The sequence below is a fragment of the Triticum urartu genome, chromosome 1A (assembly GCF_056163025.1).
Source record: "Triticum urartu cultivar PI428250 chromosome 1A, HENAU_Tu73, whole genome shotgun sequence".
Taxonomy (NCBI): Eukaryota; Viridiplantae; Streptophyta; class Magnoliopsida; order Poales; family Poaceae; genus Triticum; species Triticum urartu.
The window spans coordinates 77,812,797-77,884,885 of record NC_141873.1 but is presented as its reverse complement, the minus strand read 5'-3'; the positions used below and the strand labels follow the sequence as shown (position 1 = coordinate 77,884,885).

Genomic DNA, 72,089 nt, shown 5'->3' with positions numbered 1-72,089 from the left:
GCCTGTAAGCATGCTGCCTAAGCAACGGCGATGCATAGTGGTATAGTAGGGAGATCAGTAGCATCGACACACTTGGCCCTACTTGGATCACGCGCCCCAGAGATAATTCCACCAAATTGGTCAGGTTCGAGCAGAGCACGAAACTGGATCCCGCCCGCCTACCCACGCACGCAGAAGTTACCAGATGCGTCTAGTTTGAACCACGGGGGAGAGGGCACTGACCGTCGATCTTGATGCGGCTGGCGATGGTGTATCCCTCGACGGATCTGCACCCACAAGGCGAGGCGAGAGAGTGGGTCAGATACAGCCTCCCGATCAATCGGATCGGGGAGGGAAAACGAGCGGGGACGAGGGGCACCTACCCGGGCTGGTCCGCCGCCGCGGGGCCGAGGCACGCCGCGAGGACGGCGGCGAGGACGAGGAGGGCGCGAAGGGGGCTCATCGTCGCCGCGGCGGAGGTCGTCATCGTCGTCGTCGCGCGAGCACAAGAGCTTTCTCTTCTCTCCTCTCCTCCGGCTGCTCTCGGCCGTGGGCTTCGAGGAAGGAGAGGCCGCGACTGAAGGAGCCTCCCTCTTCGCTTTGCCTTTGCATTGGATCTGGTGTGAGGGAGGGGGAGGAAGAGGCGGGTGGCCGGGAACGTGACTAGAGGGGAATGGAGTGATAGCAATGGCGCATTGGTAGGGGTGCGCCATATGTATAGATAGCAATGGCGCATCTCTTACTGTGCGCCATTACTAGTTAAAACTAGTAATGACGCACTATCCCCTGATGCGCCATTAGTATTTTTGAAAAAAAAAATAAAAATAAATTTTTTTACTAATGGCGCACCGTGGATATGGTGTGCCATTAGTATTTGGACACTAATGGCGCGCCAACACATGGTGCGCCATTAGTATATAGTAGTGGCGCACCAACACATGGTGCGCCATTAGTATATAGTAGTGGCGCACCACATGTGTGGTGCGCCATTAGTGTTCATATTATCTATAGCCCTTTTCCTAGTAGTGAATTCCTTGGTGCTGTGCCGCACATCGATGCTATGAAGAGGTCGGCGTGCATAGAGGGTGCGCAGATGGCACTTGCCCGTGTCAAGACATACCGGGCAGAGATGGAGGCCACCACTATTGCAACACAGGGTTCGGCCATGGGCCGAGTAGCTGCCGAGCACTACTTTGAAGAAGTCCTTGAAGGCGCTCGTTCGATAAAGGCTCAGTGCTCGAAGAATATTATGTTCTAGTGACATGTATTCCCATTGTAAAAACAATGTTTTGTTGAATTATAAAGGCTGTGTTTATACTTTTGCCTGAAAGTATTATGATGCCTCCTATGCGGCCGTTTATGTATATATGTATATAACCTGAAAGTTTGCAGTCGTCGGCTTCAGCCCCCACACATATAATGCGGGGGTGTTCGCAAAAAACGTGTATTCACACTTGATCCAACGTCTTGGTCCATGAAGGAGGTGGTAGCGCAGCGAACGAGGCAATCGGACTATATTGCTTTAACACTTTCACTTAGCCATAGGATTTTGACAGTGGGACTACTATATAGCCCCTGGTACTTTCGCGCTCGTCCGAATGCGGGGCGCGTACATACATGATCGGGAAACGGCCCTTCATTAATGCGGAGGAATCCAGAAGATTCCGCTAAGTCATCGAGTGGTTGACCAGTCTCACGCTTTATCATGACAGTCAGTTTTCGGCTTTCTCTACTGAGGTGCTCATCCGGATGAACCAGGGCACAATCTCAGTAGTTCTCCCGGTGCTGCCTTAGCCGATAGAGCGGAACGTAAGGTAGCAAAACACAGGAGCCAGGCAAACCCAACATTTGACCAAAGACATGATTCAGAGCTGATGCATATAATGCCAAACTTGCGACGCCGAACACTCCCTAAGGTATTCGGTCTTTATAACATATGCCGGGCTAAACAATGCCCTTAATAATAAACCCCGGGTGTCCAGGTACGTGCAATATCCTGACGTGGCCACATGCCAATAACGTCAGCATCCTTCTCGGTTGTATTGAGTATCCTGAGGATGTGAACAACAAGAGGCAGTAAAAAAGGTTTAGGCAGGGTCTTAATCTGAAAAGAAACCTTTGAGCGGGTCCCTGCTGCACGCCTGCGCCTGTGTCTCCGTTGTGCCGTGTCCTGGACGGGTGTAGCACGATTGCCATCTGTAAAAGAGAAGAACTTAGGTGAAATTTGCCGTGCCAGAAAATTGGTTATTATCAATAAGCCATTAAAATTCAAGGTAAGTCAAGTTGAGCCAAACTAGCCCTGATTACACGCGTGAAGCCCCTGGTACCGTCTATGAGGGTTTAACCATCAAACCAATCTCATGTATATGTAGTGATGCGCCGGACTCGTCTAACCGTGTCCGTGGTCTTGACGACCTGTTGTTTATTCTGGTTGGTGAGGCCGTCTAGTGCTCGGCTGTTAAAGCCGCTGCACGTTCTTCTGCGCATAGAGAACGCTCAATATTTCCACTAACTGTGATGGTGCCACGTGGACTGGGCATCTTAAGCTTGAGAGAAGCGTAATGCGGTACTGCATTAAAACGAGTGAAAGCCGCTCTTCCGAGTAGTGCTTGATAGCCACTTCGGAATGGAGCGATGTAGAAAGTTAACTTTTCACTTCGGAAGTTGTCGGAAGAACCGAATACAACCTCTAGTAATAGAGAGCCCGTGCAGCGGGCCTCTGGGCCTGGTATTACTCCCTTGAAGGTAGTATTACTGCGGCTAATTTTTGTCGGGTCTATCCCCATTTTGCGGATTGTGTCCTGATATATCAGATTTAGACCACTGCCGCCGTCCATAAGGACTCGTGTGAGATGGTATCCGTTTATTATTGGGTCTAACACCAAGGCAGCCAATCCTTCATGTCGGATGCTTGTCGGGTGATCCCTGCGATCGAAAGTGATCGGGCAGGCCAACCAGGGGTGAACTTGGGTGTGACGGGCTCTACGACGCGTATGTCTCAGAGTGCATGTTTGCTTCTCCTCTTCGTCACATGGATCATGTTTACTGTTTTAACCTCTGGTGGGAATTTTTTCTGTCCTCCAGTGCTTTGCTGGCGAGGTTTGTCCTTGTCTTCGCTTGGTGTCCCCCCCCTTGTTTTTGGCGTTTAGCTTACCGGCCTACTTGAAGACCCAGCATTCTCTGTGGGTGTGATTTGCAGGTTTATCTTGGGTGCCATGAATCTGACATAGTTTGTCTAGAATCTTGTTTAGGCTAGACGGTCCATCTCTGCTGCCTTTAGAAGGCTTTTTCCGCTGACCTGGTCGAGAGCCTCTGAATCCGGCGTTTACCGCCGTATTATTTGGGCTGTCTTCTTTATTTCGACGCTTGCTTTTACTGCATCGTAGTTTTCCATTGCCATCCCTGACTTCGGATGTGTTTGGGTAGCTGGTGCTACTGCGGGCTAACTAGCTATCTTCGCCCGCGCAAAAGCGGGTCATGAGGCTTGTCAGGGCTGCCATTGTTCTCGGTTTTTCTTGGCCGAGGTGTCTGGCGAGCCATTCGTCTCGGACGCTGTGCTTGAAAGCTGCTAAGGCTTCAGCGTCCGGACAGTCGACGATTTGGTTCTTCTTAGTGAGAAACCTGTTCCAAAGCTTTCGGGCTGACTCTCCGGGCTGTTGAATTATATGACTTAAATCGTCTACATCCGGAGGTCGGACATAGGTCCCTTGAAAATTAGCCCGAAAAGCATCCTCAAGCTCCTCCCAACTTCCAATTGAGTTTTCGGGGAGGCTTTTCAGCCAGTGCCGAGCTGGTCCTTTAAGCTTGAGGGGCAAGTACTTGATGGTGTGGAGATCCTCTCCGCGAGCCATATGGATATGGAGGATAAAGTCCTCAATCCAGACCGCAGGGTCTGTGGTCCCGTCGTACGCCTCTATGTTCACTGGTTCGAATCCTTCTGGAAATTCGTGATCCAGCACCTCATCGGTGAAACATAGGGGGTGTGCGGAACCCCTGTATTTGGATGCGTCATGGCGTTCAGATGGTTGTATCATTCGGTTTCGATTTTGTGCCGGAGCGTGCTTCCTAGATCGATAGATGGATCTGGTCATACTAGATTTTTGGCACAAGTCCTCACGTAGATCGTGTGTTGGCTTATGTGCGGCCTTGTTAGCCGCTCTATCGCGGTCACAAGGTGGTTGATCCGGCCGGTTGGCCGTTTTATTTTTCGGCTGTGTGGGCTCTAAGGCCTCATCGTCGAATTCAGGTAATAGCTTGCGCTTTGGATAGCTCTTTGCGTGGTAACTTCCACCATACTTTTCTTTGTTGTCGAGAACTTTGTTCCATCTGCTGTTGAGCGTATTTTGTGCGGCCTTAAGCCTTTGCTTCTGCTTCTTCAGACTCCTCGCTGTGGCAATAAGCCTTCTACGGAGGTTCTCTTGCTCCAAGTGTGTTTCCGGGATGATGTGTGCATCTTTGTTCGGACTATTTTCCTCCCCAGAGGGGGTTTGATGAGGTTTATCCTCGGTGTCGCCGTGTTCGTACATCGGATCCGTACTATGTTTGCCGTTTGCAGTTTCATCATGCTCTACCGCTGGGTTGATGTGGTCATTGTTTCCTCTGGAGTCGACTGGAGTGTTATTTTCTCTTGCGCTGTTATCACTATTTTTGCCGAGGCGGGATTTTGAGTGGCGCCTACGCCAACGCTTTGATTGCTTCTCGAGGGAGCTATTCTTCACTGCATCCTGCCGTTCTTCGTCATTGTTTTCTTTGGGTGTATCCACCATGTATATGTGTAACATCCCAAAATTTCAATTTGGAATGTTATACATAGATCATCATGCATATCATATTTTCTTGCATTTTGGTTGATCCTAGAAATTTCATGCAACTCAAGGACCCTCGGAGAGAGTTGGAGATTTTGTTATTTTCATATTTGAGTTCTCTCAAATGTTGGAAAAGAGGATCATTTGATTTATTTATTTCATCTTCAATTATTTTCCTATATCAAAAAATGAGAGAGGGAATAATATGACTTTCCCAAAATTTAGGAAAATGAAGATCTAATGGATAAATCAAATTTTGTTTTCCGGTGTTTATTTTGCATTTTATTTGGATAGGGAAAAATGTGTGTTTTAAAAATTGCATTTTAGGTCCGTAGAAAAGTTCATTTTGTTCGGCTCATTTTTAGGAGTCGGGGAAAATTTACTTTAGAAATTTTGGAGCCCGTTTAGATTTTCTTTTCTGTGTTTTTCTGCGCGCGAAACCGTTTAAAAAAAATCCAGCAGGCCAGCCGGGCCAAGGCCCAGGCCAGCCACCGCCTCCCGCGCAGGCAGCCGGCCGCGCCAGGCCATCGCGCGCGCCAGGCGCCAGAGGCAGGAGCCGTCGCCGCCTCTTTTTGATTCCTAGTAGGACTTTAGTCCTACTCCGTTTCCTCTTTTTCTTTCCTATTCCTACTCTATTTCTTGTCCCCTACCCCAAGTTTTCTCCTCCCCTCCCCAATATAAATACCCCAACACCCCCCCTCTAAACCCATCAAATCAAACCCCAAGCCCTCCACCGCACCCCACCCCGCGCCCTACACCGCCGCCGCGCCACCCCACACCCGCGCCGCCGCCGCACCTTGCCCACGCCGCCGGAGCCCCTCGCCGGAGACCTCGCCGGAGGTTGCCCCGCGTCTCTTTTCCTCGGATCGTTTTCTTCTAATCGTTCCGATTCTTTTCTTCTCTTCTGATTCGTTTTCTAGATCGGTTTTCCGTTTCTTTTTCGGTTTCTTTTCCGAAAACCCTAGATCGGTTTTCGTTCTTCTTTCGGACCGTTCGTCTCAACGAACGTGATCACCGATTCTTTCCCGGTTAATGACGCCCGTTCGTTTAACCGTTCTTCTTTTTCTTCTCGTCGAATTTATTCCGCGATCGCGATCTCAGATCCGATCTTCGTTCTAGTTTATCTTCTCACTCGTTTATCGGAATCAGGTGATTCAAACGCCTGGAGTTTCGTTTCGAAACCGCCGTTCCGTCTAATCAACTTAAACAAGTTTTTGCCCCGGTAAAATTTGACCTAGTTTCAACTTGCTAGAACCGATTTGTTTTCTTCCGCCGTTTGTTTTCCGTTTCTTTGTTCGGTTCGTTCTTTCTTTGCAACCGGAGTTCTTAAGTTGAACTTTCTAGTTCGTTCTCTTGTTCGAGTTTTACCTGTGCATTAGATGAGTACTTATTGTGTGCTTGTTGTTTGTCTGCGATAGATTTCCTGGATTGCGCCGCCTGTTACTTCGAATCCCTAGGACTCGCGAATCATCAGCAAGGCAAGTAACACTTTGATCATACCTTTTCTACAACCCATGTTTTATTGCATTAGATCAATTCTCTCACATTGCATGATTAGGATCTAATTAAACTGTGGGATGGGAAGTAGATGAGGTAGTACCTATTACCTGTTTATTATGAAACCTAAGGGAGTTACTTCTACGTTTGCTTATTATGCCATGCTATGCTAGTAGACGTGGATTGGGTGAGTGATATCCATGACAGATGTGAGTTGATAATTTTAATGGTTTATCTAAGGTGGCAACTTAAACACACATCTGGGTGGATTGAGGCACCTGATGTCTATCAGGACTTGCCTGTTTTTTTTTCGGACCGCCACCCAGGCTCAAAGGGATCATAAGATCTTTCATGCTAGAAACTTCCGTGTGCAGCCACAAGCCATTATGGGCTCTGGCATAGTTGACTAAGTTGTGCGAACTCTTACGGGGTGGACTAGCAGATGTAGGGGTTGTAGGTGGTACGGTCTACCCCACATGTAAGGTGCTAGTGCTTCTGAAAGACTGTGTCTCGGTCATCCGTCTTCTCAAACACCATGTAGTGCGAGAAACTAAACGGAGGTGATCGAGTCTTGTGGGGAAAAGTGCGCAAACCTCTGCAGAGTGTACAAAACTAATCATGATTAGCCGTGTCCCTGGTTATGGACAACTTGAGTATCTAGTACTTGAATATCATGTGAATATCATCATGTTACTTCTAATTAATATTGTTGGGTTTAATTGTTCACTTAATTGGGATCGGAATGCTGTCAACCATTCTCGATGTTCAACAACTACCATGATAGTTAAATAAATTTATTCCTTTGCGGTAGGGAAAAACTGGCTTTATGCAAAACTGTAACCATAGAGCTTTCCACCAGCCATATATGCATGTAGTATAGCTGTTTCATTCCATTACTCTCTATGTGTTACATTGCCAGCATATTCCATGTGCTGACCCGTTTTCGGGCTGCAACTTCTCATGTTGCAGACTTATCAGACGACGAGTAAGGTGCTTTTAGGTCGTGGTTCTATACTCAGTGATGCCGTTGGAGTTGATGGACCCATTTATCTTCCGAGTCTTCCGCTGTTATCGTTATTAGATGGCCTTAAGCCATTTTTATTGTAATAAGTTCTCTTTTGAGACAACGATGTAATAAGTGTGTGATTGCCACTCTGCTATAAATCCTTCGCTGTACTGTGTGGTGTCAGCATTACTGATCCAGGGATGACACCGGAGCACAGTAGGCTTGATCCATTCGGGTCGGGTCGCCACAGAGAATGGTATCAGAGCACACGCTGACTGTAGGACACGACCACTAAGTTAAAGCCATAGATCACTATTCTCTTCTCATTTTCTAACTCCTCATCTTTTCTACTCTTTTAGGATGACGCACGCGAAGATTAAGTACGCTCAACTGGATGAAGGCACACCTTTTGGATTTCACTTGAAGGAAGTCACCAAGTACCTGAACATTGGATTACCAAGCTTCACGGGAACCTTCAACGCCACCCTGCCTGAAGAGGAGCGCTGGAAGATTCAAGCTCACATTCCAGGAAAAACATTCGTGCCAATCACGAAGCCCATAGATAGTGTTTTCAATGCACCAACCTGGAGTCTTGGAAGGAGCATGGCAGCTCATATCACCATAGGACGCATTGGAGAAGTTTATCAAGAAGACCTCAAGGATACTATCTACCAGATTTGTGGATGCCGAGATGAACAATGGGAGTTAGTCAGCACCAAGAAGGATAGATCCATTGCATCGTTCATCCAGGAGTTAAACCAGCACATTCGACGCCACGAGAACCAGATGTGCAATGATATGGTAGAACTGAAGAATGCGAAGGCAAGGATCATCGAGCTAGAAGGAGAACTGAAGTCTACACGCAAGGACTACATGGACGAGATCGTAGCTCTAGCAAGACACAATGGCGATCTTAAGCAGGAAATTGAAGAACTCAAGAGGAAGTTAGCATCCAAGGAGGAGGACGAGTACGTCGCATGTCCGGACAACTACATCATCATCGACGACACCGATTCGGATCCAAGTGAACCCGACTTTGAAGACGAAGCTGGAGCAGATATCATGGAGTCTTCCATCGGTTCAAATTTCTAGATGACCACCAGATAGTAGTAGTATTCCCCCATGTAAACATTAGTTCGAGCACTTTTGCGATAGTTTTAGATCGTTGTAAGCCCTTGTTTGATTGAATGAAGTGATTTTGTGTGCATTTGCTCATGTGCATTGGGGTAGTGTTTTCCCTTTAGACCTCACTCTATTCTTAATTCTCGTCTTTTCTAAACCCTCAGATGCCTCCGAGACGTGACAATGGATTTCCACCGGAGCTCACTCAATTGATCCAACAGCAGAATCAATTGATGCAGATGTTAGTCCAGAACCAGCAGAACAACAACAACCCACCACCACCACCTGTTGATCACTTAGCCCGTTTCCTTAGGCTGAATCCGCCGGTGTTTTCTAGTAGCACCGAGCCGATAGTAGCAGACGATTGGCTCCGCAAGATAGGAAGGGAGTTGACCACTGCAGGATGCACGGATGGTGAGAACGTGAAGTTTGCTCACCAGCTTGACGGACCCGCGGCAGCATGGTGGGAGAATTTCACAGCCACTTACCCAGTTGACACTGTCACATGGGATCAGTTTCAGCAAGCTTTCCGCACTGCCCATGTTTCAGCAGGATCTATGGCCATAAAAAAGCGTGAGTTTTGCAACTTACGCCAAGGAGGAAGGACAGTTGGCCAGTACATTGACGATTTCAGCAAGTTAGCACGTTATGCCCCAGATGACGTTGCTACGGATGCAGCTAAGCAGGAGAAGTTTCTGGAAGGACAGAATGATGAACTAAGCATGCAGTTGATGGTAGCGAGCTTCAACAACTACCAGGAGTTGGTAGATCGTGCCATCATGATTGAAGGGAAGCAACAGCAGATTGAGAACCGTAAGAGGAAGTATGGACAGGGGAAGTATAACTCTGGAGGCCAGCAGAAGCCCCGTTTTACCCCTAAACCGGGATTTCAGTTTCATCATACCCATGGAGGAGGTAGCTCGCACAACCATAATGGCCATAAGAATGGTAATGGGAATGGAGGAAGCAACAGCCAGAACCGGACCACCCCATCGACCCCAACCAAGAGAGACCTGAGTCAAGTCACCTGTTTTAAGTGTTCCAAGACCGGACATTATGCCAATGAATGTCCCGAAGGCCAGAATGGAAATGGCAATGGAAGCTCTGGGAAAAAGCCGGACCCTTTCAATAGGGGACAGGTGAACCACGTTAATGTGGAGGAGATTGAAGATCAGCCTGATGCAGTAATCGGTAAGTTTCTGGTTAAGTCATTTACCACACTTGTTCTTTTTGACACTGGTGCATCACATTCATACATATCAAGGGGATTTGTGGATAAGTATAACCTACCAACCCAAGCCCTTAGGTCACCCATGTTAGTAAGCTCACCAGGAGCGGAGTTTATGGCTAGACGATGGTGTGATCGGTTACCATTAAGGATTGGAAACTATGTTTTTCCCTCAGACCTAATAGTATTGGAATCTCAAGGATTGGATGTGATATTAGGCATGGATTGGTTGTCGATGTATGGAGGAAACATCGATTGTGCTAGTAAGACAATTTTGCTTACCACACCAGAAGGAAGAAGGATCAAGTATGTATCCCGGCATGTGCCAAACAGGACACAAGTAAACTGCCTAACAGGAGTTGTGCAAGAAGAAGTACCAGTGGTAAAGGATTTTCCTGATGTATTTCCTGAGGAATTACCAGGCATGCCACCGGATAGAGGCATTGAGTTTTTGATTGAGTTATTGCCAGGTACAGGCCCAATATCGAAGCGACCATACCGGATGCCAGCAAAGGATTTGGTAGAAATTAAGAATCAGATTAAGGAGTTATTGGATAAAGGTTACATTCGCCCAAGTTCTTCACCTTGGGGATCACCCGTACTTCTAGTGGAAAAGAAGGATGGATCATTAAGGATGGTTGTAGATTATCGGGGATTGAATGAAGTAACCATCAAGAATAAGTACCCACTGCCAATGATCAACGATCTGTTTGATCGGTTGCAAGGAGCTAAAGTGTTTTCCAAGATCGATTTGCGATCAGGGTACCATCAATTGAAGATTCGGGAGCAGGACATACCTAAGACAGCATTCACCACAAGATATGGACTGTATGAGTATACCGTTATGTCATTTGGATTGACTAACGCACCTGCCTATTTCATGAACCTGATGAACAAAGTGTTTATGGAGTTTTTGGATAAGTTCGTCGTAGTGTTCATTGATGACATCCTGGTTTATTCAAAGAATGAAGAGGAGCATAAGGAACATTTGCGTTTGGTTTTGGAGAAAACTAAGGGAACATCAGTTATACGCCAAATTCAGCAAATGTGAGTTTTGGTTGAAGGAAGTTGGATTCCTCAGACACGTTATATCCGGAGAAGGTATAGAAGTTGACCCCACTAAGGTTGAGACCGTAACCGAATGGGAGGCACCAACGACAGTTGGAGAGATCCGGAGTTTTCTTGGACTCGCAAGACACTACCGGAGATTCATTGAGAATTTCTCAAAGATTGCGAAGCCTATGACTGAATTGTTGAAGAAGGATACTAAGTTCAAATGGACTGAGGAGTGTGAGGCTAGTTTCCAGGAGTTGAAGAAACGTTTGGTCACCTCACCAGTATTGATTTTGCCAGATCAGACCAAGGATTATGAGGTGTATTGCGACGCTTCATGTCGAGGACTTGGAGCAGTGCTTATGCAGGAAGGGAGAGTTGTTTCGTATGCTTCACGGCAACTGAAGCCTCATGAGTTGAATTATGCCACGCATGATTTGGAGTTAGCATCCGTAGTGCATGCATTGAAGACGTGGAGACATTTCCTCATTGGAAATCATTGTGAGGTGTACACGGATCACAAGAGTTTGAAGTACATTTTCACGCAGAAGGAGTTGAACCTCCGACAAAGGAGATGGTTGGAGCTCATCAAGGATTATGATATGAGATTGCATTACCATCCCGGAAAAGCTAATGTAGTAGCTGATGCATTGAGCCGTAAGAGCCATGTCAATACTCAAACGACGGGAGAAGTACCAAAGGAGTTAGCAGAAAACCTTCGTGAGCTATGTTTGGAAATAGTTTCGAGAGGCTATGTAGCAACATTGGAGATTCAGTCGACATTGATGGATAAGATCAGAGAAGCTCAGAAATCTGACAAGGAGATTGCTGCTATAAAAGAGAAATTGAGCGAAGGAAAAGCAAAGGGATTTCGTGAGGATGAGCACGATACCTTATGGTTTGAGGACCGTGTTTATGTGCCAAATGACCCGGAGATCAGGAAGTTGATTTTGCAAGAGGCACATGATTCACCGTATTCGATTCACCCAGGGAATACCAAGATGTATTTGGATTTAAAGGAAACATTCTGGTGGACCGGAATGAAGAAGGATACTGCAGCATATGTAGCAGTTTGTGACGTATGTCAGAGAGTAAAGGCAGAGCATCAGAAGCCAGCAGGATTGTTACAACCATTGCCGATACCCGAATGGAAGTGGGATAAGATATCAAAGCCTTTTTCAAATTTAAAATAAGTCAAATAAATTATTTTCTTTGAATAGTAAAACTAAAATGTTCACATTATCCTATAAATTTCCCTGATCATTGTCATGTTGAAACCAACTTAAATTGTCTCACAAATAAATTCTTAGGATTTCAATAAGTGGCCCAAAGGTATTTAAATTGGCCTTTTCAAAATAAAAAAATATTTCAACCTTTGCAAATGCCCAAAAAACTTTTGTGCAACCCTATAATATTGCATAGCATTTTATTAGAAATTTTGAGCTCCAACAAAAATCAGTTGCTATCTAAACTAAATAGGAAACAGTAGGAATTTTATAAAAAAAGAGAGGGGAAATGACCCTATACATTTTGGCCCACTAGGAAAAGTACCCAACCCAGCCGCCACTCTCCTTCCTCCTGTTCACGGGAGATCGTGGCAGGCATATCCTATTTAGCGCCACAAGCGCCGGAATTAGTTCATTTTGCAAACCGGCGCCTGCAGCGGTGGTAGGCGGGCCGGCCCATTTAGAATCTGTTTCGCCCCCGTCCTGTGGTCGTGTAAGTCTTTCCCCCGACCCCTGTTTCTTCTGTTTTCACATGGCGTCCTCTGTTTCCTCCTCTGCTTCCCCACGACGACTTCCCTTCTTCCCCGAAGCCTGAGTTCGAATCTCAGGCGAATCTCAGGCGAATCAGGCGGATCGACAAGGGAGCGCATCGAGGAACCCTAATCCGACTGCTTCTTCTATGTTCTTCTTCCTCCGTCGCGTGATGGATTCATCTGGTTCGTTCTTCTTCTAACCCTAATCCCCCTCAGGTCTTCGGTTAGGGTTTGTGTTTTTCGTGGTGCTCGTTCTTTTGTGTTGTTGTTTGTTTAAGCGTGGATCTGGCCATGTGCAATGATGGATGGGGTCTCTAGTATCTAGGGTTTGGGGTAGAAAATTTCGCCCCTTATTTTAGATCTTCTATTTGCATGTTATAAATGTATCCTGTTCATGCATGCAAATCCATCTCATGTGACGGATGGCATCTCCCGTGTGTTGGCCCGTGTCCCTCTGCCATGTGTGTAATTGAATCTGCTGTATGATTTATTGTCTTGTTGCGTCTAAATTCATCTCCCCTTTTGTTGTTCTGTCTGTTTTGTGCACATCGGCATGCATAACATAGTTGAAATTTACTAGGGGTTTTGTGATTATTAGGAAGATGTTGGCTCTGAGTATTAATCTTGTGGGATTGGAGAGTGGTTCTTCATGTATTGGAGTATAACTCAATATTAGATTATGGAGTGTATTGTAATAATTTCGAGGGTATAGTGCATTTTGTCTTAGTTAGTGAACTTCAACTTGAGACATTTAGTTTGTCATGGTTTGTTGACAAATTCTCCTTAGCACGTTTCTATTTGTTGGTTCACATTTATGTCTGGATCTAATCGTAGTTTTTGCACATCTGTATGCGACAGTCTCCTGTATTTTCATTTGTTCTTTTTGTTGACACTTGTCTAGTAATATTTCATATAGTCCATACCACAAGGTATTTGGTAATGTCCATAGGTATGTCTTCATCTAATACTAATAACCTATGCCTAATTTAACCGGACACATATCGCTTTTGTGAATGACTAGGTGCTGTACTTCGCGTGATTTTGTTTACTCAAGTTTTGATGTTTGATTGTTCCAGAAAGGGTTCTTGTATAATAATATAATGTTTTTATAGTACTATATATACCATTTTTGTAGTTAGTGCATGGTGCATGTAAAGTTGTCAAGTTCCAACATGTTAGCTTACGAGAGAATTATCAGCTAATTTCTAGAAGAAGCAATTTTCAATTTCAATTTCTGTAGTGGTACTATAGTGCCTTATATAGGAAAAAGAACATAGAAAAAGATAACAGAAAATATCCGCTCAAATCTTTATATATAGAATTAGTGACCTAGGAATTAGAATGTGCTATAGTTATGGCACATGTAGATGAGCTTTAACACAAATATTTTTTTTTTCAACTAGGTTATTGAATTTGAAGAAAATTTGCTCTTAGTATTTCTATGTTTTCTTTTGTCCAATCCCTTTAGTATATTGTGGTTTTTTTAATTATCTGCAATGTCATATATTCATAAGTAGTGCTCATTTGTTAATAGTTTTGTTAAATCTGTATTTGCAGCACACGAAGGAGGTGGGGTTGACCAAGTTCAAGAACCAGAAGGGGACGAACAAACTGAATACCCTCCACGAGGTCTCCGGAATGACTCAGGTGGTATGTTAGTTCTTCTGTTTTCTGTTTGTAGCTTTCACATTTGCTACAGTACAAAACTAGATCAAATTGCTAGAAAAATTATTCTTATGTCAGCTTTTGGTCTTACGCCAAGTTTTTGTCTATTCACTTGTTAGTTTTTGTCTATTAAGTTGTTAGTTTGTGATGTTTGAATGTTAAGTTTGTGCTGTTTGGTCCAACCACGATCATAACCAACTAGTTTCCAAGTCAAATTCCTTCTTATCCCTTTCCACGTAAGTGTGAGTCATACGCCAAGTTTAAACTGTATCAATACATGTTCAAACATGTAGGCTTCTCAATATGTAGAGCTTATCCTACGCATAGCGCAGCTTCCCCAGTTTATACCGTTCCTGTGAAATATCCCAACATGTATAATAACATGAAGTGTTCCAGTATAATTGTGACCAGCACCTTTAGTTTAATTCCTCAAGTACAACGAATGAAATGCAAACCCTTGATCAATTCCAATCAAGCATAATTTCCACAATGAGGTATTAATTAAAATAAAACTATAGTATAATGTTTGAAACACACATAAATTCGTACAGATTTTGCTTTTCAAAGCTACTAAGTACACCACACGTGCACTATCTAATTGTAATCTCCTATTTTGTGTTCTTTGACTTGATTTATTCCCGCTAACTAATTGCTTGTCCATCCAAATAGCAATACCTCCCGCATGTAGCTTCACAGAGATCTAATTCGTGTGATAGTTTATTGGGCTTTATACTTTTTTCATATTCCATGTTTATTGGATAATTCTCTAGATTTTCCACCGTCTTATCAGCTGTTTATATTTTTTTTCGTAGCCCGAGTGTTCCCTAGGAAATTATGCAAGCCAACATACATTACCAGACTTTCTTTCAAGCGTTGGAACAAAACTGTGAAGAAGTTTAGTGATATTCAGTTAGGCCATGTGAGAAAGTACAAATTGGAACCTCTCCTTCATATGCCAGCGAAACTTAAAATACCAATGAATCTGCTTGAATGGATAGATCAGCATATGTTTGGAAGTAAAGAGCCATGTTTCAAGAACAAGAATAAAACTATCAAGACTACTAAAGATATGGTCAACAAAATCTTTGATTTTCCTGGTGGCACCGAGCCTTTTGTATTCAGTAGCGATGATCCCCAGGTGAAGGCAGAGGTTACACAGTTAAGGAACAAATATGTGGATGATCGGAACAAAATGCCGATCAACAAAATAGAGGAGGTGATGCTTAGTGATGAGACAGAAGATGGATTTATCAGGAGCTTTGCATTTTATTTCCTATCATCTATTCTGTGCCCTACCTCATACTATTTTGGTAACATGGAGTTCTTATACTCTCTAAGAGATGTTTCTGCTATACCTTCACTTGGCTTTGGGCAATTGGCACTAGATTTCTTGCGTGAGGAGTCAGAGCGTCATTTTGAAATGATTATGAACAGACCAAGTATTGAGGAAATGAACAAGCCTTCATATATTGGTGGATGTCTTCCTATTTGGGGAGTAAGTTCAATCTTCACTTCCACTTTTTTTATCTCTCTACTTTTTACTTTACTGACCTGTTTATTTTTTAAATGGCAGATCATTTATCTGGATTTTGTTGATTTTGATTTCATTCATAATCATCAGTCAACAGTGGATTATTCTCTTCCTCGGATATCTCATGTTAAGACTGAAGATTTCAAGTATCTCGCATTGGTTGATAGGAATTATGAGTCTAGGAAAAATTATGGGGTTTTACCAGTAAGCATCATACATTGTATATTGTTTCTTGAGTTATCTTTTTAGTTCTAGTACTTTGTTTTCATCATTCGTTTAACTTTAATTTGTAGCTCCGAGACATATCATGCACACCATATGCCAATGTGGTTCCAGTTAACAGTGCTCCTGATGCTCCTGGTGTGTTTAATTCAGTTCCTTCTGTGGAGGTATTTCTTATGAGTAGAATCATTCATTTCTATTTGTTTTATTCTTTGTTGTCTTTTTTTATCTTATATAGATAAACATTTATTTGTAATGTCATTTGTAGGTCAACAATGGTAATTCTATGTCTGAAGCTCTCATTGAAAACAAGTCAATTGATTCAAAAAATCCAGATATCATTTCAGCAGTTCCCAGTTACACTGCAAAATTGGAACCAGATATAAAATTTAAACCAGAGTCACATTTGAAATCAGAGGTATTTTTTGTGTTGTGCCTTTTTGTAGTTCCTATCTAAGTGTTTTCTTGAAAGGAGTGTCCTGTTAGTAATTTTTTTATAATGCAGGCTCCCTCCAATGATGTAGTTAAGAACGAGCCAATATGACCAAAATTTGAGGTTTGTAAACGCATTTCAGAGCTTACATATTTGTCTCCTTTTCTTCATCTTTACTTCAGAGCTTAATAGAAACTCTAGTGCTTACCTGAATATTTGTGACATTCTATGTGGCATTCGTTTTTTTGTTATGACTTATCATGAGCAGCACTTATAATACTTGTTTTGCAAGTAAACATAAGTGCAACATTTATATTTTTGAGAAAAATATTCAATGTAGCTTACTTTCGTTTGCTTTGTTCTTTGCTGAATTCTGTGTGCTTCCTTTTTCTCCAGAACATTTCTGTCCTGAATTCGGTGTACCAAACACCAATTTTTCCAGTTGAGCATCCTACCACTTCACTGCCTAAGGTACTTTTTCAAAAAAATTCCCAATCATAATTTTCATTGAACTTACAACATCATTTCAATTTCCTTTCTCAGCAGGAAGAAATTTTTCTATCAACTGAAGCACATGATAACAATTTTTCTACTGGAGTTGATGCAAAAAGAAGTTTTATATTGATTAGTTCTGCTTCTCCAAACGAAAGAGTGAAACACTTCGAAGGTACTCCAATCATTATTCAGGATGATTCTCCTATCACTCCTGCTGGTGTGACTAATGAAGACATACTAGCCTCTCACTGTGATACAAGTGTAGGAATTTCAATGAACATGGATTTTGTTGTCCAACAAGGTTTTAATTCTTGCCTATTATGTTGTTTTCCCTTTATGTGTTCTCCATTTTCTTGTATTATGAGTCCTGGCGCATTGCAACATTTAATGTTCAAACTTTTTACATATGTGATATGCAGACTTTTCTACAATGAATAATGCAGAAGCTGGACCGAGTACAGGAACTAACACAATGGAAAAGAAGAACAGAAAGAAAAGAGCAGCTAAAGTTCAATCCCCTGAACCACCAAAGAAACTCAAAATCTCTCACGAAGTGGATATCTTCTTTTCCAAATATCTGAGGAAGCCTATATTCCAAGAATAGTAAATCTCTTATTCCTTTAGTTATTTTATCATTTCTTATTTCATTAAATTATGAGAACTTTTTTAGTCTACACATCTACCTAGGAAAATAATTGTAGGCATTTTCTAATCTGCAAGCAATTTTATGGACTAGATTAGTTGTAGACATTTTTCAGGACAGAAATTGTATTATGAAATCCGAACAAATTTATGGATCACCTTAAAGGTAGTTCAGATAAAAAACTTTGTAATTCATACAATTTTGGGCTAAAAAGAAATCATATGGATACCAAACTAATTTAGTTTACAGCTCATTGTTCATACCCCTATAAAAGGATGTTTAACTTTTTGTTTTGAGCACCATAGTGTTGTATATGTATTTTTTTAATTGTTAAAGTATATTTTTTAAGATCCTTTTTTCTCAATTTTAACATTAGTTTTGATTGTTTATTCTGTCCAGCACTCTTTTTGTTGACATAGAGGGTTTTCCTGTAAGCTATGAGAATTACTTAAATTCATTTAAAGCGAGGGGTGAGATTGGAGATGAAGTGATGAACTCATTTATTCAAGTTCTTAACTATGAATGAAAGATGTCATCTGAAGTAAAGCCTTACGTGAAGAAGTACTTTTTCACTTCGTACTTCACTGTGATTTTTCCTTTTAACCTGCCTATTAGGTTCTCTTTTGACCAATTTTTCTTTTTTACTTTCATTCAATCTAAAATATGTACTAATTTTGATTTTGTTGTTCACAGAATAAATTGTTGGTTCCACCTGAGTTATTTGATCCAGTTTCATGCATACGAGAATTTGACAGGATTAATTCAGAAGAAAGCCTTTGGAAGCAAGACTTGGTAAATCTTTTTCAATGCATCCAGTGTTAACCAAGATCTTTTCTACTTGTTTTTTATTCTGAATCTGCTTTTTCTTGTTGAACAGTTATACTTCCCTACTATAAAGTCAAACCACTGGGTTGTACTTTCCATCAACTCTCTCTTTGAGAGATCTCACTTTTTTTATCCCTGTGGCACCATTCTGGGAACTACCCAGCAAGAACTTGTCTACAACTTGGTAAGTAATTATTGAGACATAATATCATTTGAGACATAATATCCTTTTGTTTTTTCAATACATACAAAATTCTTTTCTGATCTACCATTTGTGAATCTCTTTAACTGTGTTTATATTTATATTAAACAGCTTTCCAACTACAATATGCTTTGCAAGCTCAGTAAAAAGCCATTCAAGAATGTATTCTCTTTCAAGCTTGAACCTGTGGGACCTGACCCAACAAACTGTTTAATGTAAGTCCTTTCTTCTTCTTTGTTTTCGTATATTTATTAAAAAAATTCATTTGCAACTTTATTCAACATACTTTTCTGTAGTTATTACATTTTTTCAACCTACTTGTTTGTTATCACACTTGATACTCATTCTCATTTTTCCCGTATTTGTTTTTCTTTATGTAGGCATGACTCAGGCCACTATCTTCCTTTGTACATTGAAAATTTCGAAGGCAAAGCTATGAAGACTTTCAGTGCGGTATATCTTGAAAACTCTTTGCCTTATTATTATTTTTTCTGTTTATCAAAAACTGAATCCAAAGAAAACTTGTGAACACCATGAAGACCATGATATGTTGGTTCTTTTTTTCTGCCCAATGAACACCATGAAGTCCGTTAAAAGTCATGTGCTTTATCTTTTTAGCTTACTAGGGAATGACCTGACTTATTGCATGCATGGTTGGAATTGAAATTTATTCATTTTTTTGAAGTGTTAGTTCATTTTCTATCTATACTTATTTTACCGACATTTTTTCAGGTCTTGTTATGTGTTGTCACGTGTTGTCCCAGCAGTAATTGTTTCACGATGCTCATATGACTTAGTCAAGCTTTTTTCAGCATTTACTATCTGTGCAGCTTCTTGTAATAAATCAGTGATCTAGTACTATATAGTACTTTTTTTCTAGTACTATAAAAAGTTTTCACAAATTCTGTAATTCTATGTCTCACATTTTGTCTATATTGTCTTTACAACCAGGCGAACATTCCGAAGTACAGAATGATATCTGCATTCAAGTTCTTCAAAAGCACTTTGAACAAGCTGAAGGAAGAAGATTTGCCAATAGGAAATTGACTTTCCCAGAACATTCATCTGCAAACATTTTCAATGTGTAATTGATCAGGAGAAAAGGATGCATTTTCCTGTCTACAACACTTTCATCTGTAATCATATGCTAGTACATAGTACTACTTGTTTAAACATATGTTAGCCTTGACCTACTGCTATACTCTTGGATATGTACTTTTTCTTTGAATCCAGATGGCGTACTATATTTTCCATTAACTATATAGTATCTATGTTGGCGTACTGAGCATTTTTTTTACTAAAAATGCAACTATTAGTTTCTTAACCTGTAGTATCTTTGTTGCAATCTCTGCTTATAATAAGGGCTAGTTCTTTTTGGCCGGTTAAGCTTCCGCTCTCCGGCATAAAAAAAGCTGCGCTTTCAATTTGTTGAGACTTTTATATTACCTATGTGCAATATAAGTGGAGCATAATGCCTCCTCCGATCCGGATTACTACCTTTGTCCCATAGTATAAGTAAGTTTTTCACACTACATAGTGTAGTGTCAAAAATGTTGTTATATTATTGGGACGCAGGGAGTACTTGTTTTACATTTCTTTTCTCGAATACGCATGAGCGTGCGTATCATTCATTAAAGAAAATAGATGGCAAGAGCCCCAAATGCACGGTTACAAGCTTATTTACATGCGAATTAATCCGGGACCACCCTAGTTCCTACAATGGACTATTCACTTGCACCCCAGACTACTTGTTCCACCTCCAATCCTTCTGTATCACCTTTGAACAATCTCACCTTCGCTTAAAGTCTATCTTCGTCCTGTATAAGTTGAATGGTGCGAGGGACCGAAGGCGTCACACCATTGAAGACCACATCATTCCTCTGCTTCCATATCATCCACATCTAATTCAGTTCACGCAAAACCAGGTCAAAATCCAAATTCGGTTCTACAACTTTCAAAATCCAAATCTAATTCAATTCATGAATTTTAGTTCACTTCAATAATGTCTACCTTAAAGTTTAGTTCACCGAATTCAAAACCAGTTCATTAAAATTAGTTGTTTTTTACTTCAAATCTAATTCAATTCATGAATTCTACAATGAAAAACCAGAACAGTTTGTTTTTTATACATTGATAATTCAGTTCACCAAGTTCAAATTCGATTCATCAAATTATAATTTTAGTTCACTAGATTCACATTCAGTTCACCACAATTCTCACCATAATCTTAAAATTTAGTTCACTAAAAAACACCATCTAATTCAGTTCATTAAAATATGTTCATTTGGATTCAAGTTTTCAGTTCACGCAAATATAGTTCACCAAGTTCAATTTTAGTTCATCAAATCATAATTTTAGTTCACTAGACTCATATTTAGTTCACTTGAAATACTCATCATAATCTCAAAGTTTAGTTCACAGAATTCAAATTCAGTTCATCTAAAAAAGTTCATCTGGATTCAAGTTTTTAGTTCACACAAATCTAATTCAATTCATGATTTCTGTATTGAAAAACCAGGCCAGTTGTTTTTTATTTTAGTGAACTTTTTTTAAAAAACCAAATTATACATTGATAATTCAGTTCACCAATTTCAGTTTTAGCTCATCAAGTCATAATTTTAGTTCACTAGATTCATATTCAGTTCACTTGATATACTCGTCATAATCTCAAATTTAGTTCATTGAATTCAAATTCAGTTCATCAAAATTAATTCATCTGGATTCAAGTTTTTAGTTCACGCAAATCTAATTCAATTCATGATTTCTGTATTGAAAAACCAGGCCAGTTGTTTTTTTTATTTTAGTGATTTTTTTCAGAAAACCAAATTATACATTGATAATTCAGTTCATCATATCATAATTTTAGTTCACTAGATTCACATTCAGTTCACCACAGTTCTCATCATAATCTTAAAGTTTAGTTCACTAAAAACACCATCTAATTCAGTTCATTAAAATATGTTCATCTGGATTCAAGTTTTTAGTTCACACAAATCTAGTTCACCAAGTTCAATTTTAGTTCATCAAATCATAATTTTAGTTCAGTAGACTCATATTTAGTTCACTTCAATACTCATCATAATCTCAAAGTTTAGTTCACTGAATTCAAATTCAGTTCATCTAAATTTGTTCATCTGGATTCAAGTTTTTAGCTCACGGAAATATAATTCATTTCATGATTTATGTATTCAAAAACCAGGCCAGTTGTTTTTTATTTTAGTGAACTTTTTTCAAAAAAAACAAATTATACATTGATAATTCAGTTCACCAAGTTCAAATTCGGTTCATCAAATCATAATTTTAGTTCACTAGATTCATATTCAGTTCACTAAATATACTCGTCATAATCTCAAATTTAGTTCACTGAATTCAAGTAAAATTTTGTTCATCAAAATTAGTTCATCTGGATTCAAGTTTTTAGTTCACGCAAATCTAGTTCACCAAGTTCGATTTTAGTTCATCAAATCATAATTTTAGTTCACTAGACTCATATTTAGTTCACTTCAATACTCATCCGAATCTCAAAGTTTAGTTCACAGAATTCAAATTTAGTTCATCTAAATTAGTTCATCTGGATTCAAGTTTTTAGTTCATGCAAATCGAATTCATTTCATGATTTCTGTATTGAAAAATCAGGCCAGTTGTTTTTTATTTTAGTGAACTTTTTTTTAAAAAACCAAATTATATATTGATAATTCAATTCACCAAGTTCAAATTCGGTTCATCAAATCATAATTTTAGTTCACTACATTCACATTCAGTTCACCACAATTCTCATCATAATCTTAAAGTTTAGTTCACTAAAAACAGTATCTAATTCAGTTCATTAAAATATGTTCACCTGGATTCAAGTTTTTAATTCACCCAAACCTAGTTCTACAAGTTAAAATTTAGTTCATCAAATCATAATTTTAGTTCACTAGACTCATATTTAGATCACTTTGATACTCATCATAATCTCAAAGTTTAGTTCACAGAATTCAAATTCAGTTTATCTAAATTAGTTCATCTGGATTCAAGTTTTTAGTTCACGCAAATCTAGCTCACTGAGTTCAAATTTTGGGGGTCATCAAATCACAAGTCTAGTTCACTAGATTCATATTCAATTCACTTGAAATACTCATCATAATCTCAAAGTTTAGTTCACTGAATTCAAATTCAGTTCATGTAAATTAGTTCATCTGGATCCAAGTTTTAAGTTAACGCAAATCTAATTAAATTCATGATTTTTTTATTGAAAAACCAGGCCAGTTGTTTCTTATTTTAGTGAACTTTTAAAAAAAAACCAAATTATACATTGATAATTCAGTTCACCAAGTTCAAATTCGGTTCATAAAATCATAATTTTAGTTCATTAGATTCACATGCAGTTCACCACAATTCTCATCATAATCTTAAAGTTTAGTTCACTAAAAAACATTCAAGTTTTTAGTTCACACAAATCTAGCTCACTAAGTTCAAATTTTGGGGGTCATCAAATCACAAGTCTAGTTCACTAGATTCATATTCATTTCACTTGAAATACTCATCATTATCTCAAAGTTTAGTTCACTGAATTCAAATTCAGTTCATCAAAATTAGTTCATCTGGATTCAAGTTTTTAGTTCACGCAAATCTAATTCAATTCATGATTTCTGTATTGAAAAACCAGGCCAGTTGTTTTTTATTTTAGTGAACTTTTTATTAAAAAACAAAATTATACATTGATAATTCAGTTCACCAAGTTCAAATTCGGTTCATCAAATCATAATTCTAGTTCACTAGATTCACATTCAGTTCACCACAATTCTCATCATAATCTTAAAGTTTAGTTCACTGAAAAACACCATCTAATTCAGTTCATTAAAATATGTTCACCTGGATTCAAGTTTTTAATTCACCGAAATCTAGTTCAACAAGTTAAAATTTAGTTCATCAAATCATAATTTTAGTTCACTAGACTCATATTTAGTTCATTTCAATACTCATCATAATCTCAAAGTTTAGTTCACAGAATTCAAATTCAGCTCATCTAAATTAGTTCACCTGGATTCAAGTTTTTAGTTCACGCAAATCTAGTTCACCAAGTTCAATTTTAGTTCATCAAATCATAATTTTAGTTGACTAGACTCATATTTAGTTTACTTCAATACTCATCAGAATCTCAAAGTTTAGTTCACTGAATTCAAATTCAGTTCATCAAAATTAGTTCATCTGGATTCAAGTTTTTAGTTCACGCAAATCTAATTCAATTCATGATTTCTGTATTGAAAAACCAGGCCAGTTGTTTTTTATTTTAGTGAACTTTTTTTTAAAAACCAAATTATACATTGATAATTTAATTCACCAAGTTCAAATTCGGTTCATCAAATCATAATTTTAGTTCACTAGATTCATATTCAGTTCACTTGATATACTCGTCATAATCTCAAATTTAGTTCACTGAATTCAAATTCAGTTCATCAAAATTAGTTCATCTGGATTCAAGTTTTTAGTTCACGCAAATCTAATTCAATTCATGATTTCTGTATTGAAAAACCAGGCCAGTTGTTTTTTTTATTTTAGTGAACTTTTTTAAAAAAACCAAATTATGCATTGATAATTCAGTTCACCAAGTTCAAATTCGGTTCATCAAATCATAATTTTAGTTCACTAGATTCACATTCAGTTCACCATAATTCTCATCATAATCTTATAGTTTAGTTCACTAAAAACACCATCTAATTTAGTTCATTAAAATATGTTCACCTGGATTCAAGTTTTTAGTTCACGCAAATCTAGTTCACCAAGTTCAAATTTTGGGGGTCATCAAATCATAATTTTAGTTCAGTAAACTCATATTTAGTTCACTTCAATACTCATCATAATCTCAAAGTTCAGTTCACTGAATTCAAATTCAGTTCAACTAAATTTGTTCATCTGGATTCAAGTTTTAGCTCACGGAAATATAATTCATTTCATGATTTATGTATTCAAAAACCAGGCCAGTTGTTTTTTATTTTAGTGATTTAAAAAAACAAATTACACATTGATAATTCAGTTCACCAAGTTCAAATTCGGTTCATCAAATTATAATTTTAGTTCACTAGATTCACATTCAGGTCACCACAATTCTCATCATAATCTTAAACTATAGTTCACTAAAAAACACCATCTAATTCAATTCATTGAATTTTATATAATTTGCATTCAAAATTTAGTTCATTAAATTAGTTTTATATAATTTCGATTAAAAATTTAGTTCATGAAATTTGCAATGAAAACCCTGTTAGTTGTTTTCTATTTTATTATATTTCATGGGAAATAAAAGGTGTTCAATCGAATTCAAAATTTGTTCATAAACAGTCAGATTATAATGAACCAAATCCGTATTCGGTTTTACAACACCGATAATCTAGTTCACTAGACTCATATTTAGTTTATTTCAATACTCATCATAATCTCAAAGTTCAGTTCACAGAATTCAAATTTAGTTCATCTAAATTAGTTCATCTGGATTCAAGTTTTTAGTTCACGTAAATCTAGTTCACCAAGTTCAATTTTAGTTCATCAAATCATAATTTTAGTTCACTAGACTCATATTTAGTTCACTTCAATACTCATCAAAATCTCAAAGTTTAGTTCACTGAATTCAAATTCAGTTCATCAAAATTAGTTCATCTGGATTCAAGTTTTTAGTTCACGCAAATCTAATTCAATTCATGATTTCTGTATTGAAAAACCAGGCCAGTTTCTCTGTATTGAAAAACCAGGCCAGTTGTTTTTTATTTTAGTGAACTTTTTTTAAAAAACCAAATTAACATTGATAATTCAATTCACCAAGTTCAAATTCAGTTCATCAAATCATAATTTTAGTTCACTAGATTCATATTTAGTTCACTTGATATACTCATCATAATCTCAAATTTAGTTCACTGAATTCAAATTCAGTTCATCTGGATTCAAGTTTTTTATTATAATTTTGTTAAATTAGTTCACCACCCTAGTTCATTAAATTAGTTTTATATAATTTGGATTAAAAATTTAGTTCATGAAATTTGCAATGAAAACCCTGTTAGTTGTTTTTTATTTTGATTATATTTCATGGGAAATAAAAGTTGTTCAATCGAATTCAAATTTTTTTAATCAACAGTCAGATTATAATGAACCAAATCCGTATTCTGTTCTACAACACCGATAATCTAGTTCACCAAGTTCAAATTTAATTCATCAAATCATATTTTTAGTTCACTAGACTCATATTTAGTTCACTTCAATACTCATCATAATCTAAAAGTTTAGTTCACTGAATTCAAATTCATCTAAATTTGTTCATGGAAAAAAATTAGTTCAATCGAATCAAAAAAAAGTTCATGAACAGTCAAATTAGAATTCGGTTTATTAAATCATAATTTTAGTTCATCAGATTCACATTCAGTTCACTAAAAAACACCATCTAATTCAGTTCATTAAATTTTATATAATTTGCATTCAAAATTTAGTTCATTAAAATAGTTTTATATAATTTGGATTAAAAATTTAGTTCGCACAAAAGAAATTCATTTCTTCAAATTTGTAATCAAAGTAGTTATGTTGTTTCAAGTTTTCTAAAGTAGTTCAGTTGTTTCTATTTTTAATTCACACTAATCAAATTGAATTCTTGGAAACTCAGATTAATTCACTGTACTTCAGTTGTTTCTATAATTCAATTATCCAATATTCAAAATGGATTCAAAACACAATTTCTACGCCCACATAAGCGTAATGAAAGGTTTTATTTGTATTATAAACCAAAGTAATCCTACTTTAAAATATTATAATTTTATTTAACTAATTTTTTTTTGAAAAATACTTCACTAAAACTGAATTTTTTATCACTTGAATCTAAACTCAAGTTAATAATACTGGATTAAACTTAAAAAAATATGCAAATTCTTCTTGTTTGAACACAAACTTTTCTTTTTTACTACCCTTTAGTTTGAAAAACAAATATGCACTTCTTCATGTCTCACTATTTTCCTCAATTTTGTTTCTCCGAAAACAAATTTTTCCCAAACCAAAATGTATATTCATGTCTAAATTCAACTACAACATCTTGAGTATGAAACAAAAAACAATACCTCATACATCACAAATGCAACGAGTAATTTTTTTTTGTTTCTAAACACAAATAGTGAGGCGTTTACTATTCCTCACACTAATATTTTCAAAAAGCAATAAGAACACCATTTCCAATTACAGCAAGAAATAATGTTTTGTTGAATATATCCCTAAAATAAAGTTGTCGGTGTACTAGAGTAGGGGTACCCTAGTATCCCGAACTTGTGCACGGGCAGTCGCAGCATCCCGCGGCAAGGCTTGCCGGGTGACCGCCAAGATCCTCCGTGGTTCCTTTGGAGCCATTCAAGAACAAAGTACTCGAACCAAGGCCCCGGCAAGAGGAGCTTGCCGGGAAGGCCAACCACGGCATACCAAGAAAACTTGCCGCGACGCGCCGCGCGTCCCGGCAAGGCCTGGTGAGCGACAAGCTCCCGAACACGACAAGACGGCGACCGCGGCAAGGAGCTTGCCGCGGGAAACCCCCACTTCGTGCCCGCGCTCCAGCACACCCGCCAACGTGTCGCTCTAGGACCCTCCCAAGCACACGTGGCGGGAGGCCGTGCAGCTAGGGGTGCGAGGTGGCAAGCAGGCGCTGACAAGATAACCATCGTGGCAAACGGTGGCATCCCTAGCGGTCCCTTTCGGTACTGTTTAGGCGACACAGACGGGCAATTAATGCCCTTGTCCCCTGCCGCTAGGGTTAGGTATGATAACACTGTAGCAGGTAGCTGTGCCTACCACAGCACCTTTCCATTTTTGCCCTTTACCTCTGTTGTCACCTGTCGGTAACCCCTTGAGCATATAAAAGGAGGCCCGTGTGCAACGTGGGAAAAGGGGGGGGAGAGATCCAGTTCCAACACTCATGCTCGGTCTTGCCAGCCGTTGGTGTGTACTGTAGCACTCCGCGCTCCCGAGCTAGAAATCAATACCAAACCACAAAGTAGGAGTAGGGTTTTACGCATCCGTGCGGCCCAAACCTGGGTAAATCGCCCGCGTGCTTCGCCTCGATCTGCTCTTTGCACGACCTCCGCCCCCGCCGAACCGAAAGGGACCCGGCCCGCCGGTCCCATAGGTGCCCGTGTATCAGCAACCCCGGCATCTTTGGCGCGCCAAGTAGGGGGCGTCGAAGTTGTGTGAACCAGATCCGGCGTTCTCGCGAGCTAGATCTTCATCATCTTCGTCAACATGCCGCCGAAGAAGAAAGTTTCGGAGGTAGCTGCTCCGTCCGCGCCGAGCCAGCCACCGCCGGAGCAAACGGTTGGTGGGGCAGGCGCCGGCAGAAGGACACGCGGCGACGAGGGAACTCGCGGTGCTGCCAGGTCCCAGGACAAGGCTGCGCTGCCCATCGGCGGCGTAGCTGGCTCCCACAACGACCGGGCGCACTCCAAGACCTCGGCGTCCGTGCACGCACCGTGCCCGTCTCAGGAGGCGCGGGACCGGCAGCGTCATGGTACTCACGGTACCATGCGTTCGCTAGATCAAGATCGAGCTGGTGGATCTCGGAGCGCCCAGGACCACCATGCACGTCGACCTGCTGACGCGAGCGAGACACGGTCGCCTGGACGAGATACTGCTCCTTCTAACGTAGTTGGAAGTCCGAGCATATCCCGCTCCTCGCACCGTTCGCCACAGCCGTTGCTAGTTGCGCCCTTACTTTGTTTCGAGTCCGCTCAACAACTTAAGTGAGCTGCTAGCGCCCTTACTTTGCTTCGAGTCCGCTCAACAACTTAAGTGAGCCGCCAGCGCCCTTACCTTGTTTCGAGTTCGCTCAGCAACTTAAGTGAGCTGCAACTAGTCGCGACAAGGTTTCTTGCCGGTAGCGGCACCGCCAGCAGGCTGCTGACGTTCCGCGCTCAGCGCTCGCGGCTCAGGCGCCTGCACCGGCAAGTTCCCTAAAAGCGTGAGGCGCGGTTGTCGGAACCTGTTCCGGCAACCACCTTTTGTACAAGTCTTGCCGCTGTTGCATGTGATCCTTTGTACAAAGCCGGGCGCAGACCCCGTGCAGAACACCTACTCCACGGTAAGCAATAACGAGCCGTAAAGCTCCATATCTGTATTTTCTCTTCTTTCTTTTTCACAAGGAAAGGAAGGCTCCCTCGTGCACAAGTTTGCCGAGGGGGAAAGGAGAAGAAAAGGGTATGGGCCAGGCGTCGTTCAAGAATTTCGCCTTGCCGGGAAGCAAACAACAGAAAATATAAGTTGCCAAAGTTTGAGCAATCAAATTTTTTAAATTTTAAGTTATCTCCCTTGAACGACCGCACTTTGTATGGGAAACCTGTGCGCGGAGGAACCAACTCATAGCTAGTTGCGCCCTTACTTCGTTTCGAGTCCGCTCAACGACTTAAGTGAGCTGCTAGCGCCCTTACTTTGCTTCGAGTCCGCTCAGCAACTTAAGTGAGCCGCTAGCGCCCTTACTTTGCTTCGAGTCCGCTCAGCAACTTAAGTGAGCTGCAACTAGTTGCGACGAGGTTTCTTGCCGGTAGCGACACCGCCAGCAGGCTGCTGACGTTCCGCACTCAGCGCTCGCGGCTCAGGTGCCTGCACCGGCAAGTTCCCTGAAAGCGTAGGGTAAAAGCATACAAAGCAAAGAGTCAAGTAGAGGGAATAACATCGCAATGGCTACCCAGAATCAAGTTATACTACGAAAATAGCTTGTCGCAGCTCTGATAAATTGTTTTCATGACGAGGTAAACAGCGACAAGAAAAGAAGAAATGAGCGGCCTAATCTACGCGATCGCCTTCGACCCGCCTGATCCCGCTCACCTTGTCCACGATGGGCGCGACAAGGGCCTTGAGCTCTTCCAGATCAGCTTCTGCCGGCAAGGACCTGAGGATGTTGGTAAGGCGGAGGCCCGGATTGCGGAAGGCCACCTTCATCAACACTTTCTCGAGGGCTCCTGCGCAGATCTTGCGCGACTCGTCAGCTAGTTGCTTGGGGATCCTCTCTCGGAGTCGCTGAAGGGCCGTCGCCACGCCCTTGAAAAACAGGACGAGCTTGGCGCTGGGCTGGAGGTTGTCGTCGGTGGAATACCCGAGATCCTCTATCCCCAGTTGCGCCAGCTCCTTGTCGGTGTCCGTGGCGGCGTTCACAAGGCTCTCCGTCCAGTGCGTCACGGTCTCCCTGAAGGCGTTCTGGGCGGTGGCAGCGCTCTCCAGCAGCGCCTTGTCGGCCTTGATTTCCTCCTTCAAGGCCGCCTCCCGCTTCTTGGCGCTGTCCAGAGTCTTGGTCAAAGTGGTTAGCTTCAACTCAAGATCCACGTTGGAGACCTTGGCGGCGCTGAGCTCCTTGCCCTTCTCGGAGAGATTGGCCTCCAGCCACGCTACCTTCGTCTTCAACTCCTCCTCGGCAGCCTCAGCGGCGGCGGTAACGTCCTCCGCTTGCTTGAGGGCTCCGCCAAGCTTCTCCTCGCGCGAGGCAAGCTCCTCCTCGTGGGCGTCGAGATTGACCTTCCGCTGCGCCAGCTCGCCCTCCTCCGCGGCTAGCTTCACAACGGCAAGTCACTGGCGCTCTTCGGCTTCGGCCTTCTCGAGGAGAAAGGCCTTCTGCGCTTCCACGAGCCACTCACGCTCCTCCGCCAGGGATCGGAGGGCTTCCCGGTGGAAACCCCCGAGCTCTTCTGCGCGCTTCTCAATGTCTGCTCCCGCCTTCGCAACGAGCGCCTCGCGGGACTCCAGCTTGGCCTGCCGCACGCGGTAGAGCGACATTAACCTGCGCAGCAGCTGCTCTTCTTCGGGCTCGTTGCTGCTGCTACTTGGCGCGTCGACCAGCGTCAACCCCGCGGAGGCAAGCACTTCTCCGTCAAAGGTCTCCCCCTCGACTGGCGCTCTGGAGCTTGATGCCCAGGGAAGATTGATGAAGACGTCGTCGCCGGCCTTCAGGTAGACGCCTGGATGGGGCTCTCCGGAGCCTGGCGCTGCGGCAGCAGCGGACGGATCGGCGGTCGGTGTAGTGCCTGGCGCTCCTGCGGCCTTAGGGCCGTCAGTGCGATCGCCGGGCCCCTCGCCAGTTGCCGCGGCGTCTGCCTTGGCGGCCTCTGCGCCGGCGGCGTCGCCACCACCGGTTGCCTCGTCAGCGGCTACCTCGGTTTCCATCTGCTCCGCAGCGGGTGGATCTGACGACCGGAAAAGGGGGAAGAGTCAAGCAAAATCCAGCAAAAACTCGAGGAGATCAAGAGGAGAACCCAAGGGAAGTTTTGAAGCAAGAGGAGTACCTGCACTAGGTTCTGCAGTCTTTGTCTCCGCCGTCGGGGGGCCACTGGCGTTGTCCCTCGCCGGAGAACCCTCCCTTGCCGGAGACTTCTCCCTTGCCAGAGATCCCCCCTTGCCGGAGACTTCTCCCTTACCGGGAAGCCCTCCCTTGCCGGAGAATTCTCCCTTGTCGGGGGATTTTCCCTTGGCTCCTGGTGAGGCTGCTCGGTTCCTACACAAGTCAACAAGCAGATATCAGCAAAGACAAGTACCCATGCGCGCCTCGCCGCGGAAAATAATTCACACACTTACGCTGGGGGCTGCCATGGAGGAAAGTCGCCAGGTCCGGCAAGCTTGCCTCGGGCGCGCCACCTGCTGTCGCAGTGGGCTCGTCCTCGGCAACGATCACCGGGGCCTTGGCTCTCTTTGCCGCTCTCTGGGCCAGAGTCCTAAGAAGGAACAAATTCAAAGCAAAGCAAATGAGATACAAGACAAACGGCAAGATTTGAAGAAATGCAAGTACAACAAGAGAAGCTTACTCTTCTTCTTCTTCTTCCTCGTCGGAACTTAACGCGGAGAAGTCGAAGCCCGGCGCGCGCCCGGCGCGAGGAGGCGGAGGAGAAGCTTCCCTTGGCCGCTTGCCGGGAGCAGTGGCGGTGGTCTGAGACGACCCCGCTCCGGCTGTTGGCGCGGCGCGAGTAGCGGCAGGGACTGAAGCGGTGGTCCGGCTAGACTCCGCTCCAGTTGTCGTCGTAGCATGAGGCGCTCCCGCGGCAACGGTGTTTGCCGTGGTCGAGCGTGTCACGCGGCGTGGCGACTGTTGGCCCGCTTGCCGCTCCGCCACATCGCCAACCTTGCCGAGGCGCCTTCTTGGTGGGGATGGAGGCTCTGCTTCTGGTGGGCTGTCTGAAGACGAGGTGGAAGAAGAGTCGATTTGCAACGAGCCGCTCGTGTCCCTGGCGGGCTCGCTTGGCTCGGCGTCACACCCGACAAGCTCTTTCTTGCCGGCGGCTTCCCCTCGCTCAGCACGGCTTGCCGCTTCCGCTGCATCAGCCTCCTCCACAGTAAACCCGAACTCGCGTGCGGCTGCGGCTGCCGCTGCCTCCTCCATCCTGGTGGCGATGAGCGCCAACTCCGCATCCGTGGTGTCGCGGGTGAGGCCGTCCTTCTCGTCGAGGCAGATTTGCACTTCCACCAAGTCGTCGAAGAATTGCTGCACGACCTCGTCTGCAGGCTCCTGCCAAGTTGGCACAATTCCATGCGAGTCACACTCCGGCATCATTGCACGGATGCGATCGAGCGAGGAATTGTTGCACAACGGCACGATGCCCCCCGGCAACCTGAACACCTCGGGATGTTGGGGGTCATATTTGAACAACTCCTGCAGCATTGCATCGAGCTCCAGGACTGTGAAGTTATAGTTGAGGCCCGGCCGCAGCCTCATAATGTCTGCCGCGTTCTTGAACTCCCAAGTGGGCCTCCCCCGTTCCTGCAGGGGGGCGATGCGGCGGCGAAGGAAGTCTGCGCCAACAGTAAGCCCGGCAAGCCTGAGGCGCAGGATCCTGGTGACAGCAATTCTCAGACTGTCATCTTCCGGGGCCATGTCGCTCCAATCGCTGCCGCGTACTACTGGGATTTTGCGCCGGGTGGTGAATGGTTGCGGATCCTCTTCGTCAATCCAGCACCAATCCGCTCTCCACTCCTCCCACTTGCCGCGGAACTCTCCCTCCAGATAGGTCTCCTTCTTGCCGGCCCTTGAGATCCAGGCAATCCCGCCGGATAGAGGCTCTCCTCTCTCTACTCGGGGCATGAAGAAGTGGCGGAAGAGGGCTACGTTGGGAAGGACTCCGACAAAGTTTTGGCAGAGGTGTGCGAAAAATGCCATGGTCAGGACGGCATTGGGGGTGAAGTCAAGGAGATGGAATCCGTACGTATTCATGATGTCGCAGAAGAAATCTGAGAAGGGCGGACAGAGCCCGCAGTAGAAGAACAGAGCAAAAAAGGGGTATCCGCTCGAAGCCTTCTTCCAAGCAATAGCGGGGAGTACCTTTGTGCGCGGATGCGCGCGCGTCTCCGCCGACCAGAACAGGTAGTACTTCTCCCTCAGCTCCTTCGCGGCGAGCTTGGGATGGAAAACTACCCGCTCCTTCCGCAGCGCCGCGAGCCGCTGCGCCTCGGTCGACTTCACGGCCTTCCCCTTGTCGGCTTTCGGAGCCATGGCGGAAGCAGTGGAGGAGGCCGACGGCGTTGGTGATGCTGGCGGCAATGGGGGGGGGGGCGGGGCGCTGCTCTCTCTCTCTGCTCTGGGAAGGCGAGGGAGCGGCGGAGGTTTCTGAGATCGGAAACAGCAACGGGCGAATGTGCGAACTGCCACCGTTTCCTCTGCTTATGAAGGGGGAGGGGGTGGACGTTCCGCATTTCCAAATAAAATAACCACCCACGACGCCGCATTTGACGCGTGCCGTTCTGGGCATGCGCGGTGGAAGCGGAGAGATATGCGGCGTGACCTAGGCCGCGCGTGCCCGTGCACTGTTTTGGGCCTGACCCAACAGTGCTCGGCACCGTGTCTGGACCAGGCCCGGGGGCTCCTGTCGGTGTACTAGAGTAGGGGTACCCTAGTATCCTGAACTTGTGCACGGGCAGTCGCAGCATCCCGCGGCAAGGCTTGCCGGGTGACCGCCAAGATCCTCCGTGGTTCCTTTGGAGCCATTCAAGAACAAAGTACTCGAACCAAGGCCCCGGCAAGAGGAGCTTGCCGGGAAGGCCAACCACGGCATACCAAGAAAACTTGCCGCGACGCGCCGCGCGTCCCGGCAAGGCCTGGTGAGCGACAAGCTCCCAAACACGACAAGACGGCGACCGCGGCAAGGAGCTTGCCGCGGGAAACCCCTACTTCGTGCCCGCGCTCCAGCACACCCGCCAACGTGTCGCTCTAGGACCCTCCCAAGCACACGTGGCGGGAGGCCGTGCAGCTAGGGGTGCGAGGTGGCAAGCAGGCGCTGACAAGATAACCATCGTGGCAAACGGTGGCATCCCTAGCGGTCCCTTTCGGTACTGTTTAGGCGACACAGACGGGCAATTAATGCCCTTGTCCCCTGCCGCCAGGGTTAGGTATGATAACACTGTAGCAGGTAGCTGTGCCTACCACAGCACCTTTCCATTTTTGCCCTTTACCTCCATTGTCACCTGTCGGTAACCCCTTGAGCATATAAAAGGAGGCCCGTGTGCAACGTGGGAAAAGGGGGGGGGAGAGCCAGTTCCAACACTCACGCTCGGTCTTGCCAGCCGCCGGTGTGTACTGTAGCACTCCGCGCTCCCGAGCTAGAAATCAATACCAAACCACAAAGTAGGAGTAGGGTTTTACGCATCCGTGCGGCCCGAACCTGGGTAAATCGCCCGCGTGCTTCGCCTCGATCTGCTCTTTGCACGACCTCCGCCCCCGCCGAACCGAAAGGGACCCGGCCCGCCGGTCCCATAGGTGCCCGTGGATCAGCAACCCCGGCAAAAGTAATACCACAAAGTATTCTGTAGCCTACAAAAATATCCACTATTCTTATATCCAGCATAGCAACTTCAACCTGAGAGTATCTCAACAATAACTTTTCTTAATCGTTTTTATGCACTAGTACTCACACGTTCATATTGAATTTTTTCTCTTTCGCGCAGCACACTTTTGAGCTTCAATTTCTGAACGAGGCTTCATTCTATTCCCTTTGTTGACAGACTTGTTCTTTTTAACAGCAGGATCTTTTAGGCCCTTGTCACAATTTCTGTTCGTTTCATTCTCATTTGCTTTTTGGTTCCCTTCTGTTTCTTCTCTCCCAGCAAGATACTTGTTATGGACAGTCTTGACTACATCTAATAATTCTTGACAGTACCCAGAATCATGACTAATGTCCGAACAGACCTCACCAACAGTATTCATTACAATTGCATATCGCACGGCATTGTGTGACTAGTCTTCGCTTTGTGCACCAAGAAGATCAATCTTGTGCTTCTTAGCTGAATTTCTCTGAATTCTCTTGTCCACCTTGCCACTATATACCTTTCTGGTATCTTGAGGTAATCAAACTGAGTAAACAGTCTCAGAATGTGGCAGCATAAAATTCCATCCCTGTCAAACTTTCCACATTCACAGTCAAACTGCTCAGCAGCTCGGTCTACATGCACAGTGAATATCTCCCTGTCAAATTCTGGGTTCTCATACTCAAAGTTTCTTTTAAGTTCATATTTTTTATCTTTCTCAATCTCTCTCACTCCAAAAGCAGTGGCATTCATCATCTCTGTCAGGAACTTGGTGTATATGGCTCTAGTATATATCTCAGCTGCATGTCGTTCAAACCGCTGATATCCCCACATAATAGGAACTTTCTCATTAGACAAGAACCTATCTTTGTTTTCTATATGTATCACACTCTCTTGGAACAATTCATATTGACGGATAAATGTTTCAATTGTGTCTTTCCTCAAAACATAATCCTTAAAGTTAGAGTTGAAACTCTCACTTCTGCTTGTTGATCTAGTGAAAGGACAGAACACTCGTTGGTAGTAAGCAGGAACAAAGTACTGCCTATTCTCCAACATCCGCTTGATGTGAGCATGTTTCGCACAACTGTGCTTCTCCAGCATTTCCTGCCATTTGGTTTCAAACTCCTGTACCGTCAATGACTGCATGATACATTCATCCAGGTCCTTCTCCATGCCTTTCTTCAAATGAAAGTATACTTTTAGATTCTCCCTTGCTTTCCTCCAAACATGCCAAATACAAAATCTGTGCAATGCATCTGGGAACACCTTTGGAACTGCTTTTTTCATAGCAGCATCTTGATCAGTGAGCACAACTCCTGGCTTCTTTCCCCCCATCACTTCAACAAATGTCTCAAATAGCCACTTGAAAGTATCTGCTGTTTCATCTTGCAAAAGAGCCTAGCCAAAGACAATTGTTCTTGAGTGGCCATTAACTCCTATTATTGGCGCAAAAGGCATGTTATATTTGTTCGTGCTGAACGTTGTGTCAAACGAAATAATATCTCCATACAACAGGTAATCCAGCCTCGACCTTGAATCTGTCCAAAACAAACTAAGGATGGAATTGGAAGAATCTCTCTGTGCTTTGTATACAAAACCAGGCTTATCAACTTGCAACTTCTCAATATATTCCAAAGTGTGTTCTATATCTGTGTTTCTTCTCTTCTCACGGTCATCTTGCTTCAAATTGTCAAGTTTCTTCACATCAAAAGTTATATTCCCAAATTTTCCACCACACAGCTTCCTAAATATGCTCATTATTTTTCTAGGTTTTATTATGTGTTCCTGTAGCAGCCTGGACAATAACTTCTCAGCATCATTCATACTTCTATGACTAAGGAAGAACTATGTTAGAGATGGATAAGAAACCAAATCATGGTTATGCTTCAAATCTTGGGATTGAATGTGCCATTTTCCATCTTCCAAGCAGACTATAACATGCATTTGGCAGTTCGTTCTTTGAAGAACATTTCTTCTCCTTTTTCTTGCCCCTGTATATGTCGACACAGTCTTCCTGCTCTTGTTGCAAACAAAATATATCTTTCTATTCTTGTGGTTTCTTCCTTTCTTTATTCCGAATCCATTGGTCAGAGCATATACATTAACAAACCTTTTAGCAGCATCCAGAGTACTGAACACCTTCCCAAGTTGAGGCACATTTGTCTTCTCTATTTCATCTGGCGTTGGAAACATATACTCTTCTTCTTTCGAAACACTATCATCATCATCCTCATCAGAATCACCACTGCTACTACCAATGTTTTCAAGAGCATTCTCACAAGAAAGTGCATCCTACACATTTTTTTCAAAACAACGTGAGCAATGAAAAACAGAAAGTCTGTATTTTCTCTCAATAACTTTCATGAAGTTACAATAGAAAACACAAAATAACATAGTACAAACCTTATCAGAACCAAGCACGACGCTCATTGCATTGTCATTTTGAATAGAAGATATATTATCTCCTACTAGTTCAGCATCTTGATTTGCACTTATGACACTAGAAGAAGGACAAGAAACTCCAACACAATTTTGTTGCTGTTGAAAATTTATCTACAATTTTTGGAGCAAAACATGCAATTAAACAACCATGCACGTAAAAATAACAGATTCTTACAAACAGACTGTTTTTAGTGTTCTTTGATATACCTCTTCAATGTCTTGACCATTTGAACCATCTTTATCTTCTTCATTATCATCTCGCTCAGTGACATCTTCTACAACACATTGTGTAGTAATAACTTCTTGCGTAATTGATTCAAATCTGTCATGCGTGCTGAATTTTTCCTGACTTAACATCAATTCCTGACTACTTAGTACTTCCTAAAATATACAAGCAAGTCTATATTAATTTTTTTAACAAAGACTTCTCAAAAAGCAGGAACTTCACTAAAAAATTGTTGTTCCCACGAACTTGACTTACTAACCTCTGTTTTCTTCTTCATTTCATGATACATTACATATTGGTCAAATTCAAGCATAACATCATCACCCTGCATCAAGCAGAACAAATATATTATTAATAAACTTTCTTTTTCACAACTGTGTATAGAAACAACCTGATTGGGTAATTCGAAATATCAGTGAACAAAACATACAACATTTTTTTCTCCTAAACTTTTATCAACTTGATCACTCGTAGTTAGCATCTTTGCTTTTTCTTTGCTCTTCACTGGTTTCTTCTTATTTACTGCTCTAGTTCTTCCACCTGAAAGCACCTAACACAAAAACAAAATACCTTTTCAGCAAGCTCAGTGGATACCATATATTCACTGTCTAGGCAGTACACAATTGAATTTAGAAGAACAAGACTTGGTCTTATTAAACTAAAGATCATCAGTTTAACTATATTCAGTGCACAATGTTTTACACTCAATTGATTCAAAGGATATATTTATTCAACAATGATTCAGTTATCAGGTTGTTTGAGAACTAATGGTTCGTCTGTTTTGTGAAGACAAAGGTTGTTTGAGAATTAGTTTATTTTGGAGACGTAAAAGATTTACACACTAGGAAAATTACTAATGGTTTCTCTGTTTTGTGGCCATAAATTAAATTTAATAAAATAACAGCATAGTTTCTTCAATTCCAAATTGACCACACAATAATTAGCCCTTCTAAACCAGAGTGAATCCATAAATTTTTCCTTCATTTTGTGAATTACAGAGCACAAATGGTGCCACATAGCAGTACACTTTTTTGGGTACCTGATTAATTGAAACTAAAATTAACTTATGCAATCATTACAAAATATAACTGTCCTCCACAATGATCTACTACTTTTTTGAACCTTGTATGTTTACAAAACAGTGCATATGTTTTAAGGAGTTTGTTGATCTGATTATGTACTGTCTGACCCTACACTAGGCAGGTAAGAATATACACATCTATTCAGATGCATCAGAGATTTCAACATACACTGTTATGAATAAATAAGCAAAATTCTGGATAAAAAAGGCAACCACTGTCAGACATGTCCCTTTTTCTCTCAATTTTTTGGTATTCTAGGCACAAGTACTATGAAATCTTGACATATTTGAAGAGCGTTAACAATAGAACCTCCCATAATTAATTGTGCATTCGACCAGATGTTAAATGGTACTTCCTCTGTACCAAATTATAAGACGTTTTTGGTAGGCTATTTAGCATACCAAAAACATCTTGTAATTTGGGACAGAGGTAGTAGCTAACACTGGATGGCAATAAGATCACAAATACTTCACAATACAGGTGCAAGGGTACACTAGTTGACTTCAAACTTCCAGCTTGTACATAAACTTTCAGACAACTAGTCTGGACAAAATTGCTTAATGAAGAGCATGATGTACGTCCCTTGGATTTAACCATGCCGTTTCCCCCCACCTAAACGGACATCAACTTTTGTGGCATGGCAAGACGAAATTTACTGAGAGAAGATGTAGGACACGACGCATGAACCTTCTCCTAGCAATCAAGGAAGTAGCCAGAAGGACAAGAAAAACATGCATAGCCTGTGATTGTCTATCTTGTAAAACTGAAAGGACATGGGCAGAGAGAAGAAAGAACAAGTGTATGCAGACAGCCAGTACATTAGTCTATATAATCTACATAGTTTCTGTACTGACTTTCTAAAAGAGCAACAACTTCTTATGTATGCGCTTTTTATATCTAACATAAGAACATAGCAGATGAAGAAAAGAACCTAGGATCTGGACGATCGGCTTGAAGAACGTAGGTTTTCGATTCCCATGGACGCCAATACTGGTGGAATTGATGTCCTGCCATCCACGCCGGAGAATTCCCCACTGGAAATCTATGCCGCCGCCGGCGACGGCTCCGTTGCCGCCATCGGTGCCACCAATTCCTCCCCTTCGGGACTGGTCGAGAGAGTCGAGAGGTATCTAGAACAATTCCCCTGTTTTCTTTTGTTCAGAGTCTTTTCCTCCCAAGTCACTTACTTGAGGGCCCTGACTTATTTCCATAGGGACCTAAAAAATATTTCAAAGCTGCCGCTAGGTGTTTTTTCGAAAAGTACTGGCAACGTGCTTAAACAGAGGGGCTTATTTGTCAAAAACAAACCACGGGCAGGAAAATTCCCCATTTCTCTTCCACTCTTTCTTTATCTCTTGCTCCGACGACTACCAACTCTCTCCTGGATGCCCTGTTGGGAAATTACTCTTCGCCAACATCAATGCAGGTTTTCCCTTTGAAATCTCTTTTCTGTGTCGTTCCGTAGCTTCTAGATCGTACCTCTGGCGAAACTATGAACCCTAGGTTGAGCTTTTTATCACCAAATGCTTCAGACACGGTGGATCTACTAAATCTTAGGGAGTTCTTCGACTCTGCCCACTAGGTTTCTACTGTTGCTTTCGGTCAGATAAATGAATTAATTAACCTAGTGTCAAAATCTTAGCCTACTGCACTGAAACTTTTAAAGATCCATGCCTAGTTCACTCAACCCTGCCATGGAACTGGTTTGGGATGCTCTGCTACATAGCCGTGCAACATGACAGCAGGTGTACAATTTGTTTTGTCGTCTCTGCTCCTCTGGCACAAATAGGAATTGCTCAATCAATATTTTTTTTGTTGGTCACAGTTGCTGAAGGAATTGCATTTTTGTTTCGGATGTTATATGACCATTATTTTTGGAAACAACTAACGTAAGTTTTCATGTATGTAATACAAAAGAGCATGTGCATCACAGCTTACAAACGTGGCCAAACTAGAGCAGCATTTTTGACATGTGAAATTCTGAATTTTACTTTCAGTACTATCAGTCCTAACAATCAAATGTGATTCAGGAACGACATAGTATTTTTACTTCCAGTACAACTTTTTCACATGTAGCGATAATCAAAATGCTAGTCTCTATTTGTTATCTCTCCCCCCTACTGTTGTGGTGATGCGCTGTGGCCTTGCAGCTCCATTGCCATGTAAAAACTTTTTAATTATTTGTTCAATATTGAAATAGAGTTAAAATTTCAAAATCGAATCACAATGGGCAAGTCTTGTTGATATAACCTTTGGTCAATATATTCACTATGTTCTTTCTGTCTATTGATGACAATGCTTCTTTTTTCTTCTTCTTAACAACGTTGTCTTTTTGTATAATTCATTCATTGATAGACTGGTAGATTGGTAGTCATGGCATTACTCTTGCTATAACTTTTGTGTTGTTATGTGCAGATGGGTTCTGTAGATCAAAGTTTCATCAACAAGAGGAGCAACCAGCAGCATCTTGACACTCAATTAAATGAGCATAATGCAGCTAAGAGATTAAAAGTAAGCACAACAATCATATCCCCCAAAACTAAATTTATTCAAACTGCTCTTTTCTCCCCTTAATTTAATTTAACTGCTCTATCACATATTCATGTTTTTTCCAATTCTAATTCATTCATTGTGTCCACCAGGTCACCGAAATTAATCATATCAGTCTGCTGATCAAGTTTATATCTGAACTAAATGAGGAGGAGAAGCTCATAGTTCATAAGCTTGGGTTCGGTTCTTTGCTTCATATATCATGCAACTGTATATTGGATGATATATTTGAATGGTTAGGAATGCAATTCAACACCACTACTTGCAGAATTGAACTAAGAAATGGTTTCAAGTTCCATTTGACAGAATCAGCTGTACACAAAATCCTAGGCATTCCATGTGGCGGTTTACCAATACAAACAAAGCCTTCAAAACAAACTGTTGATTTCATGAACACATTTCTTGGAACAACAAAAGCAACCCCAGAACACTTGCTATCAATGCTATCTAAAAACATATCAGAAGAAGCTTTCTCTAGGATTTTCATGCTCCTTGTACTATCCATTCTAATTGCCCCGAATTCAAAGGGACTTCTAAGCCCAAAATACTACAGTGCGTTGGTCAATATTGAGTCAGTTCCAAAATACAATTGGTGTCTCTTTACCCTGTCTTTCTTGGTTCATGAGATTGCCAAAATGCAGTCCACTATTGGGAAGAAGAGGTCAAAACTAGCAGGAGGTTGCAAAGTACTATTAGTGGTAAGGATTTATTAGAATTTTAACTTCTTTTTCACTTTAGATCATGTCAAAGACAATTTTTACCTGACTTTTCATTTCCTTCCATATTTTTTGGCAAACTTTGTCAGATTGCACATTTTGAATTCTTGATCACTTCTGACTACAAGATTTCAACCACTACGTTCCCAAGACTTCCTTTGTGGTCAGCAACAATGCTCAGATCATTCATTGCTCTAGACACAAAGCCTGGAGTCTATATTGAGTTTGGGAGGCTTGAAGTAAGTACAAAAGAGACAAATATCAAGATTAACTTTAATTTTGTAGTACTTTTTTGCTCATGAAATTTACCCAGCTGAAAATCCAGTTTCATTTTTTTCCTCAAAATAAAACAGATGAAGCACATAACAGTAACTCCATTCGCTGATTCTATCATTGAGCCACCTATGCAATTACCTGATTCAATTTTGCACTACATCAACAGCAAACTGCCATCGATTCACAACATACAGGTTTGCAAATCTAATTCAGAAGCAAGAATACTTGTCTTTTACTTACAAAGTAGTAGGCTCATCTATATTATTTATTCTTGCTTTGATCTAACTTTATTCTTTCTCAATTCTCATTTTCTTCAAATCAGGAAAGGATTAAGCTTCAAAGTTCCAGTCAGAAATTTTGGCAGACAGTTTTAACAAACTCTATTCCAACGCTGCAATCTTATGTTGACGATGTTCTGAGTTTTTTACCCTCAAGTTCTCCTTCTAAAGATGAACCTCAATATCAACCTTCTTCAGTTACAGCTCTTTCAGGAGTGCACTTGGGTAATGTTGTATCTAATGTTGATTCAACTCGTTCCCTGATACCCATTAGTGCAATGCAGAAACATCCGCACTTGGACTCATTCATGTATTCAACTAATTTCTTGGATTTTCCTGGCCCTCATTCATATCCTCCAAGCTTTGATTCAGAAAATACTCAAGATCTAATTGATTCAATTATTCTAAAATTCTCTGAACGCGTGCTTATTGATGAGCAAATAAATTTCACTCCTACAATATCTATTGGATCCCCAAGTTCCATAGATTTAGCGCCTCTAGAAGTTTTCAACAGAGATGAAATTAATGAAAACTTTACCTATACAATCATTTCTCCTAAAGAAGGTGATACAAACTTTTTATACAATAAAGCTTTTGTTCTGTCCACTTTTTCTTTATTTTGCAGTCCATACATAATTTCCTTCATATTTAAACTACTTACAATATCTCCAGTTCTTTCTTATTATTAGTCAATAAATTTTCATTTTTCTGTGTTTATTCGTTGTATAAATACCAGTTGTCCTGGATTCACTTAGAAACAAACCAACATGGGAAGACTTGAATTCAACAGAAAATCGTAATTCGAGACAAGAGAAATTTAGCTCTACTCATTGGAAATTTATCTCATCTGATTCATCTGCCACAGGTACTTTCAATTTATTTTTCTTCTTCCATAATTTTTATTTTCTCTTCCATTTTATATTTTAATGTTCATACTAACATAAAAAAATTTCATCTTGTCTTAATGCCAGGAGACTCTTTCTACTGTGCACCACATCGAGTCGAACTAGAAGAATTACAAGACAAGTCAATTCTCATTAATTCACATCCGTACCATCAAACACTTGAAAAAAATGTGAAACCAATCTTCCATCTAGTCAAGTGTCTCAACCAGCAGCTCCACCTAATTCTTTCCCAGCAAACTACACTGAAGATGACATACCAAGTTTCAATGCAATAACCGATGCACTACAAGATACAGTCCCACCCTGTATGACTTCTTATCAAACAAGCTCCTACTCTCATCTGGGTTCTTTGTCCAAACTGGTCAAATCTGGGTTCCTCAATGCTAATACTCCATTCCTGTATAGCAATAGTCCACTAAGGCCTTTCAAGATTAACTCTCCACAGCCTGAAATTTCTTTTGGAACTCCACTTAACGATCCAGCGTTGCTCAAACTCATGGAAGAATTTGAAGCTAAATCCAAAAGGAATCAGATAGAGGCAGGAAAGAAGCAGTTTCAAAACTTCTCTTCTACAAAAATTGTTCAGCAGCCCAACTATTTGCAGTTCCAACAAGTTATCTTCTCAACACCAGTGCAAATAGAATTCTACAAGACAATGACTGCAGCTCTTCCAGTTCTAGATTCAAGGTTATTTTTATCCAAACTCGATTCCTTTTAGCTGTACAAATCAGTCATAGTTTTCATCAAACTCTACCATACAAACCATTTATTCGTTCTCACATTATTTTTTTACTAACTTCTAGTTGAAAGTTTCTAATGTTAATTCCAAAACAATAGCCAAAGAATATTCCAAGTGAATGAAGTATGGGTTGACCAGAAAACCTTAACTATTTCCTTAAGACCTGGTTGCTGGATGAATCCGCACTCTTTGGATTGTTACTCAAAGATGCTCAATACTGACCAACTAATCCGCGGTAGGCAAGGCCTAATACCAAATACTGATGTTATTAGGCACATTGTGCAAAGAGAAGATATGGTATGATACATTTAATTCTTTTTCTTTCTCTGTCTTCGAATGTTTTTCTGTGGTAATATCTGCTAGTTTTACCAACCAAATTTTTTTGTCTGCTTTTATCAGGCAATACTCATGAGGCCTATGCTTGATCATTCAGACCCAATATGCAGAGACATTTTAAGTGAAGCAACAGTTGGCTTCAAATTGGAAATAGCAAATTTTGTTAGTACCTTTTCTTTTAAACAAAATTTCTCTTACTGAGTTCTTCAAATGGAAAATTGTGACAAGAACTAACCTACTATGAATTTTCACAGGTCCACTTGCCTTGCTTCAATGATAAGCAATGGATTCTAATAACAGCAAACCTACAGAGTGGAAGATTTTTTGATATTATGAATCCTGATGGGTCTGGACAAGAGAGATTCACAACTATAATAAGCACTGTCTGTTATAATTTCAAGTCACTGTTTGCACTCACCTACCCTAACTGCAATGCATTCAGCATCAAAGACTTTGACTACAGATTCATTGCAGTTCCTAGGACTCATTTCAGGTTAATCAGTTTGACTTCTTACATCATTACCAGTTTTTCCTCCATTTCATCCACATCACGATAACATAAAATTTTAATTTAAGGATTATTATGTTATTTTATCTGGATTTTTTATTCTAACATGCTAGTTAACCTGATTTCATTAATGTAGGTACGACACAGGTGTTTTCCTTCTTCAAATACTAAAAACATATCGTGGCATGGGAGTTCTTGGATTCTCTACTGTAAGAGTTTCTTATCTTCTAAACAACATATTCTAATTGCAATTCTTTAATCTCATAGAAGAAAAATTATTCAGATGATAATCACAACTGTGCAAAATAGGTTGATCTCCAAGCTATGCGCGAAATATTTTTGAATGAGTTTGCAACCTACCAAAATAGCGAGGTCCAACTACCAGTCGTGAGATCATTTCTTCAAAACCACGTAAGTTATAAACACCTCCTTCAATTTTCATACTTATCTTAAAGCAACTTTGTTACTAAGGGAAGTATAAACCAAAAATTCAATCAATCTGTTTCTGCTTTTATTCTTCAGGGTTTCCGGTCTTTCAAATAAAAGGAGTTCGCACAATCAATAGACTGAACAGCTGAAAGGTACACTCTAAAAGAAGTGTGTTTTTGAAAACTAGTACACTTTTTTCACATGATCAAGTCCATATTCAGATGTATATTTTATATTAAGAAACTAAACATATTCTGTTTTTGAATTTTTCAGGGCCACTTGAAGGTGTAATATGGATGAGATCATATTTTCAGCGAGCTTCACATTTCAATATCGAAACAAGGGTCAACACCAACCATTCTAAACTTGTTTCTGGCTTCCAGTAGTGTAGTTGTTCTAAGTAATACACCCCCTGCCAGTATGATTTTACCTATGGAGAGCTATCGGTTTTTTTAATTCAGTTGTACTAATTAGAATAAAATTTCCTTTCAAACCAATAAACTAGTGCAAGCCACTACCAAATTCTGAAATAATTCATTCAGCAGCTACTCTGTGATTTTATGGAGATTTTTTATTGTTATGGAAATTCATACCATTTTTTGGTTCACGCATTTTCTCCTACCGAACATAATCTTATAGAAATTTCCAGTTCAAAGTATATTGACGAAACAGTAGAAGGAACCGACGAACTAGCGCTGAAACAGTCCAAACAGAACAAACAGTAAACTAGCGCCGAAACAGTGCAAACGCACTAGAATTTGGGCCGAACAAAGAATCAGCCCAACATCCTACTTCTGCAGGCGCCAGTTAGGCTAATCGCCGCAAAAGGCGCCGACTAGGAGCACCCATCGTGGCATGCATCCACGACCATGGTCATGCCTTGGCGTGCGTGGCGGCCATCCGACGCCCCTGGCCGCCTACAAGACGATCCTGCGACCCCCTTGGTCGAGACCCTAGCTTTCCCTCCCCCTCCCTCTTGCCGTTTCCCTCTCCCACATGCACCAACCGAAGCTCTGCCCTCCATGGATGACCTTGTTGCCGTAGCCACCTTCCTTCCCGAGCTATGGCACTGCGCCGAAGAGGACCGTCGTCGTCTACAACATCATCTGCGGGGATCCATTCGACCATAGCCGCACTACATTGCCGGGATTGACGCATCTACCTCGCCAATGGCCGCCGCCGCCCCGCGCTCGATCTACCTCACCGGAGCTCCTCCGCCTTCCCCTGTGAGCGCCAGCCCCATTCCCCTCATTTTCCCCTTTGTTCGCTGCTTTGTTGCGCCGCCCAAGTGTCGACCGATGGCCGCGGCGACCGCGACCATGTCACGCTCACCGCGCCCGCGCCCTGCGTCCTGGGCGCCCAGTTCGTGCCCTGGCCGCGCCCACATGCACGCGCTCGGCCGCCCGGCCGCGCCCGCATCCGCCGTAGCTCCTTGGCCGCGCCCCCACTTGCCTCTTACTGCCTTGGCCCCTCGCTCCCTGTGCGCCACGCGCGCTCACAGCAGGCCGCTGCTGCTTCCCGCCGCTGTGTTCTATAGTTGTTGTGCTGCTCTGCTCGCTACCATCTATGTTGATGCTACTTATTGCCTGCTGCCGCTCTTGTGATGCTTCCTCATGCTGCCGCTACTAGCTGCTACTCCAGCCACTGCTCACTGCATCCTAGCCACGCCATGGACATGGCCATGTGCGTGTGAGTGCTTGTGCGATATGCACAGCCACACAGTGGCCGGGCCAACCCAAATTAGTTAGGCCTAATTAATTACAGGGTTGTTAGGATTAATTAGTGTGAGGTTAGCTAGTAGTCTATGACATGTGGGTCCCTTGGTGTAATTAAACTAAATAACAAAAAAACATTTAAGCACGCAATCTATGACACCCGGGCCCCACCTGCAGGTTTGACCAGTCAACAGTTGACTGTTGACTAGACTGTTGACCAGGTCAACTGGGCCCTCGGGTCCCACCAGTCAGCCTCTGTGCTGGTCTGCTGGGTACATTTTTGGGTACGTTTAGCTTCTTCTATTTTAATTTCGGATAAGTAATAAATTCCAAAATTTCAGAAAATGATTAAATCTTTAGAAAATCATAGAAAATAATGCATAACTCGGATGAAAAAGTTTTATACATGAAAGTTGCTCAGAACGACGAGACGAATCCGAATACACGGTCCGTTCACCTGCCACATGCCTCTAACTAGCTGAACATGGAACTTTCTGTTGGGTTTCGTAGTAATTTCAAAAAAATTCCTACGCACACGAAAGATCATGTGATGCATAACAACGAGTGGGGAGAGTGTTGTCTACGTACCCAACGCAGACCGACTGCGGAAGCGCTGACACGACATAGAGGAAGTAGTCGTACGTCTTCACGATCCAACCGATCAAGCACCGAAACTACGGCACCTCCGAGTTCGAGCACACGTTCAGCTCGATGACGATCCCCGGACTTCGATCCAGCAAAGTGTCGGGGAAGAGTTCCGTCAGCACGACGGCGTGGTGACGATCTTGATGCACTACGGCAGCAGGGCTTCGCCTAAACTCCGCTACAGTATTATCGAGGAATATGGTGGCTGGGGGCACCGCACACGGCTAAGGAATAGATCACGTGGATCAACTTGTGTGTTCTAGGGTGCCTCTACCTCAGTATATAAAGGACCAAAAGGGGGGAGGCTGGCCGGCCACAAGGGGTGCGCCAGGAGAGTCCTACTCCCTCTGGGAGTAGGACCCCCCCCCCCCCCCCCCAATCCTAGTTGGAATAGGATTCGCGGAGGGGGAAAAGAGAGAGAGGGGGCCGGCCACCTCTCCTAGTCCTAATAGGACTAGGGGAAGGGGGAGGCGCACAACCCATGTAGGGCTGCCTCTTCTCTTTTCCACTAAGGCCCATCATGGCCCATTTAGCTCCCGGGGGGTTCCGGTTACCTTCCCGGTACTCCGGTAAAATCCCGATTCACCCGGAACTCTTCCGATATCCAAACATAGGCTTCCAATATATCAATCTTTACATCTCGACCATTTCGAGACTCCTCGTCATGTCCGTGATCACATCCGGGACTCCGAACAACCTTCGGTACATCAAAATGCATAAACTCATAATATAACTGTCATCGTAACCTTAAGCGTGCAGACCCTACGGGTTCGAGAACAATGTAGACATGACCGAGACACGTCTCCGGTCAATAACCAATAGCAGGACCTGGATGCCCATATTGGCTCCTACATATTCTACGAAGATCTTTATCGGTCAGACCGCATAACAACATACGTTGTTCCCTTTGTCATCGGTATGTTACTTGCCCGAGATTCGATCGTCGGTATCCAATACCTAGTTCAATCTCGTTACCGGCAAGTCTCTTTACTCGTTCCGTAATACATCATCTCACAACTAACATATTAGTTGTAATGCTTGCAAGGCTTATGTGATGTGCATTACCGAGAGGGCCCAGAGATACCTCTCCGACAATCAGAGTGACAAAACCTAATCTCGAAATACGCCAACCCAACATGTACCATTGGAGACACCTGTAGTACTCCTTTATAATCACCCAGTTACGTTGTGACGTTTGGTAGTACCCAAAGTGTTCCTTCTGGTAAACGGGAGTTGCATAATCTCATAGTTATAGGAACATGTATAAGTCATGAAGAAAGCAATAGCAACATACTAAACGACCGGGTGCTAAGCTAATGGAATGGGTCATGTCAATTAGATCATTCAACTAATGATGTGACCTCGTTAATCAAATAACAACTCATTGTTCATGGTCAGGAAACATAACCATCTTTGATTAATGAGCTAGTCAAGTAGAGGCATACTAGTGACACTTTTGTTTGTCTATGTATTCACACATGTATTATGTTTCTGGTTAATAAAATTCTAGCATGAATAATAAACATTTATCATGATTATAAGGAAATAAATAATAACTTTATTATTGCCTCTAGGGCATATTTCCTTCAGTCTCCCACTTGCACTAGAGTCAATAATCTAGATTACACTGTAATGATTCTAACACCCATGGAGCCTTGGTGCTGATCATGTTTTGCTCGTGGAAGAGGCTTAGTCAACGGGTCTGCAACATTCAGATCCGTATGTATCTTGCAAATCTCTATGTCTCCCACCTGGACTAGATCCCGGATGGAGTTGAAGCGTCTCTTGATGTGCTTGGTCCTTTTGTGAAATCTGGATTCCTTTGCCAAGGCAATTGCACCAGTATTGTCACAAAAGATTTTCATAGGACCCGATGCACTAGGTATGACACCTAGATCGGATATGAACTCCTTCATCCAGACTCCTTCGTTCGCTGCTTCCGTAGCAGCTATGTATTCCGCTTCACATGTAGATCCCGCTATGACGCTTTGTTTAGAACTGCACCAACTGACAGCTCCACCGTTTAATGTAAACATGTATCCGGTTTGCGATTTAGAATCGTCCGGATCAGTGTCAAAGCTTGCATCAACGTAACCTTTTACGGTGAGCTCTTTGTCACCTCCATATACGAGAAACATATCCTTAGTCCTTTTCAGGTATTTCAGGATGTTCTTGACCGCTGTCCAGTGATCCACTCCTGGATTACTTTGGTACCTCCCTGCTAAACTTATAGCAAGGCACACATCAGGTCTGGTACACAGCATTGCATACATGATAGAGCCTATGGCTGAAGCATAGGGAACATCTTTCATTTTCTCTCTATCTTCTGCAGTGGTCGGGCATTGAGTCTTACTCAACTTCATACCTTGTAACACAGGCAAGAACCCTTTCTTTGCTTGATCCATTTTGAACTTCTTCAAAACTTTGTCAAGGTATGTGCTTTGTGAAAGTCCAATTAAGCGTCTTGATCTATCTCTATAGATCTTAATGCCTAATATGTAAGCAGCTTCACCGAGGTCTTTCATTGAAAAACTCTTATTCAAGTATCCTTTTATGCTATCCAGAAATTCTATATCATTTCCAATTAGAAATATGTCATCCACATATAATATCAGAAATGCTACAGAGCTCCCACTCACTTTCTTGTAAATACAGGCTTCTCCGAAAGTCTGTATAAAACCAAATGCTTTGATCACACTATCAAAGCGTTTATTCCAACTCAAAGAGGCTTGCACCAGTCCATAAATGGATCGCTGGAGCTTGCACACTTTGTTAGCTCCCTTTGGATCGACAAAACCTTTCGGTTGCATCATATACAACTCTTCTTCTAGAAATCCATTCAGGAATGCAGTTTTGACATCCATCTGCCAAATTTCATAATCATAAAATGCGGCAATCGCCAACATGATTCGGACAGACTTAAGCATCGCTACGAGTGAGAAGGTGTCATCGTAGTCAATCCCTTGAACTTGCCGAAAACCTTTCGCGACAAGTCGAGCTTTGTAGACAGTAACAATACCATCAGCGTCAGTCTTCTTCTTGAAGATCCATTTATTCTCAATTGCTTGCCGATCATCGGGCAAGTCAACCAAAGTCCATACTTTGTTCTCATACATGGATCCCATCTCAGATTTCATGGCTTCAAGCCACTTTGCGGAATCTGGGCTCACCATCGCTTCTTCATAGTTCGTAGGTTCATCATGATCTAGTAGCATGACTTCCAGAACAGGATTACCGTACCACTCTGGTGCGGATATTATTCTGGTTGATCTACGAGGTTCAGTAGTATCTTGATCTGAAGTTTCATGATCATTATCATTAGCTTCCTCACTAACTGGTGTAGGTGTCACTGAAACAATTTTCTGTGATGTACTACTTTCCAGTAAGGGAGCAGGTACAGTTACCTCGTCAAGTTCTACTTTCCTCCCACTCACTTCTTTCGAGAGAAACTCCTTCTCTAGAAAGGATCCATTCTTAGCAACGAATGTCTTGCCTTTGGATCTGTGATAGAAGGTGTACCCAACAGTCTCCTTTGGGTATCCTATGAAGACACATTTCTCCGATTTGGGTTCGAGCTTATCAGGTTGAAGCTTTTTCACATAAGCATCGCAGCCCCAAACTTTAAGAAACGGCAACTTTGGTTTCTTGCCAAACCACAGTTCATAAGGCGTCGTCTCAACGGATTTTGATGGTGCCCTATTTAACGTGAATGCGGCCGTCTCTAAAGAATAACCCCAAAATTATAGCGGTAAATCTGTAAGAGACATCATAGATCGCACCATATCTAGTAAAGTACGATTACGACGTTCGGACACACCATTACGCTGTGGTGTTCCGGGTGGCGTGAGTTGCGAAACTATTCCACAGTTTTTCAAATGTACACCAAACTCGTAACTCAAATATTCTCCTCCACGATCAGATCGTAGAAACTTTATTTTCTTGTTACGATGATTTTCAACTTCACTCTGAAATTCTTTGAACTTTTCAAATGTTTCAGATTTATGTTTCATTAAGTAGATATACCCATATCTGCTTAAATCATCTGTGAAGGTGAGAAAATAACGATATCCGCCACGAGCCTCAATATTCATCGGACCACATACATCGGTATGTATGATTTCCAACAAATCTGTTGCTCTCTCTCTCCATAGTACCGGAGAACGGTGTTTTAGTCATCTTGCCCATGAGGCACGGTTCGCAAGTACCAAGTGATTCATAATCAAGTGGTTCCAAAAGTCCATCAGTATGGAGTTTCTTCATGCGCTTTACACCGATATGACCTAAACGACAGTGCCACAAATAAGTTGCACTTTCATTATCAACTCTGCATCTTTTGGCTTCAACATTATGAATATGTGTATTACTACTATCGAGATTCAATAAGAATAGACCACTCTTCAAGGGTGCATGACCATAAAAGATATTACTCATATAAATAGAACAACCATTATTCTCTGATTTAAATGAATAACCGTATCGCATTAAACAAGATCCAGATATAATGTTCATGCTCAACGCTGGCACCAAATAACAATTATTTAGGTCTAATATTAATCCCGAAGGTAGATGTAGAGGTAGCGTGCCGACCGCGATCACATCGACTTTGGAACCATTTCCCACGCGCATCGTCACCTCGTCCTTTGCCAGTGCCCGCTTATTCCGTAGTCCCTGTTTCGAGTTGCAAATATTAGCAACAGAACCAGTATCAAATACCTAGGTGCTACTGCGAGCTCTAGTAAGGTACACATCAATAACATGTATATCACATATACCTTTGTTCACCTTGCCATCCTTCTTATCCGCCAAATACTTGGGGCAGTTCCGCTTCCAGTGACCAGTCTGCTTGCAGTAGAAGCACTCAGTTTCAGGCTTAGGTCCAGACTTGGGTTTCTTCTCTTGAGCAGCAACTTGCTTGCCGTTCTTCTTGAAGTTCCCTTTCTTCTTCCCTTTGCCCTTTTTCTTGAAACTAGTGGTCTTGTTAACCATCAACACTTGATGCTCCTTCTTGATTTCTACCTCCGCAGCTTTCAGCATTGCGAAGAGCTCGGGAATAGTCTTGTTCATCCCTTGCATATTATAGTTCATCATGAAGCTTTTGTAGCTTGGTGGTAGTGATTGGAGAATTCTGTCAATGACGCAATCATCCGGAAGATTAACTCCCAATTGGATCAAGTGATTATTATACCCAGACATTTTGAGTATATGCTCACTGACAGAACTGTTCTCCTCCATCTTGCAGCTATAGAACTTATTAGAGACTTCATATCTCTCAATCCGGGCATTTGCTTGAAATATTAACTTCAACTCCTGGAACATCTCATATGCTCCATGACGTTCAAAACGTCGTTGAAGTCCCGATTCTAAGTCGTAAAGCATGGCACACTGAACTATCGACTAGTCATCAGCTTTGCTCTGCCAGACGTTCATAACATCTGGTGTTGCTCCAGCAGCAGGCCTGGCACCCAGCGGTGCTTCCAGGACGTAATTCTTCTGAGCAGCAATGAGGATAATCCTCAAGTTACGGACCCAGTCCGTATAATTGCTACCATCATCTTTCAACTTTGCTTTCTCAAGGAACGCATTAAAATTCAACGGAACAACAGCACGAGCCATCTATCTACAATCAACATAAACAAGCAAGATACTATCAGGTACTAAGTTCATGATAAGTTTAAGTTCAATTAATCAAATTACTTAAGAACTCCCACTTAGATAGACATCCCTCTAATCTTCTAAGTGATTACGTGATCCAAATCAACTAAACCATAACCGATCATCACGTGAGATGGAGTAGTTTTCAATGGTGAACATCGTTATGTTGATCATATCTACTATATGATTCACGCTCGACCTTTCGGTCTCCGTGTTCCGAGGCCATATCTGCATATGCTAGGCTCGTCAAGTTTAACCTGAGTATTCTGCGTGTGCAAAACTGGCTTGCACCCGTTGTAGATGGACGTAGAGCTTATCACACCCGATCATCACGTGGTGTCTGGGCATGACGAACTTTGGCAACGGTGCATACTCAGGGAGAACACTTCTTGATAATTTAGTGAGAGATCATCTTATAATGCTACCGTCAATCAAAGCAAGATAAGATGCATAAAAAGATAAACATCACATGCAATCAATATAAGTGATATGATATGGCCATCATCATCTTGTGCTTGCGATCTCCATCTCCGAAGCACCGTCATGATCACCATCGTCACCGGCGCGACACCTTGATCTCCATCGTAGCATCGTTGTCGTCTCGCCAATCTTATGCTTCCATGACTATCACTACCGTTTAGTAATAAAGTAAAGCATTACATTGCGATTGCATTGCATATAATAAAGCGACAACCATATGGCTCCTGCCAGTTGCCGATAACTCGGTTACAAAACATGATCATCTCATACAATAAAATTCAGCATCATGCCTTGACCATATCACATCACAACATGCCCTGCAAAAACAAGTTAGACGTCCTCTACTTTGTTGTTGCAAGTTTTACGTGGCTGCTACGGGCTTAAGCAAGAACCAATCTCACCTACGCATCAAAACCACAACGATAGTTTGTCAAATAGACTCCGTTTTAACCTTCGCAAGGACCGGGCGTAGCCATACTTGGTTCAACTAAAGTTGGAGAGACAGTCGCCCGCAAGCCACCTGTGTGCAAAGCACGTCGGGGGAACCGGTCTCGCGTAAGCGTACGCGTAAGGTTGGTCCGGGTCATCTCGTCCAACAATGCCGCCGAACCAAAGTATGACATGCTGGTAGGCAGTATGACTTATATCGCCCACAACTCACTTGTGTTCTACTCGTGCATATAACATCAACATAAATAACCTAGGCTCTGATGCCACTATTGGGTTTCGTAGTAATTTCAAAAAAATTCCTACGCACACGCAAGATCATGTGATGCATAGCAACGAGTGGGGAGAGTGTTGTCTACGTACCCAACGCAGACCGACTGCGGAAGCGCTGACACGACGTAGAGGAAGTAGTCGTACGTCTTCATGATCCACCGATCAAGCACCGAAACTACGGCACCTCCGAGTTCGAGCACATGTTCAGCTCGATGACGATCCCCGGACTCCGATCCAGCAAAGTGTCGGGGAAGAGTTCTGTCAGCACGACGGCGTGGTGACGATCTTGATGCACTACAGCAGCAGGGCTTCGCCTAAACTCCGCTACAGTATTATCGAGGAATATGGTGGCTGGGGGCACCGCACACGGCTAAGGAATAGATCACGTGGATCAACTTGTGTGTTCTAGGGTGCCTCTACCTCAGTATATAAAGGACCAAAAGGGGGGAGGCTGGCCGGCCACAAGGGGTGCGCCAGGAGAGTCCTACTCCCTCTGGGAGTAGGATTCCCCCCCCCCCCAATCCTAGTTGGAATAGGATTCGCGGAGGGGGAAAGAGAGAGAGGGGGCCGGCCACCTCTCCTAGTCCTAATAGGACTAGGGGAAGGGGGAGGCGCACAGCCCATGTAGGGCTGCCTCTTCTCTTTTCCACTAAGGCCCATCATGGCCCATTTAGCTCCCGGGGGGTTCCGGTAACCTTCCCGGTACTCCGGTAAAATCCCGATATCACCCGGAACTCTTCTGATATCCAAACATAGGCTTCCAATATATCAATCTTTACGTCTCGACCATTTCGAGACTCCTCGTCATGTCCGTGATCACATCCGGGACTCCGAACAACCTTCGGTACATCAAAATGCATAAACTCATAATATAACTATCATCGTAACCTTAAGCGTGCGGACCCTACGGGTTCGAGAACAATGTAGACATGACCGAGACACGTCTCCGGTCAATAACCAATAGCGGGACCTGGATGCCCATATTGGCTCCTACATATTCTACGAAGATCTTTATCGGTCAGACCGCATAACAACATACGTTGTTCCCTTTGTCATCGGTATGTTACTTGCCCGAGATTCGATCGTCGGTATCCAATACCTAGTTCAATCTCATTACCAGCAAGTCTCTTTACTCGTTCCGTAATACATCATCTCACAACTAACATATTAGTTGTAATGCTTGCAAGGCTTATGTGATGTGCATTACCGAGAGGGCCCAGAGATACCTCTCCGACAATCGGAGTGACAAAACCTAATCTCGAAATACGCCAACCCAACATGTACCATTGGAGACACCTGTAGTACTCCTTTATAATCACCCAGTTACGTTGTGACGTTTGGTAGTACACAAAGTGTTCCTTCCGGTAAACGGGAGTTGTATAATCTCATAGTTATAGGAACATGTATAAGTCATGAAGAAAGCAATAGCAACATACTAAACGATCGGGTGCTAAGCTAATGGAATGGGTCATGTCAATTAGATCATTCAACTAATGATGTGACCTCGTTAATCAAATAACAACTCATTGTTCATGGTTAGGAAACATAATCATCTTTGATTAACGAGCTAGTCAAGTAGAGGCATACTAGTGACACTTTTGTTTGTCTATGTATTCACACATGTATTATGTTTCTGGTTAATACAATTCTAGCATGAATAATAAACATTTATCATGATTATAAGGAAATAAATAATAACTTTATTATTGCCTCTAGGGCATATTTCCTTCACTTTCCCCCTCCGGTCATCTGTTTGACACAGGTCCGGAACCGGGAAAACTTTCCCGGTTGAATTTCCCCTTTACCTATATCGTGTTGCCATACGTTAGGTCACCCCGGCACAGCATATTGCCATGTTATGCTTTGTGATGGTTTGTTTGCTTTATATTTATTGTTTCTTCCCCCTCTTCTCTCCGGTAGACCCCGAGACCGATGTCGCCCCTGTGTTCGACTACGTCGACGACGACACTTCTTCCTTTTCAACAGAGCTTCCAGGCAAGCAAACCCCCTTGAGCATTCCGATATCGCCCATTTCTTTCCCTCTCATGCTTGCATTAGAATTGCTACTACTTTCTGTATGATCCTACTCTGATGCATAGCATGTCTTTGTTACCTGGTTTCATACCTTACCTGCTTATCCTAAACTGCTTAGTATAGGTTGGTTAGAGATCCATCAGTGAACCCACCTTGTCCCAGTTGCCTCGCTTTATGTTCGATGACTCGATCAACGTGATCGACGTCCAGGCCCCGACACCGCACATCACCCCCCTAGTTGTATGACTCTGCGGAGTTACCATCGAGTGCCGAGGGTGGAACCTCTTACATCACTCCTGATGAGATCTCTGTAGTGTAGCTATACGGTCGAGGTCATCGAGGGTGATTTCCTCCTTAACCACTTCTGTTACGGCTTTGTCGTGAAACCCCTCAAGTGTGAACCTCGAGGGTGAATCCTCTTACATTCACCTTGATGATAACATCGAGTGGAATTCACCGGGGGTGATTCCTCGGGGTTTCCCCTTGGTGTTAGACACACAGTTACTATGGTTACTATGACTTTAGACTGAACCATGTTACTAAAGACGGGTCGGCCCTGAGGGGTACCCATGCGAGCTTAATAGCGAGTGATGTGGAGTCGGGTTGACCTGGAAGGTGTCCACGAGATACTTACGAGGCGTGGCCAGGCATTCTTAGCCCTTGCCGCAAGTACTCGAGACGGGGAAACGGGGTCACATATTTCGTGAGTCTCTGCTTGTTACCGTGTGCTGCTAATCCACTACGGTTTGGATATTTGATCCGAGGGGCCTCTGGCCTGATAGCACTAACCATCACGTGGGCATAGTATGGGCGTTCTACGTCGTATACATCAGCCGAAGCTTAATAGACATCAGCGACTGAGTGGCGCGCGCCGGGTTGGACTACGTAAGCACCTGCCTTTTTGAAGGAGGTAGCTAGGTCTGCTCACCGGCTGCCCACGCAATGTGCAGGAGTTCCCGGGGCGATGGCCCATGACCCCTGGGGGCATAGGCTTAGTCCGGCGTGCTGGCCTCTCTATTAAGCCTAGGTCGGGTTGCGGCGTATTGTTTGACCGAGGCCGGGCATGACCCAGGAAAGTGTGTCCGGCCGGAGTTAATCGAGCGTGATGGGTAAGTTGGTGCACCCCTGCAGGGAAGAAACATCTATCGATAGCCTTTCCTACGCTAACGGACACTTGGAGTTGTATCCCGATCGATACAACTAGAACTGGATACTTGTGATGAGAAATGAATGGATATGAGAAATGGATAGTATGGCTCTGGGATTGCTTTCTCGCAGGGTGTCGAGAAAGGATCTCTGGCCGAGGTTGATAACACTACCTACTTTACATTATGTTGATCTGTACTCTTCTATATGCTGCAAGATGCTTGAAGATGCTAGTCTTCGATAGGCTAGGCTTTCCCCTTCTCTTCTGGCATTCTGCAGTTTAGATCTGATGTAAGTCTTGCGAGTACTTTAGATGAGTACTCACAACTACTTTGCTACCTCTTTTCCCCCATACCCAATTGTTGCGACCAGATGACGGATCCCAGAAGCCAGACGACACCACTGAAGACTACTGCTACCCCAAGGGTGCCTACTACTACGTGACGACCGCTGACGACTTGGAGTAGTTAGGAGGCACCCAGGCAGGAGACCTTGCCTTTTCGATCGATGTTGCTTTTGTGCTAGCCTTCTTAAGGCAAACTTGTTTAACTCAGGTCTGTACTCAGATATTGTTGCTTCCGCTGACTCTTATATATTTGAGCTTATGTATTCGAGCCCTAGAGGCCCCTGGCTTGTAATATAAAGCTTGAATTATTTTAATTTGTGTCTAGAGTTCTGTTGTGATATCTTCCCGTGAGTCCTTGATCTGGATTGTACACATTTGCGTGTATGATTAGTGTACGGTCAAATCAGGGGCGTCACAGTACAATTAATTCATCAAGTTCTAATTTCCTCCCACTCACTTCTTTCGATAGAAACTCCTTCTCTAGAATGGTTCTATTCTCGGCAACAAAGATCTTACCTTCGGATCTGTGGTAGCAGGTGTAGTCAATTGTTTCCTTAGGGTATCCTATGAATATGCACTTCCCCGATTTGGGTTCGAGCTTATCAGGCTGAAGCCTTTTGACATAAGTGTCGCAACCCCAAACTTTAAGATACGACAGTTTAGGTTTCTTGCCAAACCATAGTTCATACGGTGTCGTCTCAACGGAGCCCTATTTAATGTGAATGCAGCTGCCTCTAAGGCATAACCCCAAAACGATAGTGGTAAATCAGTAAGAGACATCATAGATCACACCATATCTAATAAAGTACGGTTACGACGTTCGGACACACCATTACGCTGTGGTGTTCTGATACGTCTCCAACGTATCTATAATTTATGAAGTATTCATGCCAATATATTATCATTCTTGGATGTTTTACAATCATTTTATAGCAACTTTATATCATTTTTGGGAGTAACCTATTGACCCAGTGCCCAGTGTCAATTGTTGTTTTTTGCTTGTTTTTTACATCGTAGAAAATCAATATCAAACAGAGTCCAAACACCGCGACACTTTTGGTGGATTTTTTTATGGGCTAGAAGACTCCCGATGGGCCAAAGCAGCACCTGGGGGGTGCCCTGAGGGGGGACAACCCACCAGGGTGCGCCCATGTGGGTTGTGCCCACCTCGGTGGCCTCCCGCACCCATTCTTTGCACTATAATTCCCAAATATTCCTAAACCCTTCGGGGTTAACCTAGATCAGAAGTTCCGCTGCCGTAGAGCTCTGTAGCCACCGAAAACCAATCTAGACCCATTCCGGCACCCTGCCGGAGGGGGGAATCATCTCTGGTGGCCATCTTCATCATCCCGGCGGCCACCACGATGAGGAGGCAGTAGTCCACCCTCGGTGCTGAGGGTTTGTACCAGTAGCTATGTGTTTAATCTCTCTCTCTCTCTCTCGTGATCTATATCATGGGCTTTGTTAATATAGTCAGATCATATGATGTTTCTCCCCTCTATACTCTTGTTCTAATGAATTGAATCTTTACCCTTTGAAATTTTGTCTTGTCGGATTGAATATTCAGAGATCAGAACACATGATATATGTCTTGCGGTATGAATACTGGAGGTGACAATTGGGGTATCTTATTGATTCACTTGATATATGTTATGGCATTCAACTCGTGGATTCCCGCGGTGATATTTGGGTAATCTATGCATAGGGGTTGATGCACGTTTTTCTCCCACGGAAACTTCGGGGTCTCTTTATAGTTCTTTGTGTGGATTGAGTATTATGAATATGAACTTGCTTTGGTGTTATTCTAGTACGAACTCTAGGATAGATCGAACGGAAACAATAGCTTTGTGTTGCTTTAGTACGAACTCTTGAATAGATCGAACGGAAAGAATAGCTTTGAGGTGGCCTCGTACCCTACAAACAATATCTATCTTTTGTTCTCCGCTAATAGGAACCGGGAGTGATTCTTTACTACACTTCGAGGGATAATCATATGATCCAACTATGTTAGCGCTGTTGAGGGATTGCACTAGCGAAAGTACAGACCTTAGACCTTGTTTTTAAGCATTGAAACACCGTTTTTGTACCCGTTTACTATTTTCTACCTTGCTGTTTTTATTTATTCAGATTATAAAAATATATTTCTACAATCCATATTACACTTTTATCACCATCTCTTCGCCGAACTAGTGCACCTATACAATTTACCATTGTATTGGGTGTGTTGGGGACACAAGAGATTGCTTGTATTTGGTTGCAGGGTGGTTTGAGAGAGACCACCTTCATCCTACACCTCTCACGGATTGATAAACCTTAGTTCATCCACTTGAGGGAAAATTGCTACTGTCCTACAAAACTCTGCGCTTGGAGGCCCAACACGTGTCTACAAGAATAAAGTTGCATAGTAGACATCAAGATCTTTTCTGGGGCTGTTGTCGGCGAGGTGAGCGCTTGAAGGTATATCTTTAGATCTTGCAATTGAATCTTTTAGTTTCTTGTTTTATCACTAGTTTCGTTTATAAAAGAAAACTACATAAAAATGGAATTTAGGTTGCATCATATTACTGATCATCTTTATAATATTTAGAAACAAAAAGGTTGCAAGAGAGGTTAGATGATTGTGCTGAAAGATGTCATTTTTTTGCCATCCTTGTGAACTTTGCAATGAACATGGTCATTTAAATCTCCAATGCAAATTCTTTTATGATCAAATCGTGTCCAAAAATTATGATAACTTAATTACCCTTGAGCATCATAAATAGCTTAGTCTTCTTTTGGGGTATGAAGAAATGAAACATATAACTGATAATTTTCAAAATCCCAAGAGATTTATTCAATTTGATCTAGAGGAAATTTATATGTTTTGTGCAGTAAATTGCATTGAGAATCCTTATATTGTCAACTACCTAAAGACAAGAAAACAAATGGAATATGAAGAGATTACTAATGAAATGGAAAATATTTCCCAATACCCTCCTAGTGTTTATTATGATGAATCAGGTAATGAGGAGGAACTTCCTATCCAATCAATCTCTTCAACAAGGAGCTCAAAAAAATTAATTGAACCCACACATGATGTGGTGAAGAAGAAGAAAAGAAGAAAGAATAGAGGTAAAAAGGTAGCTCTCCCAAATAATGTTGCTCCTATTATTGTTGTGCCCCATGAAAATGAATCAAAAATTATTGTGGAAAATGATGAACTTGATGATGATTTTGTTATGCCTATTGCTTGTTGTGATGATTATTATTGGGAAGATAATGATACTTCTTATAATCTTGGAAATATTTTTGGCACTTTCTTTGAAGAATATGATAATAATGTTTGCTATACTATTGGTGCCATTCATTCTATTGATAAGAATGATTGTTATGATATGCAAAACCACAAGCTTGGGGATGCTATGTTTGATGAGTATGATATGTTTGAAGATTTATTTGCTGGAAATAATGATTGTCCTAAGCTTGGGGATGCTTTGCTAAATGAATATGATCCTCTGATTCCTTCTACTTTCGATAATAAAATTTATTATGATGATGGCATGCCTCCTATTTATGATGGTTACATTGATGAAAGTGGGTTTGGAAGAGTGTCAACTCTAGGTAGTAGTGATCCCACTATTTTGGAGGGTATTGAATCTTAATACAATATTGATGAAAGTGGATTTGGAGAGGTCATGACTTTATTTAGTGATAAATCCACTATTTTGGAAGAGGTTTCAATTGACTATGACAATGAAGTTGCTATCTATGATGATTATTATGATGACATCTATGCCATAAAGAGTGATAAATCTTCTATGCTTGTGCATCATGAAAAGAGTGATGTATGTTATAGTTATATTGTTGAATCCATTCATGATGTTTCTGAAAATTATTATGTGGAAGGAACTTATGCTCTTACAAATCTCAATAATATTAAATTTCTTCTCTATGTGTTGATTGTTTTGAATTTGCACTTGTTTTGCCTTCCTATGCTAGTTGATTCTTGTTCCCATAAGTTGTTTGCTCACAAAATCCCTATGCATAGGACGTGGGTTAGACCTAAATGTGCTAGTCATATGCTTCATGATGCTCTCTTCATGTTTCAATTCTTATCTTTTATGCGAGCATCATTGAAATCATCATGCCTAGCTTAAAAGGCATAAAAGAAAAGCGCTTGCTGGGAGATAACCCAACACTTTTACCTACTGTTTTTGTGTGTTCACATGCTTATGCTACTGTATTAATCATGTTTTATAAATTTTGTTTCAATAAAGTACCAACTAAAGCCTTTGGGATCATGTTGGGTGATAGTTGATTTGATCTTGCTGAAAAACAGATACTTTTGCACTCAGAAGACAATTCTCATTTTTAGCAGAAGTGCGATAAAATGCTGATTATTTTTTAAGAAGATTAATATACAAATATCTCACGTGGTCCTAATTTTCAGAATTTTTGGAGTAGCAAAAGTATGGTTTGAGTATAGATTACGACAGACTGTTCTGTTTTTGACAGATTCTGTTTTCAATGCATAGTTCGCTTGTTTTCTAGTTTCTATGGCTTATATTGCTCAATATAAATTGTAGAAATGATATGATACAGTAGGCATTGTGTGAGAACAATTATGAATCTTGTCTTTGGCAGTACCAAAAGTGGAATGGTTTTCTCTTTATCATACTAACCTATCTCACAAAGTTCCGTTAAGTTTTGTGTGATTGAACTTTTCAAGTTTTGGGTGAGATATCGATATGAGGAGAATAAGGAGTGAAAAGAACATAAGATTGGGGATGCCCAAGGCACCCCAAGGAAATATTCAAGGAATATCCAAGCAACTAAACTTGGGGATGCCCTGGAAGGCATCCCCTCTTTCGTCTCCAACATTATCGGTAACCTCACTTGGAGCTATGTTTTCATTCGTCACATGATATATGTTTTACTTGGAGCATCATTTTATTTTGTTAGGATTTTCTTTCTGTTATTTAGAATAATTTTTTGCATCTTTTATTTCAATAAAAGTGGCAATGATAGCCTTTGTCATGCTTATTTTGCAAGTATACATGTTGCTGTTTGAAAACAGAAAGTTTACTGCTGTTGCAAAAATTCCCTAGAAAAGTCAGAATATGATAAAATGTTGAATTTTTTTGTAAAATGAGCTCCGATAAATTTTCATAATGTTTGGAGTTGAATAATTATTGATACTCTTGCATTCTTTATAGACTGTACTGTTTTGGCAGATTGCTGATATGTTTGCATTGTTTGCATATGTTTGCTTGTTTAATGATTGTATTTGCGGATAGGAGTATTAAATATGCATAGGAATTTAGTATGAAATGTTGAATAATAATTTTATTGATTCGCTACAGTAGAGAATGATAAGGTTTTTGCATTGGTTTATAGTAACTTATCTTACGAGTTCTTGTTGAGTTTTGTGTGGATGAAGCTTTTGAGATTTAGGAAAACCGTGATATGAGAAGAATTAAGGAGACAAAAAAGCTAAGCTTGGGGATGCCCAGGGCAGCCCAAGATAATATTTCAAGAAGTCTCAAGCATCTAAGCTTGGGGATGCCCCAGTAGGCATCCCACCTTTCTTCTTCAGCAATTATCGGTTATTATCGGTTGATCCTAAGTTTTTGCTTCTTCACATGATGTGTGCTATTGAAGAAATGTAATTTTGTTTTGTTTTTCTTGTTGTTTTAATTAGATACTTATATCCGAAAGTTTTTAAATAAAATAGAGCCCTCAAATAGTTGCCAGAGAGGCTAAGTAAGTGGCATTCACATCCCGTCAACGAAGCTCTTTTCTATGTAATTTACTCTTGTGCTTCACTTATATCCTATGAGTAAATTGTTGAATAAATTGAATGTCATGAAGTTGAAATCATTTCATGCCTAGTGGTAGCTTCACATTGGTTTTAGAAAGTGAAATTGTTTGAGGCTTGACAATCACAATATTGGTCATACAAGCAATTCACGAATAATTAGTATAAGGAAGAGAACTTTCACATATAAATACACTATCATGGAAATCTTTTGTGATTGTGAGTCCCCATCAAAATATTATATGCCAAAATTGTTGATATTGGACAAGGAAGACAACGTAATGGTTTATGTTTGTTCATATTCACATAGAAGTTATATTGTCATAGATCCTTCAACACGTGGTGCTTGCCCCCATCTTTGCTAGCCAAAAATTCCGCACCAAGTAGAGATACTACTTGTGTATCCAAAAAACCTTAAACCCAAATCTTATTTTCAAGAGTCCACCATACCTACCTAAGGATTGAGCAAGATCCTTCAAGTAAGATGTCATCGGTGCAATAAGGCAATAAAAATTGCTTCTAAAAGTGTAAGATCATTTAATGTAAGAGAAAAATGAGCATTGTATGAACTTGTGATGGTAAAGCAATAAAAGCGACAGACTGCATAATAAAGTTTGCTATCACAAGGGGCACTAAGGGATTGAGCATACAAAAAAAATAAGCGCATGACAACCTCTGCTTCCCTCTGCGAAGGGCCTATCTTTTACTTTTCTGTATTTACTTTTATGCAAGAGTCAAAGTTCTTCTCTCTATTCCTTTTTATTTTTCTCTTTTGGCAAGCATCATGTGCTGAGGAAAGATATAGGCACATATATCCAGTTGGATATGTGTAGCATGAGTTATTATTGTTGACATCACCCTTGAGGTGAATACGTTGGGAGGCAAAACAATAAGCCCCTATCTTTCTATGTGTCCGGTTGAAACGTTTTGCTCATGTGTATGCGGTGAGTGTTAGCAATCATAGAAGACTATATGATGGTTGAGTATGTGGAGCTCTTACTTAAACTCTGTTGAATAAGTTGAATTGCAATTGCTTGGTGACTAAGAACATAGGTTGTTGGGTTTCAAGAGAATTCATTGTTTGAACCTTAACATGTAAATTGGTTGCCACTATAACATGAGAAGTTTCATAAGAAAGAATTGCTGTTATGATGCTAGGAAAAGTGATTGAAATTATCATTGATCAAACTTGTGCACTTTGCTAGCATTCACACTTCATAAATTATTTCTTTTATCATTTATCTACTCGAGGACGAGTAGGAATTAAGTTTGGGGATGCTGATACGTCTCTGATGTCTACTACACAACCTTCTTCTTGTAGACGTTGTTGGGCCTCCAAGTGCAGAGGTTTGTAGGACAGTAGCAAATTTCCCTCAAGTGGATGACCTAAGGTTTATCAATCCGTAGGAGGCGTAGGATGAAGATGGTCTCTCTCAAGCAACCCTGCAACCAAATAACAAAGAGTCTCTTGTGTCCCCAACACACCCAATATAATGGTAAATTGTATAGGTGCCCTAGTTCGGCGAAGAGATGGTGAAACAAGTGGTATATGGATAGTAGATAAAGGTTTTTTTAATATGAAAATATAAAAACAGCAAGGTAACTAATGATAAAAGTGAGCGTAAACGGTATTGCAATGATAGTAAACAAGGCCTAGGGTTCATACTTTCACTAGTGCAAGTTCCCTCAACAATAATAACATAGTTGGATCATATAACTATCCCTCAACATGCAACAAAGAGTCACTCCAAAGTCACTAATAACGGAGAACAAACGAAGAGATTACGGTAGGGTACGAAACCACCTCAAAGTTATTCTTTCCAATCAATCTGTTGGGCTATTCCTATAAGTGTCACAAACAACCCTAGAGTTTGTACTAGAATAACACCTTAAGACACAAATCAACCAAAACCCTAATGTCACCTAGATACTCCAATGTCACCTCAAGTATCCGTGGGTATGATTATACGATATGCGTCACATAATCTCAGATTCATCTATTCAACCAACACGTAAAACCTCAAAGAGTGCCCCAAAGTTCCTACTGGAGAATCACGACGAAAACATGTGCCAACCCCTATGCATAGGTTCATGGGCGGAACCCACAATTTGATCACCAAAACATACATCAAGTGAATCACGTGATATCCCATTGTCACCACAGATATCCACGGAAAGACATACATCAAGTGTTCTCAAATCTTTAAAGACTCAATCCGATAAGATAACTTCAAAGGGGAAACTCAATCCATTACAAGAGAGTAGAGGGGGGGAAGAAACATCATAGGATCCAAATATAATAGCAAAGCTCGCGATACATCAAGATCGTATCACCTCAAGAACACGAGAGAGAGAGAGATCAAACACATAGCTACTGGTACATACCCTCAGCCTCGAGGGAGAACTACTCCCTCCTCGTCATTGAGAGCACCGGGATGATGAAGATGGCCACCGGAGAGGGATTCCCCCTCCGGCAGGGTGCCAGAACGGGTCTAGATGGGCTTTCGGTGGCTATGGAGGCTTCTGGCGGCGGAACTCCCGATCTATTATACTCCCGGATGTTCTTAGGGTATATGGATATATATAGGCGGAAGAAGTACGTTAGGGGGGCCACGAGGGTGGAGGGCGCGCCCCCTGCCTCGTGGCCTCCTCGCAGGTCCCCTGACATGCACTCCAAGTCTTCTGGGCTTCTTTCCTTCCAAAAATGAGTTCCGTGAAGTTTCAGGTCAATTGGACTCCGTTTGATTTTCCTTTTCTTCGAAACCCTAAAACAGGGTAAAAACAGAAACTGGCACTGGGCTCTGGGTTAATAGGTTAGTCCCAAAAATGATATAAAAGTGTATAATAAAGCCCATAAACATTCAAAACAGTAGATAATATAGCATGTAGCAATAAAAAATTATAGATACGTTGGAGACATATCAGCATCCCCAAGCTTAATTCCTGCTCGTCCTCGAGTAGGTAAATGATAAAAACAGATTTTTTTTTGATGCGGAGTGCTACTTGGCATAATTTCAATGTAATTCTTCTTAATTGTGGCATGAATATTCAGATCCGAAAGATTCAAGACAAAAGTTCATATTGACATAAAAATAATAATACTTCAAGCAAACTAACTAAGCAATTATGTTTTCTCAAAATAACATGGCCAAAGAAAGTTCATCCCTACAAAATCATATAGTTTAGTCATGCTCCATTTTTGTCACACAAGAATGCTCTCATCATGCACAACCCCGATGACAAGCCAAGCAATTGTTTCATACTTTAGTAATCTCAAACTCATAAACTTTCACGCAATACATGAGTGCGAGCCATGGATATAGCACTATGGATGGAATAGAATATAATGAGGGGGGTTATGTGGAGAAGACAAAAAGGAGAAAGTCTCACATCAACGAGGCTAATCAATGGGCTATGGAGATGCCCACCGATTGATGTTAATGCAAGGAGTAGGGATTGCCATGCAACAGATGCACTAGAGCTATAAATGTATGAAAGCTCAACAAAAGAAACTAAGTGGGTGTGCATCCAACTTGCTTGCTCACGAAGACCTAGGGCACTTGAGGAGGCCCATTGTTGGAATATACAAGCCAAGTTCTATAATGAAAAATTCCCACTAGTATATGAAAGTGATAACATGAGAGACTCTCTACTATGAAGATCATGGTGCTACTTTGAAGCACAAGTGTGGTAAAAGGATAGTAACATTGTCCCTTCTCTCTTTTTCTCTCATTTTGTTGGGCCTTCTCTTTTTTTATGGCCTTTCTCTTTTTTGGGGGCCTTCTCTTTTTTTATGGCCTTTCTCTTTTTTGGGCCTTCTCTTTTTTATGGCCTTTCTCTTTTTTTTATTCCTCACTTGGGACAATGCTCTAATAATGATGATCATCACACTTCTATTTATTTACAACTCAATGATTACAACTCGATACTAGAACAAAGATGACTCTATATGAATGCCTCCGGCGGTGTACCGGGATATGCAATGAACCAAGAGTGACATGTATGAAAGAATTATGAACGGTGGCTTTGCCACAAATACTATGTCAACTACATGATCATGCTAAGCAATATGACAATGATGAATGTTCATGATGAACGGAATGGTGGAAAGTTGCATGGCAATATATCTCGGAATGGCTATGGAAATGCCATAATAGGTAGGTATGGTGGCTGTTTTGAGGAAGATATAAGGAGGTTTATGTGTGATATAGCGTATCGTATCACGGGGTTTGGATGCACCGGCGAAGTTTGCGCCAACTCTCAATGTGAGAAAGGGCAATGCATGGTACCGCAGAGGCTAGCAAGGATGGAAGGGTGAGAGTGCGTATAATCCATGGACTCAACATTAGTCATAAATAACTCACATACTTATTGCAAAGATCTACAAGCCATCAAAAACCTCAGCACTACGCGCATGCTCCTAGGGGGATAGATTGGTAGGAAAAGACCATCGCTCGTCCCCGACCACCACTCATAAGGAGGACAATCAAATAACACCTCATGTTTCAAAAAAATTACACAACGTTTACCATGCGTGCATGCTACGGGACTTGCAAACTTCAGCACAAGCATTTCTCAATTTCACAACTACTCAACTAGCACGACTTTGATATTATTACCCCATATCTCAAAACAACCATCAAGCATCAAACTTCTCTTAGTATTCAACACATTCATAAGAAAGTTTTATTATTCTTGAATACCTAGCATATTAGGATTTTAAGCAAATTTCCATGCTATTAAGACTCTCAAAATAATCTAAGTGAAGCATGAGAGTTCATCTATTTCTTCAAAATAAAACTACCACCATGCTCTAAAAGATATAAGTGAAGCACTAGAGCAAATGACAAACTACTCCGAAAGATATAAGTGAAGATCAATGAGTAATTGAATAATTATGCAACTATGTGAAGACTCTCTAACATTTAAGAATTTCAGATCTTGGTATTTTATTCAAACAGCAAGCAAAGCAAAATAAAATGACATTCTAAGAATGGCAAACATCATGTGAAGAAGCAAGAACTTAGGATCAACCGAAACTAACCGATAGTTGTTGAAGAAGAAAGGTGGGATGCTAACCGGGGCATCCCCAAGCTTAGATTCTTGAGACTTCTTGAAATATTATCTTGGGATGCCTTTGGCATCGCCAAGATTGAGCTTTTGTGTCTATTTAATTCCTCTCATATCACGGTCTCCCTAAATCTCAAAAGCTTCATCCACACAAAACTCAACAAGGACTCGTGAGATAAGTTAGTATAAACCATTGCAAAAACCTTATCATACTCTACTGTATCAAATCACTAAAATTATTATTCAACATTGCATACTAAATGCCTCTGCATATTTAATAGTTCTATCCTCAAATAGAATCATTAAAGAAGCAAACATATGCAAACAATGCAAACATAACAGCAATCTGCATAAACAGGATAGTCTGTGAAGAATGCAGCAACATCCATACTTCCCTAACTCAAAAAATTATGAAAGAAAATTCCCACTGTAGTAAATTTATCAGAGCGTAATATTCAAAAGGTTTCAACATTTTATCACATTCTGAATTTTCTAGGGAATTATTGCAACAGCGGTAAACTTTCTGTTTTTAAACAGCAATATGTGGACTTCTAACATAGGCATAGTAAAGGCTATCAATGCCACTTTTATTGAAATAAAAGATGCAAAACATTGTTATAAATAAAAGCAAGCAAATCTTAACAAAATAAATTGACACTCCAAGTAAAACACATATCATGTGGCGAATAAAAATATAGCTCCAAGTAAAGTTACCGATGAACGAAGACGAAAGATGGGATGCCTTCCGGGGCATCCCCAAGCTTAGGCTCCTGGATATCCTTTAATATTACCTTGGGGTGCCTTGGGCATCCCCAAGCTTAGACTCTTGCCACTCCTTATTCCATAGTCCATCGAATCCTTACCCAAAACTTGAAAACTTCACAACACAAAACTTAACAGAAAACTCGTAAGCTCCGTTAGTATAAGAAAATAAATCACAACTTCAAGGTACTATAATGAAATCATTGTTTATTTACATTGTTGTAATATCTACTGTATTCCAACTTATTTATGGTTCATACCCTCTGATACTACTCATAGATTCATCAAAATAAGCAAACAACACAATGAAAACAGAATCTGTCAAAAAACAGAACAGTCTGTAGTAATCTGAATCAAACGTATACTTCTGGAACTCATAAAATTCTCAAATAAATTGGTGGACCTTAGTAATTTTTCTATTAATCATCTGAAAAAATAATTAACTAAATATCACTTTCCAAATAAAAATGGCAGCAATTCTCGTGAGCGCTAAAGTTTCTGTTTTGGACAGCATGATCAACAAGACTTTCCCCAAGTCTTCCCAAAGGTTCTACTTGGCACAAACACTAATTAAAATCATAAAACCACATCTAAACAGAGGCTAGAAGAATTATTTATTACTAAACAGGAACAAAAGGCAATGAACAAAAATAAATTTGGGCTGCCTCCCAACAAGCGCTATCGTTTAACGCCCCTAGCTAGGCATGATGATTTCAATGATGCTCATATAAAAGATAAGAATTGTAACATAAAGAGAGCATCATGAAGAATATGACTAGCACATTTAAGTATAACATACTTCCTATGCATAGGGATTTTGTGAGCAATCAACTTATGGGAACAATAATCAACTAGCATAGGAAGGGAAAACAAGCATAACTTCAAAACTTTAAGCACATAGAGAGGAAACTTGATATTATTGCAATTCCTACAAGCATATATTCCTCCCTCATAATAATTTTCAGTAGCATCATGAATGAATTCAACAATATAGCTATCACATAAAGCATTACTTTCATGATGCATAAGCATAGAATTTTTATTACTCTCCACATAAGCAAATTTCTTCTCATGAATAGTAGTGGGAGCAAACTCAACAAAATAACTATCATGTGATTGAAAATTAAGATCAAGATGACAAGTTTCATGGTTATCATTATTCTTTAAAGCATACGTGTCATCACAATAATCATCATAGATAAGAGGCATGCTTTCATCATAATAAATTTGCTCATCAATACTTGGGGGACAAAAAATATCATCTTCATCAAACATAGCTTCCCCAAGCTTGTGGCTTTGCATATCATTAGCATCATGGATATTCAAGGAATTCGTACTAACAACATTGCAATCATGCCCATCATTCAAATATTTAGTGCCAAACATTCTAATGCATTCTTCTTCTAGCACTTGAGCACAATTATCGGAATCCTTATTCTCATGAAAGACATTAAAAAGATGAAGCATATGAGGTAACCTTAATTCCATTTTTGTAATTTTCTTTTATAAACTAAACTAGTGATAAAACAAGAAACAAAAAGACTCGATTGCAAGATCTAAAGATATACATTCAAGTGCTAACCTCCCCGGCAACGGCACCAGAAAAGAGCTTGATGTCTACTACACAACCTTCTTCTTGTAGACGTTGTTGGGCCTCCAAGTGCAGAGGTTTGTAGGACAGTAGCAAATTTCCCTCAAGTGGATGACCTAAGGTTTATCAATCCGTAGGAGGCGTAGGATGAAGATGGTCTCTCTCAAGCAACCCTGCAACCAAATAACAAAGAGTCTCTTGTGTCCCCAACCCACCCAATACAATGGTAAATTGTATAGGTGCACTAGTTCGGCGAAGAGGTGGTGAAACAAGTGGTATATGGATAGTAGATAAAGGTTTTTGTAATATGAAAATATAAAAACAGCAAGGTAACTAATGATAAAAGTGAGCGTAAACGGTATTGCAATGATAGTAAACAAGGCCTAGGGTTTATACTTTCACTAGTGCAAGTTCCCTCAACAATAATAACATAGTTGGATCATATAACTATCCCTCAACATGCAACAAAGAGTCACTCCAAAGTCACTAATAGCGTAGAACAAACGAAGAGATTATGGTAGGGTACGAAACCACCTCAAAGTTATTCTTTCCAATCAATCCGTTGGGCTATTCCTATAAGTGTCACAAACAGCCCTAGAGTTCGTACTAGAATAACACCTTAAGACACAAATCAACCAAAACCCTAATGTCACCTAGATACTCCAATGTCACCTCAAGTATCCGTGGGTATGATTATATGATATGCATCACACAATCTCAGATTCATCTATTCAACCAACACATAGAACCTCAAAGAGTGCCCCAAAGTTCCTACCGGAGAATCACGACGAAAACATATGCCAACCCCTATGCATAGGTTCATGGGCGGAACCCGCAAGTTGATCACCAAAACATACATCAAGTGAATCACGTGATATCCCATTGTTACCACAGATATCCACGGCAAGACATACATCAAGTGTTCTCAAATCTTTAAAGACTCAATCCTATAAGATAACTTCAAAGGGGAAACTCAATCCATTACAAGAGAGTAGAGGGGGGGGGAAGAAACATCATAGGATCCAAATATAATAGCAAAGCTCACGATACATCAAGATCGTATCACCTCAAGAACACGAGAGAGAGAGAGAGAGAGATCAAACACATAGCTACTGGTACATACCCTCAGCCCCAAGGGAGAACTACTCCCTCCTCGTCATGGAGAGCACCGGGATGATGAAGATGACTAACGGAGAGGGATTCCCCCTCCGGCAGGGTGCCGAAACGGGTCTAGATTGGCTTTCGGTGACTACGGAGGCTTCTGGCGGCGGAAGTCCCGATCTATTATACTCCCGGATGTTTTTAGGGTATATGGAGATATATAGGTGGAAGAAGTACGTCAGGGGGGCACGAGGGGCCCATGAGTGGAGGGCGTGCCCAGGGGGGTGGGCGCGCCCCCCTGCCT

At 41.6% G+C, this 72,089-nt stretch overlaps 2 protein-coding genes and 1 pseudogene across 2 annotated transcripts; 2 read left to right on the top strand and 1 right to left on the bottom strand.

Annotated features, from left to right (window-relative positions):
• Nucleotides 1-13,388: 13,388 nt before the first annotated feature.
• Nucleotides 13,389-19,512, top strand: LOC147990121 (uncharacterized). Its single transcript, XM_087537177.1, has 12 exons — nucleotides 13,389-13,398; nucleotides 14,007-14,099; nucleotides 14,927-15,609; nucleotides 15,688-15,849; nucleotides 15,939-16,034; nucleotides 16,136-16,285; nucleotides 16,697-16,771; nucleotides 18,132-18,230; nucleotides 18,316-18,447; nucleotides 18,577-18,680; nucleotides 18,846-18,918; nucleotides 19,417-19,512. Exons 1-12 carry the CDS (start codon nucleotides 13,389-13,391, stop codon nucleotides 19,510-19,512), a joined length of 1,773 nt encoding a protein of 590 aa, XP_087393303.1.
• A 14,836-nt stretch (nucleotides 19,513-34,348) lies between these two features.
• Nucleotides 34,349-37,504, bottom strand: LOC147990120 (protein FAR1-RELATED SEQUENCE 5-like; annotated as a pseudogene).
• A 5,700-nt stretch (nucleotides 37,505-43,204) lies between these two features.
• On the top strand, nucleotides 43,205-45,017 carry LOC147990119 (uncharacterized). The gene is made up of 7 exons (XM_087537165.1): nucleotides 43,205-43,401; nucleotides 43,552-43,750; nucleotides 43,853-43,951; nucleotides 44,044-44,282; nucleotides 44,434-44,506; nucleotides 44,607-44,708; nucleotides 45,000-45,017. Exons 1-7 carry the CDS (start codon nucleotides 43,211-43,213, stop codon nucleotides 45,015-45,017), a joined length of 921 nt encoding a protein of 306 aa, XP_087393291.1. The 5' UTR covers nucleotides 43,205-43,210.
• The last annotated feature ends 27,072 nt before the right edge of the window (nucleotides 45,018-72,089 follow it).

What these genes read in the sequence shown, in the direction of transcription:
- LOC147990121 (XM_087537177.1), top strand. An exon ending in CTACCACTTCACTGCCTAAG is followed by an intron (nt 16,772 to 18,131) that starts GTACTTTTTCAA and finishes TGTTGTTCACAG; the next exon opens with AATAAATTGTTGGTTCCACC. An exon ending in GCCTTTGGAAGCAAGACTTG is followed by an intron (nt 18,231 to 18,315) that starts GTAAATCTTTTT and finishes CTTGTTGAACAG; the next exon opens with TTATACTTCCCTACTATAAA.
- LOC147990119 (XM_087537165.1), top strand. Translation starts at nt 43,211, where the DNA reads ATGGAAGAATTTGAAGCTAAATCCAAAAGGAATCAGATAGAGGCAGGA. An exon ending in CTTCCAGTTCTAGATTCAAG is followed by an intron (nt 43,402 to 43,551) that starts GTTATTTTTATC and finishes CCAAAACAATAG; the next exon opens with CCAAAGAATATTCCAAGTGA. An exon ending in GTTCCTAGGACTCATTTCAG is followed by an intron (nt 44,283 to 44,433) that starts GTTAATCAGTTT and finishes TCATTAATGTAG; the next exon opens with GTACGACACAGGTGTTTTCC.